Below are 72,089 nucleotides of genomic sequence, written 5' to 3'. Positions count from 1 at the left end.
GATCCATCTCTTTTCCTCTCTTCCACTCTCCACCTTCAGTTTACATACAAGGAACGTTTGTTTCAGGATACTGGACATCATTGTCCTAGTCGATTTTTCAACTAACGATCCTAATCGCACAAATTATGACGATATATTCCGCCGTTTGGCAGTTGCACTCAGTGTGCTCTGAGGTGAGAAGCGTCATGCGATAGCGATGTGCAGATCTACAGATGGAGGCAGTATCGCGTAAACGAAGCATAAAAGAGCAGTGCACTTGCGGAACTGTTCTTTGTACACAGATATACATGTGAAAAGCTTTCTGACATGATTATATCCCCACGACGGGAATTAACAGACTTTGAATACGGTAGTCGGAGCAAGACACGTGGGACATTCCGTTTCGGAAATCGTTAGAAAATTCAATACGGCAGTGTGAATAGTGTCAACAGTGTGCCGAGAGTACCAAATTTCAGGTATTACCTCTCACCATGGTCAACGCAGCGGTTGACGGACATTATTAATGACTGAGAGCAGTAGCGATTGCGTACATTTGTCACTGCTGAAAGGCAAGCAGCACTACGTGAAATTAGCGCAGAAATCAGTGTGGGAAGTATGACGCACGTTTCCGTTACGACAGTGGGGTAAAATCTGGCGATAATGGGCTACAGCAGCAGGCGACCGAAGCGAGTGTCTTTGCTAACAGCACGACGTCGCCTGCAGCATCTCTCCTGGGCTCGTGAACAAGACGGTTCGACCCCAGGCTACTGGATAACCGCGGGCGGCTTAAATGAGTTCCGATTTCAAGTTAGTAAGAGCTGATGGTAGGGTTTCAGTGTGCCCCAGCCCCACGAAGTAATGGATCCAAGTTATCAACAAGTCACTGTGCAAGCTGGTGATGGCTGCATACTGATGTGGACTGTACTTACATGGAATCCACTGAGTCATCTGCTCCAACTGAACCGATCGTTGACTGCAAATTATTATGTTCGCCCTCTTGGACGCCATCTGCAGCCGGTCATGGACTTCAAGTTGCGAAACAGAGTCAATTTTTATAGATGACAATGCGCCATGTCACCTGTCACAGTTGCTCGTAATTGGTTTTAAGAACATTCTGGACAATTCGAGCGAATGATCTGACCACCCAGATCGTCCGACGTTAATCACGTCAAACATTTATGGGACCAAATCACAGAACCCTGAAGCTGGAAACAATTTCCCAATTATGGGCGGCTTAAGAGGCAGCATGATTCAATACTTCTGCAGGAGACTTTCAACGACTTGAGTCCATGCCAGTCGAGCTGTTGCACTAGTCCGCGCAAAAAGAGACCCAACACGATACTACAAGGTATCCCATGCCTTTTGCCATCTCAGTGTAAGTGAGATGGAAATATTTGTGTGCTGTGTGGTGTTTTATAAAAAGTTTACATTTTTACACACATACACTTTGAAAATGTAAGCTCTTAATTCAACTACTTCTCACTTGTTTCTTTCACAGAGGACAGCTCAGACTGAAATTCATTAAGGTAATGAAAAAAAGTGCATAACAGACATACGTCACAACTTCCAAACAGTGTAGCCGGACGCATCATACTAATCCTTCCCTCCACTGAAAACAGTCAGACACTGAGAAAAGAAGTGTGGCGACAAAAGTAACTTTGTTTGCGCTCCATTTCTGACGTGAAATATTATAACAGAAATTATAACTATTATATTCCTATAAATTCAAATTTTTTAGCATTTAATTATGTTAAGTGCCCACGCTTAAGATAAATCCTTTTTCCCCTTCCTCATGTTTTGATAATCATCCATTTTTCCTTTCGTGAGGCAACCTACACTTTATTCACCAAAAATCGCTGTTATTCGGTTTTAAGTGGTCTAGCTTGCCTTTTTGCAGTGCGTTGCTTACCCAGAAACAACTGAGTACATTCAGCACATCATACTACAAATTGCACTAGCCGAATGTAATTTATGAAATAAGTCCGTTTTAGGCTTCTTTTTTGACCTTTTGGACGGTGTAGAGCATCTTCATTTTATACTTTATACATCTGCATAATTACCTACAACTTTCTGTAGCAACATGTTTCCACTATTACATTTCATTATCTCCATATCGAGACAAGTGGCACAGTAATTGCGGCACTCGTCTTCCATACGGCGTTTCAAATTTACTTTCGGCCAGCTAGACAGGTTTTCCGTGAGTTTCTGCACACGTTTGAGGCAAATGCTGTGATGATTCCTTCGAAATGGATACGACTGGTTTCCATATCAGAACCCAGCTCTAATGGCTTTGTCGCCAAAATGAAGATAAATCTTCCTTCCTCCTTCTCCAGTTTTTCAGTGCGCAGGTATAGTTTTTCCGGAAAAATCTTTCTCCGGTCACATAAGTGTGTCATCTGTAAACCATGATTTTGCTCAAGCATGTTTTCACAACCTGCTGCCTTCTCCAATTGTAGTTTTGCTTGGCATATATGAGAATTCATTTATTAATTCTGCTCTCTGTGCCCACTATTCATCTTTATCCTTCACCTAAATTCATTGCTAAACAGGATATTCAACTGTTCAGAGCATACTTCACGTACTACGCAGAGGCATATGTCCTATGCAAATCGTCTTATTGTTTTCGTATCTTCTTCAATACACTAAAGGAATGACACAGGCTATAAGATGCAGTCTAAATTCTAACTCTTTAAATGATGTATCCTGTAATTTAAAACTACACCGGAAGGGTCAACTCCATTTCGATCGCTGTGAACCTCCTTTTCCCAATATAAAATTTGTTTATATGTGGAGTGTCTGTTCCTTCGGGCATGTCCGGAAAAACAGACACCACACACATAAACACACAGAAGCGCCAAGGACACTGGTATAGGCATGTGTATTCAAATACAGCGGTATGTAAACAGGCAGAATAGGGCGCTGCGGTCGGCAACGCCTAAATAAGACAAGTGGCTGACATAGTTGTTACATCGGTTGCTGCTGCTGCAATGGCATGTTATCAAGATTTAAGTGAGTTTGAATGTGGTGTTATAGTCGGTGCAAGAGTGATGGGACACACCGAGCTAGCGATGAAGTGGGGATTTTCCCGTATGACTATTTCACGAGTTTACCGTTAATATCAAAAATCTGGTGAAAGATCAAATCTGCGACATCGCTGCGTCCGGAAAAAGATCCTGCAGGAACGGGACCAACGACGACTCAAGAGAATCGTTCATCTACATCTACATCTACATTTATACTCCGCAAGCCACCCAACGGTGTGTGGCGGAGGGCACTTTACGTGCCGCTGTCATTACCTCCCTTTCCTGTTCCAGTCGCGTATGGTTCGCGGGAAGAACGACTGTCTGAAAGCCTCCGCGCGCGCTCTAATCTCTCTAATTTTACATTCGTGATCTCCTCGGGAGGTATAAGTAGGGGCAAGCAATATATTCGATGCCTCATCCAGAAACGCACCCTCTCGAAACCTGGCGAGCAAGCTATACCGCGATGCAGAGCGCCTCTCTTGCAGAGTCTGCCACTTGAGTGGGTTAAACATCTCCGTAACGCTATGACGGTTACCAGATAACCCTGTGACGAAACGCGCCGCTCTTCTTTGGATCTTCTCTATCTCCTCCGTCAACCCGATCTGGTACGGATCCCACACTAATGAGCAATACTCAAGTGTAGGTCGAACGAGTGTTTTGTAAGCCACCTCCTTTGTTGATGGACTTCATTTTCTAAGGACTCTCCCAATGAATCTCAACCTGGTATCCGCCTTACCAACAATTAATTTTATATGATCATTCCACTTTAAATCGTTCCGCACGCATACTCCCAGATATTTTACAGAAGTAACTGCTACCAGTGTTTGTTCCGCTATCATATAATCATACAATAAAGGATCCTTGTTTCTATGTATTCGCAACACATTACATTTGTCTACGTTAAGGGTCAGTTGCCACTCCCTGCACCAAGTGCCTATCCGCTGCAGATCTTCCTGCATTTCGCTACAATTTTCTAATGCTGCAACTTCTCTGTGTAGTATACCATCATCCCCGAAAAGCCGCATGGAACTTCCGACACTATCTACTAGGTCATTTATATATATTGTGAAAAGCAATGGTCCCATAACACTCCCCTGTGGCACGCCAGAAGTTACTTTAACGTCTGTAGACGTCTCTCCATTGAGAACAACATGCTGTGTTCTGTTTGCTAAAAACTCTTCAATCCAGCCACACAGCTGGTCTGATATTCCGTAGGCTCTTACTTTGTTTATCAGGCGACAGTGTGGAACTGTATCGAACGCCTTCCGGAAGTCAAGAAAAATAGCATCTACCTGGGAGCCTGTATCTAATATTTTCTGGGTCTCATGAACAAATAAAGCGAGTTGGGTCTCACACGATCGCTGTTTCCGGAATCCATGTTGATTTCTACAGAGTAGATTCTGGGATTCCAAAAACGACATGATACACGAGCAAAAAACATGTTCTAAAATTCTGCAACAGATCGACGTCAGAGATATGGGTCTATAGTTTTGCGCATCTGCTCGACGACCTTTCTTCAAGACTGGGACTACTTGTGCTCTTTTCCAATCATTTGGAACCTTCCGTTCCTCTAGAGACTTGCGGTACACGGCTGTTAGAAGGGGGGCAAGTTCTTTCGCGTACTCTGTGTAGAATCGAATTGGTATCCCGTCAGGTCCAGTGGACTTTCCTCTGTTGAGTGATTCCAGTTGCTTTTCTATTCCTTGGACACTTATTTCCATGTCAGCCATTTTTTCGTTTGTGCGAGGATTTAGAGAAGGAACTGCAGTGCGGTCTTCCTCTGTGAAACAGCTTTGGAAAAAGGTGTTTAGTATTTCAGCTTTACGCGTGTCATCCTCTGTTTCAATGCCATCATCATCCCGGAGTGTCTGGATATGCTGTTTGGAGCCACTTACTGATTTAACGTAAGACCAGAACTTCCTAGGACATTCTATCAAGTCGGTACATAGAATTTTACTTTCGAGTTCACTGAACGCTTCACGCATAACTCTCCTTACGCTAACTTTGACGTCGTTTAGCTTCTGTTTGTCTGAGAGGTTTTGGCTGCGTTTAAACTTGGAGTGAAGCTCTCTTTGCTTTCATAGTAGTTTCCTAACTTTGTTGTTGTACCACGATGGGTTTTTCCCGTCCCTCACAGTTTTACTCGGCACGTACCTGTCTAAAACACATTTTACGATTGCCTTGAACTTTTTCCATAAACACTCAACACTGTCAGTGTCGGAACAGAAATTTTCGTTTTGATCTGTTAGGTAGTCTGAAATCTGCCTTCTATTACTCTTGCTAAATAGATAAACCTTCCTCCCTTTTTTTATATTCCTATTAACTTCCATTTTCAGGGATGCTGCAACGGCCTTATGATCACTCATTCCCTGTTCTGTACATACAGAGTCGAAAAGTTCGGGTCTGTTTGTTATCAGTAGGTCCAAGATGTTATCTCCACGAGTCGGTTCTCTGTTTAATTTCTCGAGGTAATTTTCGGATAGTGCACTCAGTATAATGTCACTCGATGCTCTGTCCCTACCACCCGTCCTAAACATCTGAGTGTCCCAGTCTATATCTGGTAAACTGAAATCTCCACCTAAAACTATAACATGCTGAGAAAATTTATATGAAATGTATTCCAAATTATCTCTCAGTTGTTCTGCCACTGATGCTGCTGAGTCGGGAGGTCGGTAAAAGGAGCCAATTATTAACCTAGCTCGGTTGTTGAGTGTAACATCCACCCGTAATAATTCACAGGAACTATCCACTTCTATTTCACTACAGGATAAGATACTACTAACAGCGACGAACACTCCACCACCGGTTGCATGCAATCTATCCTCCTAAACAGCGTCTGTACCTTTGTAAAAATTTCGGCAGAATTTATCTCTGGCTTCAGCCAGCTTTCTGCATCTATAACGATTTCAGCTTCGGTGCTTTCTATCAGTGCTTGAAGTTCCGGTACTTTACCAACGCAGCTTCGACAGTTTACAATGACAATACCAATTGCTGCTTGGTCCCCGCATGTCCTGACTTTGCCCCGCACCCGTTGAGGCTGTTGCCCTTTCTGTACTTTCCCAAGGCCATCTAACCTAAAAAACCGCCCAGTCCACGCCACACAACCCCTGCTACCCGTGTAGCCGCTTGCTGCGTGCATTGGACTCCTGACCTACCCAGCGGAACCCGAAACCCCACCATCCTATGGCGCAAGTCGAGGAATCTGCAGCCCACACGGTCGCAGAACCGTCTCAGCCTCTGATTCAGACCCTCCACTCGGCACTGTACCAAAGGTCCGCAGTCAGTCCTGTTCAGCGTGACAGGAGAGCAACGCTTCCGCAAATTGCTGCAGATTTCAATGCAGTGCCATCTGCAAGAGTCAGCGTGCGAACCATTCTACGAAACATGACCGATAAGGGCTATGGGAGCCGAAGGCCCACTCGTGTACCCTTGATGATGGCACGACACGAAGCTTTACGCCTCGCCTGGCCCCGTCAACACTGACATTGGATTGTTGATGACTGGAAACATGTTGCCTGGTCGGACGAGTCTCGTTTCTAATAGTATCGAGCGAATGGGCGTGTATGGGTTTGAAACCATGGACCCGGCATGTCAACAGAGGACTGTTCAAATTGGTGGAGTCTCTGCAATGGTGTGGGGCGTGTGCAGATATAGTGATATGGGACCCCTGATACCTCTAGATACGACTCTGACAGGTGACACATACGTAAACTTCCTGTCTGATCACATGCATCCTGTCATGTCCATTGTGCATTCCGACGGACTTGGGAAATTCCGGCAGGACAATGCGACACCTGGCACGTCCATAATTGCTACAGAGTTTTTCCAGAAACACTGTTCTGAGTTAAAACACTTCCGCTGGCCACCAAACTCCTGAGACATGAACATTATAGAGCATATCTGGGACGCCTTGCAACGTGCTGTTTCGAAGAGATTCCCACCCCCTCGTACTCTTACGGATTTATGATGGACAGCCTTGCAGGATTCATGGTGTCAGTTCCCACAGCCCTACTTCAGACGTTATTCGAGTCCATGCCACGTCATGTTGCGGCACTTGTGCGTGTTAGGGTCGTAGGTAGGTGTACTAGTTTTTTGGCTCTTCGTTGTATATGCTCCGTGACGCCAGTTACAGTCATTCAGTGTCGATGCTCCCTTCGTCCGACCTCTTACAGGAATCGGCGTGAGGGTGCGACCAATGAGGGTAATGGTCAGGGGACGCTATGTATGTAGCACTCAACAAGTTGGCAATTTCAGCTGAAAGTGAAGCGTGCGACGACAGTCGAAGCTATTTCATTGACTACAGTTATGACCATGCACTCGTGCCTCGTACCAGGACTCCTACGACATGTATAGTTCATCGCCACACCCAGAAAATGGTGGTGAGCCGGGATCCTGAGATCGCATGACTCGTGGTGTGGCTTTCTATGCACCGTGTCCTCCTCGCCGAGGAGGCTCATGTGACCTGATATCTGGTTGTCAATGAGAAACACATGACGCGACTACCATTAAGATGGTAGATTCTTTACTTTGCTATCAGTGTCATAAACTTGACACAAAAAAAGGTTGAAATAGCTCTGAGCAGTATGGGACAACATCTGAGGACATCAGTCCCCTAGAACTTAGAACTACTTAAACCTAACTAACGTAAGGACATCACACACATCCATGCCCGAGGCAGGATTCGAACCTGCGATCGTAGCGGTCGCGTGGTTCCAGACTGAAGCCCCTAGAACCGCTCGGCCACTCCAGCCGGCTCGAACTTGACACAGATGAACATCGAATGGTGTGTGAACGTCCTGAAGAATTGTGTTTGTTGACACAGAAAATACTTGCTTTTCTTCTTGCTGATGGGCTGATGGGCCACTGTCACTTCTGTTCCCCGAATAGATTTTTGTGCCACGCAGAAAGACAAACGCAGTGAATTTGATCAAATGACTCTGTGTTAACTATTTCAAGATGGCATCAAACGCATCCTCGATTTTTGCGTGTTTTTTCAAGAGCGTCATACCTCTTTGAGCCACCATTCGAGATGTCGTCAGTACTATGCCAATTTTTTGGGTAGTGTTTTAATAGCTCTCCCACGCATGTAGGGTGTGACGGGTACGTGAAGGTGAATTCTTGTTTGGTGTTTGTTCCGAAACTTGACCCGTGTGATAGGTATATGGAATATTTTTGGAGAAGATGTATCCAACTCAAGTCTGCTATGATATGGTGATCAACGTGAATCTACTCATTCCCCGTTGGTATGAGGTCGCCGTTCAGTTTTATTTTGCCAGGATGGTGTTCCTATGTCAATTTTTGTTGTTTCTTTATTTTGACGAAGTTCCCAGATCTTGAATAAACCTATTGTAATTTGGTGCCCCGACATACAAAGTAAAGCGGGTATTCCGGTTTGGAGTCCCAGTCTGGTACTAATTTTCGTTGGTCGCCACTGAATTTATTTGACTGCCCGATGGGAGCTAATGTCGGAATATCATTTCGTCACAAAATCTATTTGACTAGTTTCAGTGTAGCTCGACACAATTACGGTCACTTACAGCTACGGTCGCTATTATAAGGGAATAACGACATGCTCTGCTTCGTCACAACCTCATTCATGCTTTGCAAAAGGGAATGTACGTATATTTTGTGGAATATAAAGCCAAGTGCTCTCATATGTAGTGATCACGCTCAGTGGCACACTCCCTCAATTTCTGAACTCTTTACATTTCTGTCAAAATTCCGCATACGTAAAAACGATATGTATCTTGCAATGTATGGAAAGAACTAGTATTAGGAAAACTGAACCAACAGTTAAGTGTCGCTGCTCTTTTTGCAGATTACGCCTGAATCGTTCTGTACCCCGCTGAACCAACTTTTTTCAGAATTAAAATAAACGATATGCAGTTATTAAAAATTCAGGAGGCACATATTTCATATAAACTCTGCTTTCTGTCAGCGTCTCTACGCGTTCTGTCTGCTATGCTCTCAGTGATTTTGTAGAACAGTATTATCGCCAGCTGAAAGCAATAATGTTTGAAATATTGAATGACATTGTACACGGAGACTGCTGTCGCATCAGACAAGGATAAAGATATATTTCACTCGTGCACACGATGCTGTTATTTTATTGAATGTGATACTGAATTAAACGGTAATTGAAAGGGGCCGACAACGGTGCCCGGTCAAAGAGAGGAATACGCTTTCCATATCACGTACATTCAAATGTATTACATTCTAAAACGGTCCGCATATAATGATTATATGGAGCCCAAAATTTTACACAGTCAGAGTTACTTTTTACTGTAGCTTCAGCTTCCAAAAGACCGCAAAATTCCCCACTCCTGTAGCTCGACGAGTACGAGTCTGTATAAAAACTCAGGATGTGGTGTAAAGATCTCGACAATAATCAGTTGCACAGCCTTTAACGTGAGAAATTTTATTTTCACTTGTTTAATATTTTGGCAAGATTTAAGTTTTAGGAAATGAGATTATCTCTACTGACGGTGAATTAATGAATACCAAAATAAATTTAGAATGCTACGATGTCACATACAAATGTGCTTATTATTTGACGTACTCCTTTAAGTCAATGAACTTTGTTTTACGCTTTTTTCCGATTTATATCTCTGACGAGCAGTGCTGGAAATCGGTAGAGTACTCATCTACGGCTGCCATTACCTCTCGTTGGTTTCATTTTCCTTAGATGAGGAAGTGCCAAAGCTGGTGATTAGGTTGAGTAGTGTAGTAACCGTCTTTTTATATATCCAGTTTCTTCGTTGATAAACCATCTGTTTTGTGATATAGGACAGATATTTTTTTCGTGCAGATGGTCAAGAAATGGTATTTCCTCTGGAGGTCTTTCGCAGTCACGTACTACTGCTTATTAGCCTTGCTCCTCATGACGCTCGTGTCTTATAATCGTCATGATGCGGCTTGGAGGCTAAGAGAATTGTCTTCCCACGCATTGTATGACAATTATTGGTCCACCATTGGCAAGATACAGAAAATAAGAGTCTCTGTTGTACTCCAGAAACACTGGCAACAAATTTGGTGGCAGATGAAATCGACACGACCCTTGTTAATGCAGAGACCCGGCTTGCACCAACTCCTTTGATTATTTCGCCACCTTAGAGGTGAAGTTGTAGACACTCCTCTAATACACAAAAATTTTTGGATGTTAAAAATTCCTTGTGTTTTTTTTTAATGCTAAAAATAAGGCTGGATGCAACTCCTACATATCTAAGACTGTCTATGGCTTAGAGCAGGGAAATACAAACAAACCTTAGCATACTGTAAATCAACTATACAGTCAACAAAAAGAAACATCAACAAAGAAAAAAATCTGTCTTTCGAAAGCGCGCATCGACACATACACACTATCTGATCAGAAATATCAGGGCAACCCCATGTAACGCTGAATTTACAACTAGATGCAATAAGAGACGGACCCGTCAGTATAAAAAGAGGCAGGGAGTACTGTTTTGTACGTAGAGAAGTGGCAACATGAGAATGGGTCGGTCTGTAGAGCAAAGGGACATGGAGCGTGGACTAGTCATTGGATGTCACCGTAGTAACAAATCCGTCAGAGACATTTCAGTCCTTCTAAAGCTGCGGAAGTCTACTGTTGGTGATGCGGTTGTGATGTGGAAAAGCGAAGGAAAAACCGCAGACAAACCAAGACCAGGCGTACCCCATGCACAGACGGACAGGGGCTGTCGAGCATTGTGTAGGTTGGTTGGAAAAAATCGGCTGTTACCAGCGAAAGGAACCACTCGTCACTTCAAACTGCTGCCTGTAGTCGAGCTAGCAAAATGAATGTGTGTGGGGATTAGAGAGAACGGAGTACAATGGTGGAACAGCTCCACGTAAGACACACATTCCTGTATTCACTGGTAAAAGACCTTCCTCCTCTCCTCCCGGACAGGCCATGAAGGCCCAAATGTACCGACGCGCTGCCGTGTCATCCTCAGCCCACAGGAAGAGACGCTTGAGGTGGTGTAAAGAGCGACGACACTGGGCAGTAGATGACTGGAAACGTGTGATTTGGAGTGAAGACTCGCACTATATTGTCTGACAATCTGATGAAACTATTTGAATTAGGCGAATTCCTGCAGAACGTTATTTTCCACCAAGTGTAGTGTCAATAGCAAAGAACGGAGGAGGGGGTGTTACGGTGTGGGTTGTTTTTGGTGGTTAGGGTATGGTCCGCTTATTACATTTCAGAAGCTAAATGTTTAAGGATATGAACACATTTTACAACGTGGTTTATTGCTTACAGCGGAGGAACAGTAAGTAGACGATGACTGTATCAATGTGACAATGCAGCCTGTTATAATGTAGCTTCTGTGAGGCAATGATCTGTGGACTAAAACATTCCTGAAATTTACTGGCCTGGCTAGTGTGTGGACAGGAACAGGATGGAGCACTACTACATGAGTTACGTCGACTTCAGACCCCAGCATCCAACATCACCTCTCGTTTCGGCTCGGTGAGAAATAATGGGCTGCCATTCCTTCACAGTCATTCAAATACCTCATTGAAAGTTTCCCGAGCAGAGCTGAACCCTTTAGAAAGGCGGAGGGTAGACAAGTCTCATATTAATACCCACTAATAGGTGTCCAGATAGATGCTGGTTAACTTTCAGTACCGTCTTCATAATCCTGATCGCCGTAATATATGTGGATCCTCTTTAGCTTGCTGACCACCCGATGATCGCAAAGCTGCTGCTCAAGACTGTCTCACTCTCTCGAACGGTGGCCCTTGTGAAAACATCCAGCGAGTAAGAATGCTTCCTACTACAGCGCACTGCAACTTACAACGCGTCCCAAATGTGCTCTATCTATTCATATCAAAAGATACCGCCCATGTCTTTCTATGTAGTTAATTTCTGACACCAGATGAAAGTATTCAGGTAACGAGGGCGATGATCTCGTGAATTATCGTCTTCGTCCCCATCACCGAAATGTTGACTGTGGTGTTAAATAAGAGACTGGAAGAGCCGGCCGTGATGTGTGCAAGCCGTCGAATTACCCTCGATAGTGTTTAAAAGCGTCCGACGTCTGGAAATGATGCTGGCCCAAAATGACTGAACGGCCTTCCTGATGATCTCGTGGAAATGCATTCATAGGTATCTGTCTGCCACCACACTCTTCTGCGATCATAATCAGATGTTGTTCCCGCATTTGTTGGTATGGGGAACCAGTCGCCACGGATCCGGATTCTAATCCAGAGGTCTGGTACCTACCTACTTCGCTCGTCGCGGTGCTGGTGAGTTTGTACTGCTGTCCGTAATGGACACTCAAAGTTTAATTCGATAGCGGAGAGACGATTGCGTAATGACTGGGTTGGTACATTTCTCGCAGTTACCTTCAAAAAGGCAGCGAGCATTTCTTTCTCCCACATGTACTGACGACTTACATTTGATAGGTACAAAATATCATCTGGTGTCGTTGACCATGTGTGACCTCTGCGACGCATTTCTTCGAAGCTTTATGTCTCACCATATCGGTGGGATGTTCAGATGACTTCGCCGCTGTGTGTGTCAATTCGGTAGGCATCTCGTCGTATTGACAGTAATGTGATAATGTGCACGCACAGTGTACGTTTGAAACGATACTTCAAGGCATAAACCGTTCACACAAGACACCGGGTTCACTTCTCGCGTTCTTCTGAACTTCACGGCGAATGCATCTTTACTCTCGCCTCCATTACAAGGGTGGCTGCACGCAGAGATAGACTGTGATTAAGAAAGCACTTACGGTGCGGGAAGAAAACATCTGTTGTAGTCATAAGATTGGTGCAAATCTTTTTCCGTAGCATAGTAACTATTTTACTTAAAAATTGGTTTCTGCATTTGCTTTTTGGCAGTATTCAACTAACGTTCATCTATGGTACGGATAATTCCCATTACCAGCTCTTCAGCTGCCGGGGTCTCGACCGACAGGAGTACCGAGTGACCCTTATGTGCTGATCTTCCTTCACATCATTACAGACAATAAGTTCATATGTGATTAAAGTTATTTGATCTCCTTCGAGCCGGCCGCGGTGGTCTCGCGGTTAAGGCGCTCAGTCCGGAACCGCGCGACTGCTACGGTCGCAGGTTCGAATCCTGCCTCGGGCATGGATGTGTGTGATGTCCTTAGGTTAGTTAGGTTTAAGTAGTTCTGAGTTCTAGGGGACTGATGACCACAGAAGTTAAGTCCCATAGTGCTCAGAGCCATTTTGATCGCCTTCGTGTTTCACATCTTCAAGAGAAGTACAGCCACGTTCCAGGCCACTCGCCCATTATCTAACATTAGAAACGGAAATATCAGCCGTAAATTCCCACCAAGTATGTAGACGAATTTCCGAATTTCCATTGTTGACAAACTGTGTAGATACAAGAATTTTACGATACACTGGGTTTGACTTCATTCCTTTGAATGCAGCTCGTACCAGTCGGTTATTATAGGAACAGTATAAAATAAACAGTTCCGCCGATGGAGCTGACACTTTACATATGCAGTTGGTTAACGACTGCAAAAATGTTCCATGAAGTTCCGGAACGACTGCTTGATGTCGGTAACCTGTTACCAGGATGTTTCGGCGTTGCCTTTTCATGTCATCTTCAGGTTTACACACGTGAAAGTTGTAACCTAGCCGTTCTCAACTGAGTGCATTCCGTTACAAAATAATGGAAATTTTGCACGTAAGAAACGACTAAGCACAAGAAGTACAATTACTTCTTTCTGCCTTACTCGACAGTCTTGTATCAATTGTTAAGTCTTTATGTTGTTTTAGAAATAAAGGTCTACATTTTGATGTCAAATGATACACGATTTTCATTTTAAGCAATATAATAACGTATCTTCCACTGACAACTCAAACGTCCAATAGACTGTGCTGAAACCAAATCTGAAGAGAACTTGCTAAAACCAAATCTGAAGAGAACTATGATACATTTCCTCTCCAACGTGGTGTAATAGAATTACAGAGACGTAAATTGAGTGTTTGGCCACGTCAGCCTATCATATGAATGATTTACAAAGTGGCTCAAATGGCTCTGAGCACTATGGAACTTAACATCTGAGGTTATCAGTCCCCTAGACTTAGAACTACTTAAACCTAACTAACCTAAGGACATCACACACATCCATGCTCGAGGCGGGAATCGAACCTGCGATCGTAGCAGCAGCACGGTTCCGGACTGCTGCGCCTAGAACCGCTCGACCACAACGGCTGGCGAATGATTTACATTATAAATTTTTGAATGATGATTACAACTCGCATTTATCATAGTTAAGATTTCTGAACATTATAACTTTTTAATATGATAGAAATATGAAAATCATTGTATAATAGATCTTGATGTGACAGAAACACCTACACGAGTCTTATTTATGCTAACATTAATTCAAAAACGAATCCACATGATGTAATTTAAGGCCATGTCACGTAAAAAACAAAATTAATCATTCTTTAATGCAATGCGGCAACGAATGTAGACTGAAGCCCAACGAATGGAAATCCAATACGACTATCAACATTATGAACTTCACTGAGTTGTTCTATTTAAATTTCCGCCAGATTATGCATAGTGTATTATTTGTAATTCGCTTCTCAGATCTGTCTCTCTGCTCTCTGTGCGCCGCTCTGAGCACCCTCCTGAGTAAAAACTCACCTTTTCGATGTCAGATTGATCCTCTTCGTTCGGTAAAATCACAAACTGAGGCTGCCTACGCAGAGTACAGTTTCCCAGAAGCAGTATTACTTGGGATGTGCAACAGGAAACTGCCGTCTCGATTAATCAGTATCTCACACTGTCATATCTTGAGTGATTCCTTGACGATCGGATCCTAATATTCATTCCGTTGCAACCCATCGAATGACTAGCAGAAATACATTGTTCGAGAAGAGTATACCGCTATTGCTCCGAAAAGGGTTGTTGTTTTCCCTTCATAAGATTTACCGCTCTTGCCTGGAAACATGAGGACATTTGTACTAAGTCGTATTATACCGATCCCAAAAGCACTCAAAATTTTACTGGAGAATGAAAGGCCACTTTAACCAGATGTTTTCTCAGTCTCTTCCTATTTCCGTGGAAACATTCGCAATATGTGTCAGGAAAAGTGTTTAATAGTAGAAGAATTTTATTTATAAAATGCCTCGGCTAAATAACAGTAATCAAACGCCGCGTGGATTGGAGAATAAAGTGTAAAGACAATGGAGAAACAAATTCATCATATGTTGCTTGACCAGTGCCTCCTAACATAAATAGGCCTACTGCTACACCAAAAGAAACTGAAGATAATAGTATGTGACAGGCTGGGAATTTGGGTCGGACTATAAGAGCGCTCGAACTGCGCAAGCGATTAAGGCAACCGCTCGCCTAAAGCGGCAAATCGGGCTCTGTTACCAGTCCGGCACCAATTTTCACTGTAGTCATTGAAGTTATTTCATTGCCCAGTTGCGGCCAATATCAGAAATTATTTCATCTCATCATGTCCTTACATTGCGCAAAAATTATTTCAAGCTGCAGCTTAGTGCGAGGTGGGTGTATTCTCTACACTCTCTGAAAAGCTAAAATGTATTGTACAAACCTTTTAAAGGAATTTACGAGCTGGCTCTGAACGTCGTTTACCGTAACCTCTGTGTCGTGTTCGATAATAGCACCAAGTGAAATTGTTCTTCCTGAAGTGAACGTAAATATTCAGCTGCAACTTGCACCATACGTGAAAGGGCGCAAGGACGTTCCTAAAAGTAGTGCACTTTTGTAGCTCATCTGAATATCATACTCACTTGATTATCCTTCCTTTTATTCCTCCTCCTCAGAGAACCTCCCTTTAAGTTTTAAAATCTCTCGTAGATGCACCGGTCCTTCTTATTTTCCATTTTTGTATTCTTTGATGTGGTAAGAGGTGTAGTGTCTTTGTACATTGAACTTTCTGAAAGAATTAATTGTCTTGTGATACACTAAATATTTAGCGAATCCGACGTTTCGTGTAAAAAAAATTCTTCGTCTTGCGGATTGAAACTGATGATGCCGCCCAAGCCAACTCGCCGTTGCTACAATTAGGCGGCACCACTGTCAGACCTGTCCCTCCGCTATCTCACAATCGGCGCTTCTCCCTTGTTATCGCGACCACAGAGTGCGCGCGCATCTTCGTCACACACCACCACGTCACAATTGCTCTGAACGCATGAAAGAACGTGAGCAGGCACGAGTTCTCACGCTCAAAACCAACACGTTGTTAAGCCCTAGTCTAAGCTCATTGCAGAGAATACTTGTTTCGTAGCAGTAGCAGAAAACAAAATCAAACGTGAGAAGTAGCTTGCAAACCTAGGAACCTTGGTGGTTGTGTGCAATTTTCATCTCTGGAAAGACCTGTAGACATTCACTGTCAGTGGCGCAGAGCGGTTTTGCTTTCTTTGTGCAAATATTTCGGTGAAACGCGAGCTCCGCGAACTGTGTCCGAGACTTGTGGTTGGGTGACGAGTGTGCAAGAGATTAGCACATCTAAGGGCAGAACGCTAAATATTTCACGCACTCGGATGTGCCGCTGCTATTACTTCCATCGGAAGTGATTCTGGCTGCGTGTGTGCGCACAGTCTGCAAATTGGAGTGCCGAGGTATTACAAAGCTTTGACATGCAAATGCGCCGTGATAGCTGTGCTCACACGCGGGCGCACAGCATACGTACGTCCCAGAAACACGTTGTTTTGGGTAAATACCTGCTCCGTCGCTGGGCTCTGTACTATCTTTAGGGGCAAGTGACGTACGCAGCTTTTATCTTGCTGCATCAGAGTAGGCACCTTTTGCAGAGCTAATTGTTTTATTTTATTTTATTTTCTTAGTGTTTTCCCTTTGGATACTAAGTATAAAACAGTCCTCAGCCTCAACCAGTTAAAGAATTTTCTTTATATTTATTATATGTTATGTTCCAAGAGAATCGTAGTTGTAGAAATTGGACCATAGATAAAGGGCCTCAGCCACAATATTGGACAAAATGAGTTATTTCCATAAGAACTTTCTCTGGAACAATGCTAGCGTGCTTTGGTGAAAGCAGCTGGATCATATCCTCGTAGAGCGGAGGAAACGTGCACCAGTTTCGTAACTCCATGGAGTCCCGTTCTGTGTTTACCAGAGGAAAACGTTCTAGACAGTTGCCTCACTTAATTACTTCCTTCCTTCCAATTATTGCATTATGTCGTGTTCTACGATTCAGTGTTTGCGCTCTGTTTTAGAGTTTTCTTGGAGGATTCTGTGAGACAGAAGAAACATTATTTGGCTAAAATGCTCCTCACTATGACTGATATAAAATATAATTGTATTAATACCGTCAGCTGCCCATGGGCGTTGATATAGATTAACGGGGACAGGTGAAAATGTGCGCCCCGACCGGCACTCGAACCCGGGATCTCCTGCTTACATGGCAGACGCTCTATCCATCTTTTTTTTTTTTTTTTTTTTAAATCTCATTTTGTTCGATTTTGTTCGTTGCATCTGCTCGGGGAGGACGTCGTAAGACATCCGTTTAAGTTCGTTGTTGATCGATTAACTCAGTTTATTTATTACAGAGGGAGCTGATCCTCTGACCGATCCATCTGAGCCACCGAGGGCACAGATGATGTAGCGTGACTGCAGGGACTATCTCGCGCACGCCTCCCGCGAGACTCATATTCCCACCTTGTACGTCCACACACTACATTCGTAGTGTCCCACCCCAACACACTAATTACTCGTGGAAGACATTCTTCCAAGCCCCGTAAAAGTTCGGGGAATATGTGTGCATCCGCACAGAAGAAGAAGGTCATGGCCGGTATCGCCAGAACTATATACTTATATGGATATGGTGTCTGTTCTTTCGCACATGTCCGAAAGAACAGACACCATATCCATATAACTATATATGACTGATACAGGTCGCTTTCGGGACATGGTTCGTTCTGTACTTCCTTGTTACGGGAACTTCGGTCTTCCAAAACGTCACCATGAAGTATGACCAATGCATAGAATACATCAGATATTAGGGATTTTTGTAAGCAGCAGTAAGTGCTAGAATTTTCTCCTTAAATAAGTGCAAACATCAGATACTTCTTACTTTAAAAATTTCTGGCAGATATAAAACAATGGAGTTCTTGAAATCATACAGTTACAATTGAAAATTATATATTTGCATTGTTGACTTCAATGGCAATAAGGTCAAACATATTTTCCGAGTAGCTCAACGGGACGATTTGTGACCAGTCTACCAACCTGTCTAACACACCCAACGTGATATTTCCTGATAATAGTGAAAGAACAATACCGCCCTACATACCTGAAGAGCTTAAACGATTTTATGACGAACTTCGTATATGGTCAGTGGGCGAAAATGCAACGACTAGAGTTTTCCACAGTAATAACTGGTAGCACAGAGCAACTTTATGTCCACACACAGCTCAGCAACGTGTTTTGAGAGACAAAGCTCTCATTTTCAGCTTGCCGAATTCGGTTCATGCACTAAAAATATTCAAATGTATACCAACACATTTGGATAAATGTCTTGCATTGAAATCATCGATTTCTGTCAGTAGCCGTTCCATCTCCGCTGCATCGCACACTATACCGCGTCGGCCTGATCTGTCAAGTGTCAAGTTGACGCTTCCCCAGCAGTCCAGGAGTTGGTATGAACTGAAAAGCCCGAGGTGCTACGTCGTTACACTAGTGCTTGCTGGAAGCGAATAAATACTAAGCGACGTCGAAAGGGCTGCCTATTCTGTCAGCACATTGGAACCAGTTAGGGGTATAGCGGTACAGGGGTATTTTTGAAGTGCCAAACAAAGGTGCGAGACCGACATCTTACCACATTTTTTTTTACAAAATAGGGTCTAATTAACTCTTTTATAACTACAGTACTCTTCATTCATTTGAAATTCTACGGCAGCATCACTGTCTGTGAATGTATTCTTGCACAATGTTGAATAGAAATAACGCAAGCGGATCCTCAGCTTGATTCACTTGTAAAGATTCTTTCGCGGTTTTGGAAGGTATTGCTGTTTTTCTTAAGCTACAAAATGGTGCTGCAGCTCTCTTGCGTTTCTTTGTGTCACTGTGGTTTAATAAGTTGGCATACGAGCTAAGAAAGTAGTACGACAAAATTTACAATATGCTCTTGTGTCATTGCCTTGATTTCTTTCTAGCCAGCCTGTAGTATGTAGTATCGCATAGCCATTCAGGAGGAAATTTCTGGATATGCTGTGATTTCACTTTGGCCATTTTCAGTAGTAGAATAATATTCACTGAGTTAAAAAACACAAAACATTAACCCCAGCACTACAGATAAGCACTATGCATGCAGCTGCAGATCTATGAATACTAGAGCGCGTAACAATTCGGGTGAATAATATTACGGAAACGAAGACAGAATACCCTGGATTATAAATACACTCCTGGAAATTGAAATAAGAACACCGTGAATTCATTGTCCCAGGAAGGGAAAACTTTATTGACACATTCCTGGGGTCAGATACATCACATGATCACACTGACAGAACCACAGGCACATAGACACAGGCAACAGAGCATGCACAATGTCGGCACTAGTACAGTGTATATCCACCTTTCGCAGCAATGCAGGCTGCTATTCTCCCATGGAGACGATCGTAGAGATGCTGGATGTAGTCCTGTGGAACGGCTTGCCATGCCATTTCCACCTGGCGCCTCAGTTGGACCAGCGTTCGTGCTGGACGTGCAGACCGCGTGAGACGACGCTTCATCCAGTCCCAAACATGCTCAATGGGGGACAGATCCGGAGATCTTGCTGGCCAGGGTAGTTGACTTACACCTTCTAGAGCACGTTGGGTGGCACGGGATACATGCAGACGTGCATTGTCCTGTTGGAACAACAAGTTCCCTTGCCGGTCTAGGAATGGTAGAACGATGGGTTCGATGACGGTTTGGATGTACCGTGCACTATTCAGTGTCCCCTCGACGATCACCAGTGGTGTACGGCCAGTGTAGGAGATCGCTCCCCACACCATGATGCCGGGTGTTGGCCCTGTGTGCCTCGGTCGTATGCAGTCCTGATTGTGGCGCTCACCTGCACGGTGCCAAACACGCATACGACCATCATTGGCACCAAGGCAGAAGCGACTCTCATCGCTGAAGACGACACGTCTCCATTCGTCCCTCCATTCACGCCTGTCGCGACACCACTGGAGGCGGGCTGCACGATGTTGGGGCGTGAGCGGAAGACGGCCTAACGGTGTGCGGGACCGTAGCCCAGCTTCATGGAGTCGGTTGCGAATGGTCCTCGCCGATACCCCAGGAGCAACAGTGTCCCTAATTTGCTGGGAAGTGGCGGTGCGGTCCCCTACGGCACTGCGTGGGATCCTACGGTCTTGGCGTGCATCCGTGCGTCGCTGCGGTCCGGTCCCAGGTCGACGGGCACGTGCACCTTCCGCCGACCACTGGCGACAACATCGATGTACTGTGGAGACCTCACGCCCCACGTGTTGAGCAATTCGGCGGTACGTCCACCCGGCCTCCCGGATGCCCACTATACGCCCTCGCTCAAAGTCCGTCAACTGCACATACGGTTCACGTCCACGCTGTCGCGGCATGCTACCAGTGTTAAAGACTGCGATGGAGCTCCGTATGCCACGGCAAACTGGCTGACACTGACGGCGGCGGTGCACAAATGCTGCGCAGCTAGCGCCATTCGACGGGCAACACCGCGGTTCCTGGTGTGTCCGCTGTGCCGTGCGTGTGATCATTGCTAGTACAGCCCTCTCGCAGTGTCCGGAGCAAGTATGGTGGGTCTGACACACCGGTGTCAATGTGTTCTTTTTTCCATTTCCAGGAGTGTATTTATATGACAAATTTAAGAGCTAGTAGCCGTTTGCAAAATGAATAGTACTGCCTACTGTATGCTGAGTGGATCAAGTAATTTTATAAAATAACTTTACCGTAAAACAAGCCAAAAACTTTTAAAATCTAGCATAATTCCCTCTGGCTACTAGAGGCAAAATGTGCAGACTAGATAGGTACTCAAAATCACCAGATTTAGTGGGAAAAGCACTAACTTGGCAACACTGACATCTTAATGCGCTTTATCAGTAACGCTTGAGCACTGTTGCCTGGCAGAAAAAAGGCCCAAGATGTTGTCGTTGTCAGGAAAGACATCAAACAAAAAGGGGTGCAGGTCGTCAATAATAATAATCGCGTAGTCCACAGCTGTCACGATGTCTTCGATTAACACCGCCATGAAAACCCAGGTGAATGTCCACCTTACTGCATCCGTTGCGCGGTGCTTATTACGAGAAACAGTTCACGTGGATGACTGTCTATCCGAATATAATCATGGAACTGGTGTAGGAATAAAAGTGACTTACCCGACGAGGAAATACTTTTCCACACGTTCACGTCGCAGTCTAGATGGTCCGCTACTCACTACAATCGTAACTGGCTATGTCATTGGGTCAACAAGGGAACTCGTAGTGCTTATCTGCTGCGAAGCCCATATTTAACAATGTGCGCTGAATGGCGTGCTCCGGAACTCTTTTGCCTGCCACAGCATTGTGGTTTGCCGTCGGATTTGCCATAAATGGCCACCTACCCTCTTTTGTAGAGCAGGCAAGTCATCAACATTCACGTACTGCGATAAGCAGTGGTCGTCCAATACCCTGTTACCTACTTTTGGTTTCACGCTCCTTCTGCTAATTATCGTCGATTCTCACCACAGTAACTGGTGAACAGCCGACCAGCATTGCTGTTTACGAGATGCTCGTCGCTAGTAGTTGGACCATGTCAATCGGCTCCTCGGCAACGTCGCTTATGTCAGTGGATTTCCCCATTTGTGGCCTGTAGACGAATGGAAAAACTGGTAGAAACCGACCTCGGGGAAGATCAGTTTGGATTCCGTAGAAATGTTGGAACACGAGAGGCAATACTGACCATACGACTTATCTTAGAAGAAAGATTAAATGGAAGGCAAACCTACGTTTCTAGCATTTGTAGACTTAGAGAGAGCTTTTGGCAATGTTGACGGGAATACTCTCTTTCAAATTCTGAACGTGGTAGGGATAAAATACAGGGAGCGAATGGCTATTTACAATTTATACAGAAACCAGAAGGCATTTATAAGACTCGAGGGGCAGGAAAGGGAAGCAGTGGTTGGGAAGGGAGTGAGACAGGGTTGTAACCTGTCCCCGATGCTGTTCAATCTGTATATTGAGCAAGCAGTAAAGGAAACGAAAGAAAAGTTCGGAGTAGGTATTAAAATCCATGGAGAAGAAATAAAAACTTTGAGGTTCACCGATGACATTGTAATTCTGTCAAAGACAGCAAAGGACCTGGAAGAGCAGTTGAACGGAATGGACAGTGTCTTGAAAGGAGGGTATAAGATGAACATCAACAAAAGCAAAACAAGGATAATGGAATGTAGTCGAATTAAGTCGGATGATGCTGCGGGAATTAGATTAGGAAATGAGACACTTAAAGTAGTAAAGGAGTTTTGCCATTTGGGGAGAAAAATAACTGATGATGGTCGAAGTAGAGAGGATATAAAATGTAGACTGGCAATGGCAAGGAAATCGTTTCTGAAGAAGAAAAATTTGTTGACATCGAGTATAGATTTAAGTGTCAGGAAGTCGTTTCTGAGAGTATTTGTATGGAGTGTAGCCATGTATGGAAGTGAAACATGGAAGATAAATAGTTTGGACAAGAAGAGAATAGAAGCTTTCGAAATGTGGAGCTACAGAAGGATGCTAAAGATTTGATGGGTAGATCACATAACTAATGAGGAGGTACTGAATAGGATTGGGGAGAACTTGACTAGAAGAAGGGATCGATTGGTCGGACATGTTCTGAGGCATCAAGGGATCACCAATTTAGTACTGGAGGGCAGCATGGAGGGTAAAAATTGTAGAGGGAGACCAAGAGATGAATATACTAAGCAGATTCAGAAGGATGTAGGCTGCAGTAGGTACTGGGAGATGAAGAGGCTTGCACAGGATAGAGTAGCATGGAGAGCTGCATCAAACCACTCTCAGGACTCAAGGCCACAACAACAACAACGTAATTATAATGGTTCAACATTCCACTCTGCTCCGTTTATGTACTTTCCTTGCCGCGTCACGAGCCGGAGATGCCACAAGGTGGAATTTAGTCTCCTGGTGAGCATTGCTCATCAGCTCGTGTGACTAAACAAATTAGCTTTATTCACTGTTCGAAAACCAAAACGAAACAATCAGTGGTATCATTCATTCTATTCTTTGCTGTTCTAAATTTTAAGGAGGACAGTGAATGTTTTACTAACTAAACACGTATCTAATTTTGAAGGTTTTTGTAGGTGTCTCATGTAGCACTAGTACATGGAATCGTCAGCTTATAACGTACAACATTTCGCAGACAAAGGGTTACCTGTTAATGCGAGAAAATAGGCGAGCGTAGGAAGAAATCTATCGGTACGAGATGGACTGCGCTATGCCATCGGACGGCAGGTAGCCTGCAGCTTGCCGGCCTGGGCTGCTGACCTGGGGCAGACGGCCGCAGGCGAGTGAACGCAATCAGCACGGATGGTCAATACAGGCGCTCCCTTGGGTGCGGACCACCGCTTCGTGGGAACTCCGCACATATCCTCGCTGGCACGGATGCTATGGACTGAGTGCCCAGGTGTATTCCGCAAAACTGATACATCGCCAGCCTTATCGCCAAACAGGTCGCCGGGAAGTTTCACGGTACTCGTTTTGGTGTTCGAAACGTTGGTAGATGCGAGTAGGATGTATCGGATACAGAGCCTATTTACCGGGTGCAAGACCATAGTAAAAATCGACCTTATCAAGTCATTTAGTATTTACACGAAGCTAGTTACAGTTTGAAACTTCCTGGCAGATTAAAACTGGGTGCCAGACCGAGACTCGAATCGGGACCTTTGCCTTTTGCGGGCAAGTACTCTACCGACTGAGCTACCCAAGCTTGGGTAGCTCAGTTGGTAGAGCACTTGCCCGCGAAAGGCAAAGATCCCGAGTTTGAGTCTCGGTCCGGCACACAGTTTTAATCTGACAGGAATTTTCATATCAGCGCACACACCGCTGCAGAGTGGAAATCTCATTCTAGTTACAGTTTGATGAGCACATCAAAGACTGTAAAAGCTGGAACAACTAGACAGATACACGTCATAAAAGTAGATATATAGGATCAAATATGCCAACAAGTTGAAGAACTATCAATGTGAGACACCGAATCGTTCAGACATAACTGATTTGAGCTTTATAGCGACTTTTCTGCCTTCCTTGACTTCTGGCAGACATTCGGTACAGTTCAGTAGTGTCACCTTAAAAACAAAATTCGAGTGCACGGAGTATCAGAACAACTGAATGACTAGACTTAAGATTTTCGAGCGTGTCATTCTCAACTGAGAGAAATCGTCAAACGTATCAGTAATTTCGGGCGTATCCCAGGCGCTGATATTGGACCATAATTTTTCACGATACGAATATATAAACTGAAGCGCCAAACTTGTATAGGCATGCGTATTCAAATACGGAGATATGTAAACAGACGGAATACGGTGCTGCTGTCGGCAACACCTATATAAGACAACAAGTGTCTGACTCAGTTGTTAGATTTGTTAGTGCGAGTTTGAACGTCGTGTTTTAGTCGGCACAAGGGCGATGGGCCATAGCATCTCTGAGGTAGCGGTGGATTTTCCCGTACGGCCATTCCACGCGTGTACCGTCGATATTAGGGATCCGGTAATACATCAAATCTCCAACATCGCTGTGGCTGGAAAAAGATCCTGCGAGAACGGGACCAACGACGACTGAAGAGAAACATTCAGCGTGACTGAACTGCAACTCTTCCGCACATTGCTGCAGATTTCAGTGCTGGACCATCAACAAGTGCGAACGATTCAAAGATATATTATCGATATGGGCTTTCGGACCAAAAGGCCCACTCGTGTACTCTTGATGATTGCAAGACATAAAGCTTTACGCCTCACGTGGGTCTGTCAACAAAACATTGGACTGTTGATGAATGGAAACACGTTGCCTGGTCGGACGAGTGTCGTTTCAAATTGTATCGAGCGGATGGACGTGTATGCGTATGGAGACAACCTCATGAATCCATGGACCCTGCATGTCAACAGAGGACTGTTCAAATTGGTGGAGGCTCCGTAATGGTATGGGGCGTGTGCAGTTAGAGTGATATGGGACCCATGAAACGTCTAGATACGACTCTGACAGGTGACACATACGTAAGCATCCTGTCTGATCACATGCATCCAGTCATGTTCATTGTGCATTCCGACGGACTTGGACAATTCCAGCAGGACAATGCGACACTCGACACATCCAAAATTGCTACAGAGTGTCTCCAGGAACACTCTTCTGAGTTTAAACACTTCCGCTGTTCACCGAACTCCCCACACGTATATTACTGAGCATATCTGCGATGCCCTGCAATGTGCTGTCTAGAAGAGATCTCCACCCCCTCGTACTATTACGGGTTTATGGACAGCTCTGCAGGGTTTATGGTGTCAGTTCCCTCCTCCACAACTTCAGATATTAGTTGAGGCCATGCTCGTCGTGCTGCGGTACTTCTGCGTGCTTGGGGGGCCCCTACACGATATTAGGCAGGTGGACCAGTTTCTTTGGTTCTTCATTGTATAAAGGACCCTGTTCAAAACATCTAAGGTTGCATCAGGATATTTGCGAGTGATGGTGTTGTATACAGAGGAGCCGAAACGCTGCAAAGTTGTAGCGAAATGCAGGGAAACCTATAGAAGATCGACACTTGGTGCAGGGATTGGCATCTGACACTCATCATAAACAATGAAGCGTATTGCGCATAAACAGTCACAAAGACCCATTACTGTACGATTACACAATTGCGGAACAGTCACAGGAAACTGTCGCATCCATAATATTTTTAATAGCATGCGTACATTACGATTTAAATTGGAGCGAGCACGTAAAATTATTTACATGTAAGGCAGATGTCAGACTGAGATTCATGATGAGAATACTCAGGGAGTGTCGACCAGAATGGAGATATCTTACAAAACACTCGTTCTACCAATACTTGAATATTACTCGGCAGTCTGGGACCTGTACCAAATGTGTTTGATTGGGGAAAGAAAGAAGATCCAAAGAAAGACAAAGCGTTTCGTTACAGGTTTATTTAGCAAGCACAAAAGCGTTACGGAGGTGCTGAGCCGACTCTAATGGCAGATGCTGCAATAGTGGCGTTGTGAATCAAGGTGTTATCTTCCCGAGAGCGTACGTTCCTGGAAGAGTCGCCCAATATATTGCTGCCTCCTACTTATGAAGGAAAAATTAGAGACATTCGAGCCCACGTGAAGAGTTACCAGCAATCGTTATTCCCTCGACTATTCGTGACTGTAACAGGGGAGGGGGGAAGTGACATTGGTGCTCGAAACACCGCCTTCCACAAAGCGTAAAATGGTATGCAGAGTATAGATATAGGTTTAGATGATCTTACCCTAAACAAGAGCATTTGCGCACAATGCGCGTGGTCATTGACATTTTACGAATAAGCATCCTGTCCATCACTGTCCCTTTTAATACCTGATTATGGATATAGAGCTAAAGTCGACGTGTTGTTTAACTGTTTTTTTTTTTTAAATGGTTCAAATGGCTCTAAGCACTATGGGACTTAACATCTGAGGTCATCAGTCTCTTAGACTAATGACTACTTAAACCTAACTAACATAAGGACATCACACACATCCATGTCCGAGGCAGGATTCGAACCTACGACCGTAGCAGCAGCGCGGTTCTGCACTGAAGCACCTAGAACCGCTCGAGCACAGCGGCCGGATATTGTTTAACTAAAACAATATATAACCTAAGCTGTTAATTCTACAGGTTATTTAGATATAATTTTCACTGATCGAATCCAAGGGATCAAGCGACATCGTTTCGACAATATGTTTTATCTAGAGACCTGTATCAGCCTCTCACGACATAAGAACTCAGGGGTATTTGACGCTCCCAACTGCAGCATCTAAAGTTCAATGAAAGATATATAAACTCATTTACTACGTGTTCCATCATTCTGGTGTAAGGTTTACCGCTCGTCTCATTTCTGCGAGTTCCTTCTTTGGATTAGTCTGAATCCGTGCTCAACAGATTATGTATCCGAGTTGTTCCATTGTTCACCCTTTCCTGCCAACAACGTCGAATAGTGGCATCACTGCTATTCAAACGTCGAGCGATCGCCAATTCCTCCAGCTCAACTATACGTTTTCTGTCAAACGCTGATATCTGAGCATATTGTTCACGTGCCTACCTGCGAAGCGTAGTTACTGTCCAACTGGCTACAATGCATGAAATTAGAAAAAAATGCACTGGTATCGACATATACCCTGTTTGCTATCATTGCCACTGCGCGATGAGATTGCGCTGCACATTCATCGATCAGCCGCCAAAGATTACAATTTTGTGTTTTCCGTCTGTACCTGCATGAATACCAATTTGTGACCAACTTGCAGAACTTCTTCGTGGTGCGCCTTTTTTTTAATGGGGTATTTTCGATAGCATGCTGCTGTGAGGTTTGCCCTTTACGGGAGTAATATTGTAGCACCAAATCATGGCATCATGACAGTCCTAAGAAACAACATCACCTGGATCTTAGTCTTGCTCAGCAGTGGTAAATGTACGTGTTTCCACTGTTTGCTTTCCTGCTTTGTAGTGGTGTCATACTGATGCACACAGCACCCATCGATTGACTAAGTAGCTAAAAAGCCATCTGCATTGGCCGGACACAGCCGCGAAGCTTTCGGAGTTGCCTCGGTTTGACAGGCACATTGATTGGGAGTGAGAATTCGTGGAATCCGTCGGGTGCCGAGTTTTGATATGTTCAAAATGTCGAGGAAAAATATTCAGAGATCATTCATTATTCATTTTCACAGTCTCCACTATCCCCTCGATTATGAGACGCTGTATCACGGCTTCGTCTTCTCTTGGGGCTACAGACAACTGGGAAAGCCGAATTTTTAAATTTCAAATTTAGAAATTATTAATGCTGAAGCATCGTGGAAACATACCGCCGTTTAAGCATCGCACAGACACCCATATGGAGGACATATTAATAAGCATCCCTGGTGTAGATAAACAGCTGAAATAATTGAAAGCAAATAAGTTACTAGGTCCGGCTGCAATCCCATTTGTGTTTTACAGTGACTACTTACGGTATTGACGGGGTTACTTAACAAATTCGCGAATCTGTCGCCCAGCGCAAAGTTCCAAGCGAGTGGAAAAAAGTGCAGGCGACTCCTGTGTATAAGAAGGCGAAAAGCACGGACCCGCAGATTCCATGTTCTTAGATTTCCGAAAAGCTTTTGACAAGTGCTCCACTGCAGTATTTTAACTGAGGTGCGAGCATACGGATTAGGTTCCGTGATATGAGTGTGGTTCGAAGACTTATTAAGTAATTGAAACCAGTACGTTGCCCTCGACGGCGAGTGTTCACCAGCGGCAAGGATATCGTCAGGAGTGCCCTAAGGAAGTGTAACAGGGCCGCTGTTATTGTTCTATATACATAAGTGATGTAGCAGACAAGGTGAACAGCAATCTGCGGCTGTTTTCTGACGATACTGTGATATATGGGGGCGTATCGTCGTTGACTGACTATAGGAGGATACAAACTGACTGAGTCTAAATTTCTAGTTGGTGTGATGAATGACAGCTAGCCCAAAAGGAAAGGAAAAAAAATGTAAGTTAGTGCAGATGAGTAGTAAAATCAATCCTATAACGTTCGAACAGAGGATTAGCAGTATACTGCTTGACATATTCATGTCGATTTAAAATCAGCGTAATGTTGCAAAGGGATAAAAAATGGATTCTGTTGTAAGTGGGCTGCTTCTGTATTGGCAGCGCTGTGTAACGCTTTGCACTGGATCTCTGGCTGCGCTTTCTTTGTAAGAGACTCTGTGGCTGGTTGGACTCGTTGGAAGTTAATCGCCCGTGGTCTTAAGTGTTAGCGTAGGCTAACGATCTGTACATGTTCGAATTGGATATTGAATATTATTCATGTCAATGAGAATTTATATTCGTGTTTGAACTGGGTGTCACATTATTAAGGTAAAAAATAAATACATTATTTGGTTTGCAACAAAATCTTTTCTTTTCTAACCACATGGCTATTAGTAGTTAGTGGCTTTAGTTGTTAGAATCCTTTATTTAGCTGGCAGTATTGACGCTCGCTGCATTGCAGTAGTTCGCGTAATGAAGATTTTTGTGAGGTAAGTGCTTAATGAAATGTATAGGTTTTTGTTAAGATTTCTTTTTAGTCAGGGCCATTCTTCTGAATTCATTATTTGAAGTCAGGTTGTAATTTCTTTGAGCAGTCAGATTGTGTTGCTCTAGAATATTGTGGGTCAGTGCTGACATGATAAGAAAAAGTAAAGAGAAAGTAGGTTCATTACATTCAGTTTTACTCAGCTGTTTCAGAATCAAATAACGTAGAAGTTTCATCTTCTCAGTCATTCTGCAATTTAAGTACAGACACACTCATTTAAATAAAAGGCGAAATTCTTGTCAACGAACACTGTTGCGAAAACTGAGAGAACCACCACTTGAAGCTGAGTGCCGAATGATTCTGCTGCAGCCAGCGTACATTTCGCGTAAATATCAAGAAGAGGATTTAGGGCTCATACGAAGGCATATAGATACTCGTTTCTCCCTCGCTCTATTTGCGAGTGGAACATGAAAGGAAATGAGCAGTCGTGGTACAGGGTACCCTCCGCGACGCATTGCACGGCGGCTTGCATGTAGATATCGATGCCGATTGCTCACACAGTGACGGTCTGCCACTTAGTCATTCAGTTTTTTTGACGACGACGGATGCTTCAATGCGCATAACCATTGCTTCTGATGGTGCTGGAATGATGCCGTAGACCTTCGTCATTCGGACTTTTTGAAACGGTGACACTTAACCACTACGTCAGACGATGCTGGATTACTGTCCTACAGTTCCACCAACTCAACATTGATTGTTGCACCGCTGTTGCTCTACACTAGCGCAAAACAAATTACACTTAATCACCTTATCAATGGGCTGTGCCAACTTATTTTAGGTCCGTTAGCGGCCTGCTGCGAGGATTTTTCAGGTGCCTGAAAAAAACAAGAAAAGGACTTACGTAATTATATTTGCGACAGGCCCCTCGTACACATTGTCTAAGGGAAAGCGCCGGCGCGGCGCCACCTAGGAGCGGGCAGAGAGAGGAAACCAGTGAGAAGGCAGCCAGATGGCCGCCCCCGGCCGCCGCTGATCAATCGCAGGCTGGCGCGCCGGCCGGCCCCTTACCCGCTGCTAATGACCCAATAAGCCGCCGCTGCTGGACATCCGGGCACAGAACGCCGATCCGCCTTGTTACTACCTCTGCTCTCCACTCACTCTCCGTTCCCCGGAGAGTGCTGGGGATCGTCGCTTCAGGTGACACATATCTCCCCATTCCTCATTCAAGGCCGTGCAAATCTATATGTACACTGTGCAACACAAATGACCACTTTTTCGAAACCTCAGTGCAAAAGCACTGAGCCCTGCGACATCATCCTCCAGCGTGGCGACTCTTCAAACGTTTCGACAAATGCAAAATAAAGGCCAGAGCTCAGTTCATGAGAGCTGTAAGGTGAGGGAATAATCTCACACTGGCACCAAGTTTCACCACAATTCTGCCCAATGTCACCATGTACTTGACAATTTCTCTAACCCACTTTTCATCCCTTCTTTTGACGCCTCTGCAATAAAGGCCAGAACCGCGACATGGAGCACGGAAACCATGTGGTTTTCTTATGGGTGTCAGAGGAAAATATTGCAGACACACCATTGCTCAAAATTGACACAATACGGCCTTAGAGGATGGCGTAAAGCGTGTCGATGAAGCCACTTCTTTCCTTGGAGTAGCGTTGATTCCCAAAACTTTCACGGTCTTCAACGAAAGATTGCAGTTTGATGAAGAACACAACGAAATTCTTTGCTACCCTTGACTATGCTCACACTCCAAAATGATTCAACTTAAGGACGGTGTGGGTCAGCAACGTTATTGATCCTTATCGGATCCATTTTAAGAGAAGTGCGAGCACGAGTTTTACTCTGCTGTACAGGGTAGGAGCATGGGGGTACGTTCAGAACCATTCGAAGAAATTAAAACGCGATTCGAAGCAGCAAATGGTACTTATGCTTTTTTCGTCCCTCCTGTTTCACGACGTCTTGTGAAGTGATGACAGAGGAGTACAACATTGACACATGCATGAATAAAATGTCAAAATATCGTTCTAAGACCATCCAATTTGGCAACACCCTCGGTGCTATCCTCCCACCTTTGCTGAGCACCTTCAAAATGGCTCAGTTCAGACATAACCTGTGATGACAGACCTAGACACCTACACTGCTGCCCTTGCGCCTCCTATTTGGCCATCTGGGGTCGGAGGGGTGTGGAAGAGGTTGGTTGCCTGTCTACAAAGGCTTAGGACTTTGTCTCAGACTGTCTCTGTTCAGTTACATTTCTAAAGTGCTCAACAGAGGCGAGTGAGTGCCACCGAGGGTGTTTCTAAACGGGGGGGGGGGGGGGGTCTGACAATGACCCTTCGCCGTTTTACGCATGCATGTGCTAATGTCGCACCTCTCTGTGACCAAGTTACAAGAGTATGCGGAGCAGGAAGGCTGAGAAAACATAAGCACCCTTTGCTGATTTGAACTGCATTAAAACTTCGTCAAATGGTTTTGAACGGTGACTCCACTATGTACACTGGAGCGAGAATTGCGATTGCATTGCAATCCAAAGCGGCTTGGTCTCATTCTGTGGAGTTGTTGAAATTCGACAAGACTCGTGTCGTCCGAGGGGTGTCATCAGTATCAAACGTTGTCAAGCACCTCATCGTGTTGCTCATCACACTGTAAACTTTGGTTGAGCAGCGGTGCACCTGTTTTGTTTGCATCCGCCACCCATAACAAAACCGCGTGATTTCCACGCTGGGCATCGCGGTTCTAATCTCCGTTGCAGAGGCATTGAAAGAAGGATTGAAAAGTGAGTAAGAGCAAGTGTGATATCCTTCCCATCTCGTATAAAATCCACGATGGCATTGGACTGAACGGTGGTGAAATATAGTGCCAAAGTGACATCAGTAACCCACCTTACACATCTCATGAACTTCTGAGCTCTGGCCTTTATTTCACATGTGTCGACACCATGCTGTCTGAAGCGGCGCCGTGCTGGAGGATGACGTCGTAGGGCGCCACACTTTTGCACCTTTGCAGAGGAAGGTTGCAGGAACTTTTCAGCTACATTCCAAATTTATTCATCGGAATGGGTGGCAGGTAGGATTTTCCGAAAAAGTGATCTTTTAATTGTGTTGTGCAGTGTACTTCTACATCAAAACTCTGCATCTCACTGCGAAGTGCATGTCCGAGTGTATTTCTTGTAATAATAGTTGGCTGGGCTTCTTCCCGTTCAGCTCACGTAAGGAGGCGATGACTGTTTAAACACCTTTCTCTGATTGTAATTGGTTTGATCTTGACGTCACTGTTCCCTACGGGACATTTATTATTCATAGCTACTTTATGAAATTTTACAGGTTAGTTTTCTCAGGACAGGTTACACATTTATTCATGATTCAGCGAGTTAAGTTTTTTCAGGGTATTCGTGATACTCTTCCATGGATCAAACTATCCTGTGACTATTTATGCTGCAGTTATCTGTAAACGTTCAATATCTCCTGCTAGTCCTGTTTGGTACTGATCCCATTAACTTAAGTAGTGTTACAGGTGTTTTCTAAGCAGTCTCCTTTGTAGATAGATTGCATCTCCCTAGAATTCTACCAATGAATTGCAGTCTGCCATCTCCTTTCATCGACAGACTATATGATTGCTCCATTTCGTATCCCTGCAAAGTCTTACACCTAGGTATTACTGTGACCGATTATAGTTGCGGCTCGTTGATATTGCTGTCGTACGATAATGCCATTTTTCGTTGTGTGAAGCGCACAGTTTACATTTCTGAAAATTTAGCCTTCTCATTGCAGAGTAGCAGTTGCTCTCTACATCCTAAATTATCAGTTGGATGTACTCAAATTTGTGTCTTCCCCTACAGTTTTTATTCTCTACAGCTCCCTCTAGTACCGTGCATGTTTTTCCCTGTTGCCTTAACAGATGCCGTATCATTGTGTCCCTTCTTCTTGTCAGTGTTTTCCAGATGTTCCTTCATCCGCCTACTACGCGGAGAACCTAGTCATTACTTGTCTTATCAATCTACCTGATTCTTCTGTAACACCACATCTCGAACGCTTCGATTCTCTTCTGTTCCCGTTTTTCCACCGTGCATAACCCACTACCACACTTCGCTGTGCCACAAATGTCTATTCTCAGAAATTTCTTCTTCAAATTAAGGGCAATGTTCGATGCCAGCAAACTTCTCTATCCAGGAATGCCGTCTTTGCGTGTGTTAGTCTGCTCTTCCCGTCCTCCTTCCTTCGTTAGTTATGGTTAATTTTGGTTCTAAGGGAGCAGAATTCCTTAACCTCGTCCATTTCGTGATCCCCAAATCTGATGTTCTTGTTAATCTCATTTGTGCTACGTCTCATTACCTTTGTCTTTTTCTTGTTTACTCTCAATCCATATTCTGTACTCATTAGTCTGTCCATTCCATCCAACAGATCCTGTAACAGACTTTTCTCCACATTCATTGAGCTTTCCACAATGGAGCGTCATCAACGAATCTTATCACTGATATCCATTCACCCTGATTTTTAATCCACTTTTGAACCTTACTTCTTCTCCGTCTTTGTTTGTTCGTTGTATAGGTTGAACAGCATTGGGCGAAAGAGTGCGTCCATGACTTACACCCTTTTCAGTGGGAGTACTGTCACGTTATTCTTCCAGGCTTCATGTTCCCTCTTAGCTCTCGTACACGTTGTATGCTACCCTTCTTTCCCTATAGCTTACTCCTTTTTCCCTCCGAGTTTCGAACATCTTGCACCGTTTTACAACGCTTTTTCGAGATCGACCTCGCTTCCATTATCTAGTGCATCGTGAGAAGTGCGTCTTTGGCGCCTTTACTTTTACTATACCCCCTGACCGTCATCTAAATGTTCCTTAATTTTACATTCCAGTCCTATGTATATTATTCTTGTCAGCAGTTTAGATGCATGAGCTGTTAATTGGACTGGGTGATAGTGTTCGCACTTCTCTGCCCTTGCTATCTTCGGAATTGCGTGTATGATATTTTTCCGAAAGTGTGGTGCTACGTCGCTAGGTCACTTATATTCATTAATGTACAACATGTGTATCAAGGGCCCCATCACCCTTTCCTGGTGCACACCTGTAGTTACTTCAACACCTGTCATTGACTCTCCTCCATCTAGCATAACATGGGGTGTCGTCACTGTCAAGGAATACCGAATCCAATCACAATTATTTTCTCAAGAGAATAACGTATAGGTGCTGTACAGTCCTACATTCGAAAATAAGCGTATGTCTGGCACCGAGTCAAAAGCTTTTCGAAAATCAAAAACATTGGAATTCGTCGATGTCTCGCTCTGCAGCGGTGTGTGTGCTAATTTGAAACTCTCTAGCAGATATTAACCTGCCAGGAAGTTTCAAAACAGCCTACACACAGTTGCAGAGCGAGACTTCCATTCTGAACACAGTTCTAGGCTGTAGGTAAGCCATTTTTCCTCATTATCCTTCCTTCCAGGAGAGCCTATTAGGCCAAGTTAGAGCGTCTCTAAAGTTTGCGAAGATGCAGAGAAATACTGGCAGAAATGAGTATGCCAAATCTGGTCGTGAGTCGCACATGGGCAGCTCAGTCATTACGAGCATTTGCTGCTAAAGGTAAGATTTCGGGTTTTACTGTGGGTCTGGTAGACAGATTTAATCTTCTGAAATGTTTGGGTACGAATTCTGATTGTCTCCTAGACTATGCTACCCATACGTAACACACAATGATGTAGGCACAGAAGCACTGAAATTTTGCCAGAGACATTATTACTGAGCGAAGTCGCTTTTCCTGCATGGACTAGTAGGTCACTGGCATTATAGACTTCTGCTGATAACTATCCTGTGTCACAGATATCATAACTGAAAAGAGGTGTTAATGTCATTAAACTTCGTCCAAGAGATTCACTGGCAATTCTCATTTGTGTACGTTGTGGAAAATTTTTTGAATACTAACATTTACATTAACATTTTGTCATAAGATCGAGACAAAAAGGAATTAACATAATTTTGAGACGTTGTTTTAACATTGTTCCAATTTTATTGATGGAAAGGTCACTTCTCATGATCTATGGGCGGCAGTAACTGGCAGATTCATTAGTCTTCTGTTATGGAGTGATCTGGAATTTCCCGTTGACGCAAGTACATTGTACGACAGGTCCTGTGCTAAAATTTTGTTTCTTCTTGGTATGTACTTTCTCTTCGTTTTCTGTTGTTTATGATGAATTGTTATATTTGTATTTAATATAGTCGAAAGTGTATGTTAATCAGAATGAATTATTCACTGTGCAGCTGACACTGCACTAATAGAAAACTTCCTGGCAGATTGATACTATGTGCCGCACCGAGACTTGAATTCGGGACCTTTGACATTAGCGTCCAAGTTCTCTACCTACTGAGTTACCCAAGCACGGCTTCCTGAATTAACTTTTCACTCTGCAGAGGATGTGAAATTTCCTGGCAGGTAAAAATAAATAAACATCGTGTGGCACCACGGCCTGGTGCAAGGAAGGTAGAAGATGAGGTACTGACGGAGGTATAGCTCTGAGGACGGAGAGTGAGTCGTTCACACATTGGTTCATTACGAGTTGCAGGAAAACAATGCCGGATTACATTCCTACTCAAAAATAAAATAAAATTAAATAAATGTTCCATGGCTCCTAACATTGTAGAAGCGTTTGGAACTGACCTGATTTAATCAGTTTACGTGCCACTTTCACTGTCAATCCATTAACACTACGCTTTCCCTGACGCGACAAGCACGTTGCCAAATTAGATATCACCATGAATCGAGCCCTGGACCTATGTGTTGTTATCCAGGAACGATGGTTACAGAAGTGTGGTGTAGGACGCGGCATATTGAAAATCTGAAAGCATGTTTTGATCTGTTTCCGACAGACAGCTAATATCGAATTTGCTGTTATAATTTTTTTTTTTTTGTGCAGTTCCATTCATCTCCACGTATCTACTGTGATCAAAACTACCGATCAGAAACTCAACGTGACGTAATTCCTGTGTACTGATAGTTGATTTCCATACACTTCTTCTCGTACCTATTTTTTCTAGAGCGGTTTAAAAGAATTCCATTCAATTTTAGTGGCCCATCATACTTCTGGTTCTAGACCATTCTTTAAATGAAATCAGTATGTAAGACTTTGTACGAATTGTACGTATCGAATGTCTCTATATCTTTATTCTGCTGAATACCTGCAATTTAATGCTCATTAAGCGTAGGACAGGAATCGGCGTGACGGCAATCCCAGCAAACGCTGGACTGGCCTGACGGGCCAGTCACCTGGCACCGCTGCTGTGTGCCTGCCGGCGCGGCCGTTACTATTAGAATAAAGCGGCGCCACTGTCCCACAAATCCGAATTACCCATGCGGGAGCAGAAAATGTGGCGCTGTTGTACGGCCAATTTCACGCGCAGTTACAGGAAAATGGTCGCGTCCCTGAAAATAATAGGAAATTTCCGAAGCGCCACCAAATAATCAGCAATGCTGCCATCAGAATAACGGTTATTCCCCCTACGGGGCAACCCGGGGTCAAAGTTGCTGCCCCGAGTGAAAAATCAAAATGTTTACGTGGTGTTGATGGCCGGGAGATTGTCTTTTATTGGGCGTTATTTTGCATTTATGCGTTTTACATTACTCTCGCTCGGTCTGGCTACGTTGCGGTCCGGAAACAAGGGCCGCTTAGGGGCTGTTCCCTTCATACTCCATGTGTCTCGTAAGTTGGCAGGCTATATTACTTGCACAGTGCATGCACTTCTGGAGGGCAGTGGCGCTATAGATTTTCTTACACTGTACCATAAGATAACAAAAAAGCCCCTCACTGCTGTACCTGCAATGACTAAAGTTGTAATATTAACGTGTTCCAACCGCGTTATCTGTATGATAGGTGTGCTGCATACCTATCTGGCGTTCTCGCATTTCAGTCACTTCATTTGCGAATGCGATCAGTGTCTCACTACATTCCTCTACAAACCTGAAGCAGTGAACTTGTCTAGAAACTGAGGATATACAAAGGACTGCATGATCTCTGGAACATCTTTGTTCTGTATAATAATACTCCTGTGCGTTACTTAAAAATGAACAGAATTTGCAATAAAACTTAAGCTGTCACATGTTTCATTCAGGTTTTATTCGAAAATTGTTGATTTGTAACGTGAAACAGAGGGATACAGTACCAAAAATAAGAAAAGCTATGCAGACGTATCATTTAGCGCTATAAAACGTAAGGTTCTTTAAAAAAAAAGGTAAAATAAAAAAAATGCAAAAGCAAAACATATCCAACATGGGTTCAGTGCGTCGCCGATCTGATACAGCTTTCGCATTTATCAATATTAAGACCAAACTCTTGCCTTCGCTTATCATGAAGAACGTTCCCTTGAGTACAAAATAACAAAAAACAATTATACGAATTTTTTTGTGTTTGTGCCTGTAAATTGTACTTGCATCAAAAGTAATTGCTTTGGTTACCTAAAAGAGCAGAAGTTACACCGTTAACTAGTTTTTAGTATCTATGAAATAAAATTTATATTTTGTAAGGATATTAAACTCACAATGGGCTGATACAAAACGATGTGCAGTTCTAATTATGGACAAAACAAATAAACTAACCAACAAACAGATAAATAAATAAACTGAGAGTAGTCATCGGCTCCCTGTTTCTCTCTGATACATTCATTTATGTGTTTTTCTTTACCAATTCCACCAGTTCCACCAACATAACTGGTAATCGTACCATACACTACGTACATTTATATACTCTACCAAAACTAGCGAACCGTAGTTTTGGTAGAGCGCAACCCTTGCAATGACAAACAAGAGATTGACAACAACAGTAACTGCAATAACTCTTGTCCATTAAAAGCAATAACATACAAACTTGCTGCCTTCCTTTCCATGGTACACCAACAGAAATCGACAACAACAGTAATTGAAACACCTTCTTCTCCATTAAAAGCAATAACATACAAACGTGCTGCCTTCCTTTTCATGATACATCGCCTCACGTGCAGGACAATGTCATAACAGGATTTACGAATAGAACGGGGCACAATAAAAGTTATTCCATCTACCAAAGCCTATAGCCCGGACACAAGAAAAAAAGAAAGAAAATCTTCTGTTACCTTTAACCCTGCTGTGGAGTAATAGCCAAAACGAAAATGAAGTAGCGCCCTACCCCATATTTGGGAAAGTCATCCAAAAAGTTTGCCAAACTCACATCTTGCAGCTACAAAACTTCGTTTTGTGTAAGAGGTATGACAGATCACATAGTATTCAACAGCATGATTAAAAGAGAATTAACAGGTAGTAGTATTACTTATGAGATCACTTGCAATGACTGTAAAAACTACATATTGGTCAAACAAGGAGAGCCAATAACAGCCAGACTGACTGATGGCTCTGAGCACTATGGGACTTAACATCTATGGTCATCAGTCCCCTAGAACTTAGAACTACTTAAACCTAACTAACCTATGGACATCACACAACACCCAGCCATCACGAGGCAGAGAAAATCCCTGACCCCGCCGGGAATCGAACCCGGGAACCCGGGCGTGGGAAGCGAGAATGCTACCGCACGACCACGAGATGCGGGCAGACTGACTGAGCATGAACGTAGTTGGAGATTACACAAGTCAGACTGCACTTTTCCTGAGCGTCCGCTGAAAGAGTGCCCTAGTCACAAAGTCAACACATAACTGCTACATCTAGCCAACGAAGGTAAAAAAATCTTAGCCTATTGGAAGCACTGAAGATAAGTCAGAATTTAGCACACAGTCGTTGTATCACAACATAATTGCATTTACACCTTACTTTGTTTCAACTGACAACCTTTAGCATTGCATTCAGACAAGCCGCATATTTTAATGTTGTGTGTTTTCATTATGTACCATGTTTAATAGTATCCATCTTATAAATTGTAATTTAATACTATAAATTAATATCTCAGTGTAGGACCTGAGTGATGAGTGCGATCTGAAATTTTACACCAAATGTCTTGAATAAAGATTCTATATTTGTTGACAGTATTTGTAATGTTTGGTTCCTTACTTACCGGTGTCACTTGTGGACGCTCCTCAGTAGTTTCCTGAAAACCAGTTTTGAGTAAACAAATACCTTTAGAACAAGGTTTGTTTGTTTTTTAACCGTAAATAAAAAATTTAAAGCAGCAACAAGGTTCCTTGCATTATTCCTTCTTTACTCACTGTATCTCTACAGTTATGAAACTTCGCTATTTAATTTACTGGAGAGCCGAAGAATATGTACGTTTTTGAAGTTACTCATAACAGATGCCAAATATGTAACTAAGATTTAAAAAAAATAATAAAAAAGAAGACAACTATCGAAATTATGGAGATTGTACAACTTAAGCTTCTCCCGAAATATCCAATATAATATTTCACTCTCTACAACGTCTGATGTTTGTCAACGTTGGTTGTGCGATGGTGTTATTGTTTACGGTTTGTGCTCTTTTTCTGCAAATGCCAACCATCTGTTTCAAGGATGGCGTAGCCTAGGCCATCGGTGATTTAAATGGTTACGAACAGTGATTTCTCGTTTCATTTGTACCTTGAATTTGCCAGTGCATTGACTTCTGGAATATTCAGCAATTTTCGAGGGTCTTACTCGGCTGCATTGCAGTAATTTATTTGAAATATGTAGGTTTCTATAGTCACTAAAGTTTAGAGTACCCATTTCCACATGTTGACAATACCAGAGTTCTTTATTTTGGATCAAGCATCATCCTTATGAAATGAAATGATCGTATGTCATTTATGGCCGGGACATCCCCTTCGGTTTTCGGCCGCCGCATTGCAAGTCTTTTTAGTTTACACCACTTGGGCGACTTGCGTGTGAATGATGATGAAGGACACACAACACCGAACCCGGGCCCCCCTTGCGTGCTACGGCGGTAACGCTACCGCTGCGCTACGGAGGCGGACAAAGGAAATAAATTAGGTGAAAAATGTGTTGCATAGCTTTAGCGTTAACAACGTTCATCGTTTACTGCAGACTTTCTCGTCTCCATGAAATGTTACTGTGAGCTGTAGGAAGGCGGCTGTGACATTGTAGTGCCGTCTGTCAAAGTTATGAAAGGCTTTTCAACAAATTAATAGTGTTAACTGTGTAGGTAACCTTGTACAAGCCGCCCATACTGCAGGAGATACATCGTCACTGAACACAGAACGTCACGTCAAAGTATGTGTTCAAAATATTGTGGATAGTGTAACTGATTGTTTGCATCTAACCAAAAAATCGTCGGAGAGTTTAGATTTCAGGGCGTCTTTTCGTTGCTCCGCATTACAAACTTTTACTCTCTATAGAGAGGTTGCACAGCGGTTACGACATGTACTGGAGGAGCAGGTTTCAAATAGCTATCAGGCCATATTGCATTAAGTCTGCTATGATTTTCTTACACCAAATTAAGTGAATTCCTTTTAAACATTCCATGGCCGCTTCCTTCCAGCATTCTTGTCCAAGAACTTACGTTGTCCGTCTGTAATGGCGCCCAGTGCTAGCCTTCATTCCTTCGCGAAAAGTTTTACTGTTGAAAACTGTGTGAGTTATAAAGAGTTAGTCAACAAAAAGATTTTTTGGATATTGTTGACGCGTACAAAAAAGTGGTATAAAATATGTGGATTCTTAATTTAAAATATTTTTGCTGTTTTACCTAAAACACCTTTCAGTAAATGAATCTGCAAGAAAAGTGATTTATATAGGATGTTATGACATGTCGATGGGCTATGTTGATTAGAGTAGCTGTTACGCTTTCTCTTAGCTTTAAAAATAGTGGAGTACGTCGGTAGTGGGCCTTGTAAAGCTATAGCTCGAGGAAGCCTACACCCATTTTTCTTTCTCGTTTTATTATTTCATTTCATTTATTATGTTTAGTAGTCCGCACCTCGTGGCCATGCGGTAGCGTTCTCGCTTCCCGCTCACGGGGTCCCGGGTTTGATTCCCGGTGGCGTCATGGATTTTCCTTGCCTCGAGATGACTGGCTGTTGTGTCGTCTTCATCATCATCATTCATCCTCATTACTGTCGGAGGAAGGCAATGGCAAACCACCTCCACTAGGACCTTGCCTAGTCAGTGGTGCTGGTCTCCCGCATCGTTCCCTACGCTCCTCGAAGTATGTGATGTCATCATGTTTAGTAGTAAATGTCATTACGTTCAAATATTGCAAAGACGTTTATCTGAAGTCTTTCAGTGTATTTGTGAATATCTGTCGAAGCTGGCAAATCGTGTGGTAGGTCCAGTGACGTGGAGACGCTGATTGTTGACGTGGGGGTATGACCGATGTGTTGGATTTCGTGCATGAGGCAACGGACATAACATTTAAATTAATATGTGCATAGTATCAAGGGTGCGATGTGCTTTCATTTCTTGGTGGACCAGTACCAGTTTTCGCATGTGCAAGTGACATACATCAGTGGATCGCTGGTGGAACAATGCGTTTGCGTGATGACGGAGTTAGACTTCGTGAGGGTTGTGCTTTGATGTTCATAAGATTTGAACTGTGTCGTGTTGCTCTATGGAAAGAAACTGTTTCGCTAGTGACGTGGTGAAGGATATCGTATAAACGAATATACTCTGAAAATACGTACTGCCACGGGTTCAAAACTTTGCACTCTCTGGAACTGCAGTAACTCAACGTCAAGTTCCCCATGACATGTGTCGTGTTGTTACTTGAAATAAGTAGATGACATCTGGAGATTTTAGTTTCGACGTAGAGTCATCAGATACGAGGGTAACGTGTCGTCGTAGCCACACTATCGTCGAATCCTGCAGTGAGGTAAGGTTCAGCAAATGCGAATGTTTTTGAAAACGTCTTCTAACTGGGATCAGGCACTCAATTAAAAAGGTCGTGTACTTTATGCTTTGTCTTTTAAACAAAATGTTATTCCAGTTACGATATTGTCTTAGATCGACAGCATTGTCACCGCAACAGTAAGTACTAGCATATAAATGTAGTATTTTCTCCTCATCACTCACTACAATTTATGTGTTAATTTGTAAAATACTACACAAGTATGTTCCCTTTCATTTAGTGCATTTGTCATCTTTTGAAGATTCTAATTCCTCAAGTGAGAACTTCAATTTTAAAGTGAGCATGTTTGAAAACCACCATTATGAAGCAAGCGTCCGCACGTGTCACATACGTGCGAAATTCTGATTCGTCGAGAACCGCATCAGGTGCTGTATTCATATCTGTCAGCTATTTTACACGTGCTTGGGACTGGTGTGTCCGTGTTTTTCGAGTGATTTCATTGCTGGGTGCATGCATACTTATCATTCAACAACATTTTTACTACATACTTGTAACAACTGCATATAATATTCTCATTTAATGCTACTGCTCTTCCTTTTTCAATGCTTCAGAAAGATATAGGGCGCGTATATGACTACAGCTTTATTGACTTCGGGTTGACAGTAAATAGTAAACAGTAAATTTAATTTCGTTCTTTGTACTTCAGACTCCCAGTGTGGAATTAATTACTATTTACTAACAAACTTCATTCAGTGTGATATAACGAGATTACCACATTTGATTAAATGGCCATTTATACTATTTGAATTTATGTCCACTATCAGTTGCATAAAGACCATGTTAGCGTCTACCTAATTAAAATATGTAGCACTTCACGTTATGTTTATATTAAGTTCGCCACAGTAAACTTACGCCTCTACATCTACATGGATACTCTGCAAATCACATTCAGGTGCCTTCACAATTCTCTGTTATTCCAATCTGGTATAGCGCGCGGAAAGAATGAACAGCCATATCTTTCCGTACGAGTTCTGATTTCCCTTCTTTTATCGTGGTGATCGTTCCTCCCTGTGTAAGTTGGTGTCAACAAAATATTTTCACATTCGGAGGAGAAAGTTGGTGACTGGAATTTCGTGAGAAGATTCCGTCGCAACGAAAAACGCCTTTCCTTTAACGATTTCCAGCTCAAATCCTGTATCATTTCTGTGACACTCGCGATAATACAATACGTACTGCCTCTCTTTGAACTTTTTTGATGTACCCCGTCAGTCCTATCTGGTAAGAATCCCACACAGCGCAGCAGTATTCTAAAAGAGGATGGACAAGCGTAGTGTAGGCAGTCTCCTTAGTAGGTCTGTTACATTTTCTAAGTGTCCTGCCAATAAAACGCAGTCTTTGGTTAGCCTTCCCCACAACATTTTCTATGTGTTCCTTCCAATTTAAGTTGTTCGTAATTGTAATACCTAGGTATTTAGTTGAATTTACGGCTTTTAGATTAGACTTATTTATCGCGTAACCGAAGTTTAACGAGTTCCTTTTAGCACTCATGTGGATGACCTCACACTTTACATTATTTAGGGTCAACTGCCACTTTTAGTTCTATTCAGATATCTTTCCTAAATTGTTTTACAGTTTTTTTTGATCTTCTGAAGACTTTATTAGTCGATAAACGACGGCGTCATCTGCAAACAACCGAAGACGGCTGCTCAAATTGTCTCCAAAATCGTTTATATAGATAAGGAACAGCAAAGGGGCTATAACACTACCTTGGGGAACGCCAGAAATTACTTCTGTTTTACTCGATGACTTTGCTTCAATTGCTACGAACTGTGACCTCTCTGACAGGAAATCACAAATCCAGTCACATAACTGAGACGATATTCCATACGCAAGCAAATTCCCTACGAGCCGCTTGTGTGGTACAGTGTCAAAAGCCTTCCGGAAATCAAAAATACGGAATCGATCTGATATCCCTTGTCAACAGTACTCAAAACTTCATGTTAATAAAGAGCTACTTGTGTTTCACAGGAACGATGTTTTCTAAACCCATGTTGACTGTGTGTCAATAGACCGTTTTATTCGAGGTAATTCACAATGTTCGAACACAGTACATGTTCCAGAATACTGCTGCATATTGATGTTAATGATATGGCTGCAATTAAGCGGATTTCTCCTACTACCTTTCTTGAATATTGGTGTGAGCTGTGCAACTTTCCAGTGTCTGGGTACGGATCTTTCGTCGAGCGAAGGCTTGTATATGATTGTCAAGTATGGAGATAATGCATCAGCATACTCCGAAAGTAACCTAATTGGTATACAGTCTGGACCAGAAGACTTGCTTTTATTAAGTGATTTAAGTTGCTTCACTATTCTGACGATATTTACTTCTACGTTATTCACGATGGCAGCTCTTCTCGATTCGTATTCTGGAACATTTACTTCGTCTTCTTATGTGAAGGTATTTCGGAAGGCTGTGTTTAGTAACTCTACTTTGGCAGCACTGTCTTCGATAGTATAACCATTGCTATCTTGCAGAGAAGGCACTGAATGTCTCTTGCCGCTAACATACTTCACATACGACCACAATATCTTTGGATTTTCTGCAAGGTTTCGAAACAAAGTTTCGTTGTGGAAACTGTTACAAGCGTCTCACAGTGAAGTCAGCGCTAAGTTTCCAACTTCTGTGAACGATGGCCAGTCTTGTGGATCTTGCATCTGTTTAAATTTGGTATGTTTGAACAAAATTGTTCTAACCCGTTTTGTGTACCAAGGAGGATCAGCTCCGTCGTTTTTTAATTTATTTGGCATAAATCTCTGAATTACTGCCGATACTATTTCTCTGAATTTAAGCCACCTCTGGTCTACACTTATGTTATTAATTTGTAGTGAGTGGAGATTGTCTCTTAGGTAGGCGTCAAGTGAATTTTTACTTGCTTTTTTGAATAGGTATATTTTCCGCTTATTTTTCGAGAATTTGGGGATTACAATATTGAATCTCGCTACGACAACTCTGTGTTAACTAGTCACTGTATCGGTTTTGATGCTCGTTATTAACTCAGATTATTTGTTGCTAAGAGGTCAAGTGTGTTTACACAACCGTTTACTATTCACGTGGACTCATGAACTAACCGCTCGAAATAATTTTCAGAGAATGCGTTTAGCACTATTTCGGATGATATTTTATGCGTACCTCCGGAATTCATCTTGTATTTTCGCCAACATATTGAGAGTAAATTGAAGTCACCACCAACTATAATCGTATGAGTCGGGTACGTGTTTGAAATCTAATTCAAGTTTTCATTTAACCTTTCAGAATCTGTATCATCTGAATTGGAAGGTCGGTAAAAGGATGAAATTATTATTTGATTCCGGTTGTCAACAATGACCTCTGTCCATATTAACTCACAGGGAGTATCTACTTCAGTTTCGCGGCAGGGTAAACTACTTCTGACAGCAACAAACACGCCACTACCAGTCGTGTGTAGACTACCCTTTCGGAACACCGTTTGGTTCTTCGCAAAAATTTCGGCTCAGCTTATATCCCGCTTTCCCCAGCTTTCAGTGCCTATAACGGTTTGAGCATCAGTGCTTTCTATTAGCGCTTGGAACTCTGGTACTTTCCCAGCACAGCTGCGACAATTTACAACTGTTATACCGATGGTTCCTGTATCTACGTTCTTCCTGTGTTCAGCCGGCACCCTTTGTGACTGAAGACCTCCTTGTGTTTTCCTGAGACCCTTTAACCTACAAAACCGCCCAGTCCGCGCCACACAACCCCTGATACCCGTGTAGCCGCCTCCTGCGTATAGTAGACACTTGACCTTTTCAGCGGAACCCGAAACCCAACCACCCTCTGGCGCAAGTCGAGGAATCTGCATCCTACACGGTCGCAGAACCGTCTGAGCCTCTGATTCAGATCCTCCACTCGGCTCTGTACCAGAGGTCCGCAATCGGTCCTGTCGACTATACTGCAAATGGTCAGCTCTGCTTTCATCTTGCAAGCAAGACTGGCAGCCTTTACCACTTCTGTTAGCCGCTCGAAACCAGAGAGAATCTCTTCTGAACCAAAGTGACAGACATCATTGTTACCGATGTGAGCATCCACCTCCAGTTGGCTGCACCCTGTGCTCTTCATGCCATCTGGGAGGACCCTTTCCACATCTGGAATGACTCCACCCGGTATGCACACGAAGTGCACATTGGTTTTCTTACCCTTCTTGTCAACCAAGTCCCTAAGGGGCCTCATAAAGCTCCTAATGTTGGAGCTCCCAACTACCAAGAATCCCGCCCTCTGCAAGTGCTCGGATCTTGCAGGCTGAATGGTTTCCTCTGAAAGAGGACAGGCGACAACATCTGGCTCAGCGACAGTGTCAGCCACAGACAGCACCTGGAACCTGTTTGTCAGACAAAACGGGAAGGCCTTGCGTGCGGCCACATGGGAAGTCTTTCGCCGCCTGCTTAGCCCCGGGGCGAACTCCCACTCGACCACAGGTGAAGGGTTAGCCTCAGTGCGAACAGTAACTGCGTTGGCCACCGGTGAGGACCGGTCGGAGGACTCTGTCGTGCAGGACGTTCGTTCGATCCCCACGGCTGGCCCACAACAGTGGTGCCCATCCACTGCAGCCTCTAGATGTGTAACCGAAGTCATCACAGCCTGAAGCTGAGAGCGAAGTGTCACCAACTCGGCTCGCATCCGCACACAACAATTGCAGTCCCTGTTCATATTAAGGACCGTGGAAAACTAAACCACGCAGATAAACGTACTGTCGGCACATGCTGCGCAACTCTGCTCTAGACCCTGACAGAAATGTACGAACTTTGTTTAGTAATAGGCAGATATTCGAAAACCAAACTACCGATGCTCTCAGGTGAAACTAAATAATTTGCCCCTTATTAAGAACTTGTAATATGTCACAAAACCGCTTTACTTTCCCACGCAAACGAAAACGCGGCAGCTGTGGCTATTAGATATTAAATTTACATGCATAAACTCAAGAAACTAAACTACTAAAGCACACAGATGATACAATAAAATTCACTCCTGGTTAGGAACTCGTAAATGACACAAAAGCGTTTACTTCCCTGTTAGTGGTCTGTCTCGGTCGGCTACTGCTGCCTCATTTTCCTATAATCATAGTTTTTCCTGGAAAACAATGTATGACTGCTCACTGTTTTTTCTTCTGTACTCATCATATTTTTCAGTTAATTTATCTCTTTCTCCGCCTATTTTGCGCATTGATTGGACAGCCTGTATAAGCAAGTAGCTTTACTGGCTTTCTCGCAGTTTTCTGATGTGGCATACTGCTTCAGTACGTTCCGAGTGTGAGTGTGGAAACCGATTCTGGAAGGCAAACGTTTTTAACAGATCAGCTAAGGAAGAGTTATAGATCACCAGACTGAAGTTGCTTCCTCTATGTGTCTGGCTCCTATTACACCAAATTCGAGTTTTTGCCACTTCTCTGCTTGATCACTTCGCATGATTAACCTTTCTTCAGCCCTTTGCCAGAAACTGGCTTATGTTGCCAATGGATGAAGTGACTTTCCTTCTTTGATGTCCGAATAGGAGATACAGAGTTGCAACTGGTCTTCTAGCCTCGAGATGTTCTCTATACAGTGGGGTTTGACTTGTAACACTGAACGGGTTAAAACAAATAATCAGTTAAGCAAAATGTTTTCATTTGTCAGCGTTTCTTCTCTCCTAAATTAAACCTTTCTTATATTTTATCAGTTAACTACAGTGACTAAAATAAACTGAGTAACGTTGATATGCAAAAGTAACATCAATGTAAGTAGAGCGTCAGTGAATGTTCAGGCCATGAATTCACTACATCAGCATCAGCACTATTGTACCACCCCATCTGCACATGTGCACCAAGGTCATTCCAGCAATCCTGACACTGTCACGTCATTCCCCTGTGAAGGCCACCCCTACGACACACTACCTACCCTCCCCACACCCACCTCCCCGTGTCCGCACTCTCCCGCACGCAGCGCCCCTGCGCTCCCGCTCAGCCAATGGAATGCAAGTTGAGCTCCTCACCCTTCAAAGAATTTAAATTATAATTCAATGGAGCGCACACTGTCATATTCTGCCAAGCTTGAAGTGCTACTAGCACCAGCAGCAGCAGTGACTGACTGTGAAGAAGAAGACTATAGGTAAGTATTTTGTCAAGTTGTCAAGTCATGTCTCATTATTATTATTATTACTATCACGTGCAAGTGTTGTTATATGTAGGGCTTTTGTATTATTGCTGCAGTTGAAGACACGTCGGTGTTGTATATGACACAGCAGCAGCCGCTCTTGACAGGCTGTCTTCTTTGTTTGATCTATAAATAACTAAAATTGCTTGAAGGGTGAGGAGCTTAGACGCCATTGACCGAGCAACGATGTAGGAACATGATGGTGGTAGGTGGGAGGGGGTGGGAAGGAGCACTAGCGCTGGTGCACAGGGTAGGTGTGAGCGCTGTGTCTAATATTACTCCAACTGTAGTTCTGGCTAAAATACTTCTCATTACGAGAGATTCATCGTAGTGCGAGAGAGATGTAGTTTTTGCAGTGGAATACTTAACTTTGCACTGTCGAATCTCCTCCACCGACAAAGTCCGTTAGGGGATGTACATTGTAGATTTGGCAGGATTTTGAACGTGATGTAAACTTTGATGTTAAAATACGAGGGCTATCCACAAAGTACATTACGTTTTGGAATTAAAAATAAATAAAGTATTGGAAAGTTTTTTTATTATATACAGATGAAAGCCACACTTAAATACTACTTTTCTACATAGTTGTCATTTAAATTAAGGCACTTATCGTAGCGATGGACGAGCTTGGAAATTCTTTCGTCCTAAAATTCGGCCGCCTGCGCCTTCAACCATGTGGTTACCTCTTCTTTTGGGACAGAAAAGGTGTGATTTTTGTGGATTTCCTGGAAAGAGGCACTACAATAAACTCTCAAAGGTATTGCCAAACTCTACACAACCTCAGAAGAGCAATACAAAACAAGCGCAGCGGAAAGTTGGGCTCAAAGATCTTGCTGATTCACGACTACGCCCGGGCCCACACGGCAAATGCCACTAGCAAAGTTCTGGAATCTTTTAAGTGGGAGTCCACATCCGCCGTACAGTCCCCAACTGGCACCGAGCGACTTCCACTTATTCCCAGCAATGAAGAACTGGTTGGCTATGCAGCGTTTTGACGACGACGCACAGTTTCAAGAAGAGGTAACCACGTGGTTGAAGGCGCAGGCGGCCGAATTTTACGACGAAGGAATTTCCAAGCTCGTCCATAGCTACGGTAAGTGCCTTAATTTAAATGGCAACTATGTAGAAAAGTAGTATTTAAGTGTGGCTTTCATCTGTATCTAATAAAAAAATTTCCAATACTTTATTTATTTTTAATTCCAAAACGTAATGTACTTTGTGGATAGCCCTCGTAATATCTTCCAACACACTGATCATTGATGAATCCTTTGAGCAGCAGATGTATTTCCCGTATGGATTTACAAAGAGGGTCAGACATGAAGTGTCTTCTACCAACATGACGGACAAAACAGCAACTGTAGCGGACTTTGCGTCATTACACTGGCGCAACTGCGATTAGCTGAAGTTCTTTGGACAGCTGAATCTATACCCTTTCTTAACAATGTATGTTCGTCGACCTCCTGTAAAAAACAATTACGTTTACTGATCTATAATGAAAAGTTAATGATTTACAAGCTGTTAGTACGGTTTTAATGACAACATTTATTTATTTATGCATTTATTTTACCTGGCAATATTACGGCCTTCAGGCCCTCTCTCACACCTAACCAGGCATACTCAGATTGAACGAATTACAGTTTCTACAGAACATTAAGGACATATAACGTGTTATACAGCATTAATGTTAAAGAAAAAATAGAGATTATAACAGTAGTACAATGATAATTATAGCAAACAAAAAAATAATTATAATAATCAAGAATAATAATAATAGTAATGACTATGTATATGAAAGTAAACATGTTTTTCTTTTATGAATGTCAGTCCTATTGCTAGTTGGGAATTTTCTCGTTATGTTCTTGCAGCTTGTGAGTTATTCTCATCGAGCAGAGACATAAGACGATAGAATGGGGTGAAAGAGATATAGAAGAGGTAGATACGTTAGAGGAAGAGATTCATTCTGAATACATTTCTAGTTATTGTTCTTTTGATTTTTCTGTAGAAATTTGGTTATAAAGTTACAGTAATAGTACCTATCGTAAAAATCATTATTTACATCTTGATTTCATGTTTTATTTCATTCCTAACATTAATGGAGATACCCTGGACAGTACAAAATGCCAAAACAGAATTTTAGATTAAAGTTCTGTATGATACTTTCGTAGTATCAAAATGACTGAAAATCAATAGCCTTTACACCAGAATGTTCGAGAATCGTTGATGATAAAGCTAATTACAACAGATCTAATTGGTTTTTCGTTATTGGTGTGAAACATTAAATACTTCAGATGACTCATAAATGTTCCAAAAGTATGTTTTTAGGTAAGCTAAACTTTATGAATTTTGTTGATTAATCATTGATTTGACATATCGTCTAACATTTCTATGAGACTGTAATAATGCAATCATTTCAATGAAATTATAGATTTTGCTGTAATTTACTACAATACGTTAATTCAAAACATCAGGTTTACTTACTAATCATGGCTCGCTGTTAATTACAGTTAAATGATCTGAAGTAATGTTAATGATGTTTATTCGGTATAGAAGTGAATGTTATGATTTACTTTGCTGATAGAAATTTAAAAAAACCATACATTATAACTTTGTCCATTACATATTGTAGATTGGGTAATATACAATCAGATAAAGTTTTAGTCGTATCGAATCATTCATTAACTAGCCTATAGCTAGTCCTGTTGTAGGTGTATGGGTGCCTTCACAGCGCAGTGACTCGATGATGGTAGGATTCCCTCAATGTCATGATAAGAAAGTGCTGTTCCTGAAGTCAGTAAATTCCTGGCCACAACAAACACTGGCTCCCTGCTAACACAAACACTTCACTAACTTCAAAATCTGTGTACTTTATATTTTATGGGTTAAGTAGATATACTCTGTGCTATACACTAACGTTATTCAAATTACTTAAAGTAGATTTTCCTACTGTCATTGTATGACATGTTTATACATCATATGATTTTGTCTAAGGCATTTTTGTGTCTTACTAATGGAATAAACACGTTCTCAAAGAACGTAGACGCCAAAGTTGAATGTTCTTGCATATATATATATATATATATATATATATATATATATATATATAACAATACAGCAATACCAGTGATTAAGTTGCGTAATAGCACTATTCATCTGAAGAGTGAAAAATTAAGTGAGATTCCTAATTATTCTTAACACATTTTGTTCAAATAATTTACGGGTTTGCTGCCGGCTGACGTCGTCACCACCGCCGATATTTAGGCAGGGTGTGCTCTTGTCGAAATATCGGCGGTGGTCGACGACGTCAGCCGGCAGCAAACCCGTAAATTATTTGAACGTTCAATTCGCCGGGAAAAGTTAAGGTTACACATATTTTGGTCGTCTTATAGCTTTAGGCACTGCCATCTTGAATTACAGTTCTCCATGAGTTCTGGAAAATGGCAAAACTACACGATCTGGATCTCACCTTAAGTTTTGAATTATATGTTAGTAATATATTGGAATGATTAAACGTTTCAGTACTATGGGAAGAGTCTGCATTAGCGAGTACAGCACTAAAATAAATCCCCTAAGCTTTCACACGCAAACAGCACGTTTTATTGAAGCGTACCTCAGGATCGGGGGTCGTAATATGTGAAAATACGTTGTAGTCAGAAAGCAGATTTACTTGCCACCATGATATTTGTGTTATGATTTACTGGTGAAGCTCCTGGAAGGCATTATCATGGAAAACCAAAATTATAGTAGTAGTCTCCACATGGAAACCACATAACCACTTCTACTCTACAGTTATTGCCTTCTTATTATGGTAGTTGTTACCACAGACCGTTTATACTTTGACATCATAGTTTCCCAACTATTAAAACACAGCAACTGCCGCCACTGCTCTTATTATTTCCAATATGTTGACTCTCTCGAAGGTGTGAAATGGAACTGTAATTTGCATTTGGGTGACAAAGGTCATGGGGTAGCGATATGCATATACGTAAATGACGGTAGTATCGCGTAGACAAGGTATAAAGGACAGTGCATTGGCCGAGCTGTCATGTGTACTCAGGTGATTCACTAGAAAAGGTATCCGACGTGATTATGGCCGCAAGACTGGAATTATAAGACTTTGAACGAGTATGACAGTTGGAGCTAGGCGCAAGGGACATTCCATTTCGCAAATTCTTACTGAATTCAGTATCCGAGATCCACAGCATAAAGAGTGTGCCACGAATACCAGATTTCAGGCATAATCTGTCACTACGGATAACACAGTGGTTGCTTAACGACTGGCAGCAGCGGCAATTTCTTGGAACTATCAGTGTTAACAGAGCAATAACACTGCGACGTACGACTAACGTATCCTTTACGACAGTGTAGCGATGTTTTGCGTTGATGGACTATGGCAGCAGACGACAGACGCGAGTGACACTGCTGACAGTTCATCGCCTACAGTGCCTTTCCTGAGCTCGTAACCATATTATTTAACCCTAGACGACTGAAAAATCGTCACCTCGTCGTATGAGTCACGATGGTAAAGGCGCCGCCATTTTAGTGTTACTACTACTACTACTATCACTACTACAAACGCATAATGATCTAAAATTATTTCAGAGAATTATAATTAAAATTGATTAAGTTAAAACTTACATAATTAATGTGAAGTTTGGCACCTCATGTTACCTGTACGTTCAGAAAAATTCTGTGTGTAGCTAGAACAAGAAATTCTTGATCCATCATTTCAATGTCAGTCTGTGAGGCTCGGTTCTTGATGAACTCATAGATGAAAGTGTGACCTCGTAAAGGTATGTACTACCAAAGAATACTTTATCAAAGAAACACAAACAACTCTGGGATATTTATTCCTATCCACCAGTGTCCAGAAACTGCTACAAGTTGCAGAACATGATTTAAAAGATATACCTTCTTGAAGATTTAAAATTTCCATTTACACTTCTTCAAGATGGCTATTTCCGAAGATATCATTTATGCTACCGCCAATTTCAGTAACGTCATGCTACGGTCGCAGGTTCGAATCCTGTCTCGGGCATGGATGTGTGTGATGTCCTTAGGTTAGTTAGGTTTAAGTAGTTCTAAGTCCTAGGGGACTGATGACCTCAGATGTTGAGTCCCATAGTGCTCAGAGCCATTTGAACCAGTAACGTCAAGTGAAATGTACATCTTATTGGAAAACACAAGCACTAGTTGAACTGTTGAAAATTGGCTTAACCTGTTACTAAATTCCCTGCTAGGATTTCAAGATGCCGAGCACAAGGTAAATAATCACATTTGCCGACATTTACGGTTTCCATAATTGATTTGAAAGCTGGAACATGCGATACGGATTTGTTTTTGAATGTGCAATGTATAATTTTAGTTTTCTCTCAAACGAATTACTGTAATTATCATGGCTGAAATGTTGTGATTTTTTCTTTGCAATTGGAGCGTAAACTCATTTAATACATTGTCAAGCTCTTGACAGTATTGCCCCGAAGGTGATTCCAGAATACATTATCTCATCCAGAAGGCTATACAATGATTCCAGAGTTTTGTCCCCCTACTAAGTCACCTTACTTACATCTCCATGAAGTGTTAGATTATCATGCTCGGAATATGATATATTAAAAATATTTCTTAAAATCGGGGACTTGTAGAAGATGATAGGATACAATTTATAACGCAAGTTACAACTTTCATAACGGTCAAACTTTAAAACATTTGCACGTAAAACTTCCTGGTAGATAATACAGTGATAAGAAAGAAATTTGGGAAATGAATCATCTTTACCACAAAGAGAATGAAGACCATTATTCTTTCCACTCATTTAACGCACCCCGTCCGCTGTTTTATAAACAATTTAGTGAGTGGAAATTTGCTACCCTTCGCTTATTTCAGGAATGCGTTAAACATGTCTCCTCGTTTAGTACGTTCCTGAAGTGGCAGCACTTTCACAAACGCCTCCTTGACTGTAAAATCACGAAGGGTCATTCTCACGAGTAAACACGGTTCTCCAATATCAGAAATATCAATGCTTTCTTCAAACTGAAGCGAAAAATACTCAAACGTTTGCAATCCTAATATACAATGATAAGCCAAAAAATTATGACCACTGCTCGCTGGGAATTTGGATGCTGCCTGGTGGCGTTGCGGGCATGTGACGCGGTAACAAAAGTACGGACGGGGAATCAGCTTAGCCAAGATATGGGCTGCAAGTGGGGAAAGTCCATTGAGATATACGACTTTGACAAACGGCAGATCATTACTACGCAGAGCCTGTGAACGAGTATCTCGAAAACGGAGAAGCCGATTGAATGTTCACGTGCTACTGCCGTGAGCATCTACGGAAAGGATAGATTGTGATCTGCGACATCTATGCCGAAAGTGCACAATGCTGGTGCGCGCACAACTGTTTCTGAGCACACGTTCATCGTACATTGTTGAACATGGAGCTCCGCAGCAGCCCACCACTACGTGTCCACATGTTGACCCAACGACATAGTCAGTCACGGTTGCAGTGGGTTCGGGACCATCGGGATTCGACTGTTGATCAATGGAAACGTGTCGGCTCTTTGGATGAGTCACATTTTTGGGACACTAGGTACGCCGTTATCGTCATCAACGGCAGCTCGAAACATGCAGTGCACCACGGACGTAGGCAGTATTATGCTACGGCAGATATTCTATTGCGCTTCCATGGCACTTGTAGTAGTCGCTTAAGAGACGCTGATAGTTTCTAATCAACTGTGTCCCTTCATGCCTTATGTCTTCCCCGAGGGGAATGTCATCTTTCGGCAGTATTACTGCCCGTGTCTCGGCGCCAGAACCGTGCTGCTGCAGTTTGATGTCTCGTCCACCTAATTCGCCTGATGTAAATCCTATGGAACCAATCTGGGTCGCTGTCGGCTGCCATCACCGTATAAGCAAATCAGAGGCCCATTATTTTAGCGAATTGCATGACCTTTGCGTAGACACATAATGCCACAAACCCCCAGAAATCTAACAGTCTATCGAATCCCCGATACCCGGAATCAGCGGTGTATTTCGTTCCAAAACCGGACAATCGAACTATTAAGCAGGTGGTCATAATGTTTTGTCTCATCAATGTAATTGAGATTCTAAATTTATAGAAATGTATTCAACACGTCTAGGAGAGTTTCGTGAGGTTTGCTGAGATGGCTTTGTAAAAACGCTTTGCTGCGTTGTTAATTTGTGTTTTAAGTCTCTAACCCTGTGTTTTCATCGTTCAAAATAAGTTGGGAAGTCACTATTAAAGTTTGTGTGACTTGTCGTAGAATGGCGTTCTATTTTAGTTTCCTTGGGAACATACGCACTAGCGGTACACAGTAAACACAAAAGTTTTCCTCTGCAGTAGACAAAAGAATACGACCCCTGCGTAAGAAGAGATGTGATTCTGCCTTGAGCTGACACAATCGTTCTTGCTTTTACTTCCTACATATGTTTCGGAGAAGTTTTTCCATCTTCAGCTAGTTTTATTTATATCTGTTGAACAATATACGTACATTTGTAATATTCTGCGTAACAAATGTGTTTCAGTGACATAATACATTTTGTATATCCAGTTACGCTGCTATGGGTAGTTTTTTATTTGAGCTATAGGCCTATTTAAGCTAGATTGCCATCATCACGTTATTTGTAATATAACATTTTATAGGTTTTGGTACGTTTGTTGTATGACATGTGAGTTTCTTATGGATAATATGATTTGGCATACATTTTTAAGTTCTGGCTTCCATGCAGTATATTCGATTCTCTTGCTGCCTATTTGTTTACTGACTGTATTGTGTCGCTGTTACTTCCGAAGTAAGTAACTGTAACATTCTGACACTTCATTAATGATGGTCAGAAATAAACTTAATTTCCAGATGAAATTTCGTGATAGCAATTATGATCAGCGATATTGTATGGTTGTATTGTTGACAATTATATCAGCGACGTAATGGGCTATATTGAATGGATATCTGTGATCTAGTGTTACTTAAATTTGGTCTTTGGTTGTATCACGATACAGCCAGAATCTTGGTATACAATGAAAACAAACTTTTCGATGAAGTGTTTATATTTTACATCAATTTGTTCGTTTAGGATTAAATGTGGATAATTTCTTGAGTGTAAATATATCTCCATTTCCTCCAATACGTTCATCATCGGTCCTTTGGGTGTTATGTGTAAAATATCGACAACATTTTACAATCAGTCTATCGTGTATTGTTCATTTTTAATGCGGTGGGAAAATGTGGATGGGCTGTTGTCACTGATCATCTGACGTAACTGCTGTCACGAAAGTTCCCCTCGAGATTAAGTTTGTTACTGATCATTACTAATAAAGTGTGAGAACATAAGGGAACACACAATTGATTACTACGAAAATAACAACGAAACACAATAGTCAGTAAACAAATACGAGTAGACGGCAACGGAATCGACACTGTTTCATGGCAGTCAGGACTTGAAAAAGTGTGTAAAAACATATTATCCGTAAGTAACTCACTCACATGTCATATAACATATGTACCAGAATTTATAAAATGTTGTATTACAGATAACCTGATGAGAGCTGTATAGCTGAAATACGCCTATAGTTCAAATAAAAAAAATACCATAGCAGCATAGATGGTTTATTAATATAGACAGAATTTATGCATTATGATATTTACCTGTTTTTGAGATTACAGGCCGCTCGGGATTAGCCGAGAGGTCTGGGGCTCTGCAGTCATGGACTGTGCGGCTGGTCCCCGCGGAGGTTCGAGTCCTCCCTCGGGCATAAGTGTGTGTTTTTGTCTTTAGGATGATTTAGGTTAAGTAGTGAGTAAGCTTAGGGACTGATGACCTTAGCAGTTAAGTCTCATAAGATTTCACACACATCTGAACATTTCTTTTTTTTTTTGAGATTACAGAAGGTCTAATATTGTTCACGTGAATAATGAGTACAGCTCTGAGAGTACAAAAATCAGTTTTGTTCTGAAATTTGATCTAATATTAGAAATCGTCGGAACTGAATGTTGCTGGTGAAGAGGGCTCGGAGAAAAAAATCACAGGTGCCACGACACCCGAGGACGCCGTTTTGGACAGCACTGGTTTACTGCTTTCTGTCAGTGCTCTACGAAAAATGCGTGTCACCCCTTTAGCGGTATTTATTTTCGTTTTACGCTAGTACATGCGAGTCACCTACGTATTATCAACAATCACCGCGGTACATGTCAGATCAAAATTGTAGCTTATTTAGGTGTGGAACTTTGGCGTTAGTTTTTTACTAAGTGTAGTACGAACGATACCCGGAACCAATTTCAAAGGGAGCATACTACTCATGAAATCTCCGTTGCTGCTGCTGGCATCCACAGACAGTGGCGCTCATACTCCTTTGTTCGTCGAAACACGGTTTGTCGGTCCGCTCGCCGACATGAGTGCTCTTTCTGCGTGACGGCGGTGCCGTAACTCCGAGCTAGCCAGTGCAGAGGGTCATTTTTCCAGCAATTCCCGGGCAAGGCCGGCCGAGATTAACGGATCTGCGTTATTAGGAGCCGGCGCGGAGTGACACGGGTCCGCGATCCATCACGCGTGTCGGTGTGTGACAGCGCACGCGCCCATAACTCTGTCGCTTCGTCATAACTCTCGCCACGGATCCGCCTCTGCGATCGGTTCGCCATTAATAAAGTGCACGCCGGGCGACGAAACTATGGAAGGGCAAGAGCTAGCGGGACGAGAGAGGCACTCCTCGGCTCTGAACTGTCGTCAAAAGATTCGGCCTCCAGAACGGCGAACAGTCAACATGGACGCGTGCTCTCAGCTGTTTGCTGCAGATCTAATAGCAGTAGAGTGAGGAAGTAAATTAAACTCTACGAGAGTAACTTGTGACAAACATTTATACTTCGGGTTACTAAGAATTTAAATGAACCGTGTACCTAAAGTTCCCAGTTATGGAGGGAAGGGCGTTTACTTCGACGAACACATAAAATCCGGGAAATGTAAGTGTAACCGAATAGTCAATGCTCATTGCTTTTAGCAATGACGATAAGAAAGCGAATTTCGCTTGAAGCAAAATGAAAATAAGGAATGAAATAGAATCACAGTAGTTATAAAAATTTGGAAAAAAGTTATGAATTTCGTTATGGTAAGACAAGTGATAAGCGGGAAATCCGGATTCGAGACCCGGTCCGTCATAAGTTTTCATTGTCGTCATTCCGTTATACAGCTGATGTATTTCATGTATCAGATACATTGATCAGCTAGTACAATACGACAACCTATTTAAGCGCTGGTACGTCAACTTTTGACACAGATAACAGCGGCGACTCGTCGATACATGGAATCAAGGAGGTCTTTGTAGCTCTCTGGAGGGAGTTGGCACCACATCTGACCACACAGGTCATCTAATTCCCTTAAATTCCGGGAAGTGGGTGATGAATACGCTCACACATTCACTCACATCTCAAATGTGTTCGATCGGGTTCAGATTTGGGAGTTAGGGGGCCAGGACATCAATTGGAACATGCCACTGCGTTCCACGAATCACTCCATCACACTGTTTGCCTCTTGACATGACGCATTATCTCAATGAAAAATGCCGCTGCTGTCGGAAACATAATCGTCATGAAGGGGTGTATATGGTCTGCAACCAGTGTACGACACTCCCTGGCCGACATGGTGCCTTGCACGATCTCCACTGGACTAATGGATGGCCACTTGAATGTTCCCCAGAGCACAATGATGCCGCCGCCAGATTGTTTCCGTCCCACAGTAAGGGTGGCTCACATTTCCCTGGACATGTTAGATGATGGGTGGCTATGCATTCAGGAGAGCACGCCAGACAATGAAAAACTGCAGGATTTTTACGACTATTTTGTTGAACAATGGCTGGATATTGAAGACATGCCAAGAGATATATGGAACTGCGCAGGAAGGCGTCACCGCACCAACAGTGTTTCAGAAGGATGGAATCGGAGGATAAATACATTAATTTCGAAGGTTCATCGAAATTTCCACTCCTTAGTAAAAATTCTCAGAGAAGACGCGGAATATCATGGGCACCGACTAGTTTTAAATCTAGGTGGGAAAAGAAGTCCGCAATTAAGACAGCTGAGATAGTTTCTAAGACCCCTACAAGACTCCAAGTTGACGGCAATATAAAACCATTTCTTACTTGCGTGGCTTATGCACAGAAATTACAATAAAAAGGAAATGGCTGAAGCTACAGCAACACATGTAAATATTGAAAAGGAGTTCAGTTCACGCCGATAGCCCTATTGTAAAAATTGTAAATAAATAATCATCCTGTAAATATTGTAAATAAATATAATGCGGGACGAAGAGAGTCTATCTCCTCGTAGTGTTCCCTGGAAACGACACAAAGTCGGCTAAATGTCTCTTGCAAGTTGTAAAAGATTCACTAATGAAATCTGAAAAGTCATAGCTTTTCTAACAACCACAATCAGCATTTTTGTGTAGAGAATTTTAGAAACAATGTCTGTTTGAGTGGACGATGAATACATCTTGTTTCGATACATAAATTACATTCTTTAACGCTAATTGCTAGCAAGACTCACATTAGACCTCAGTACAGTTCCCTGCGTGGTACGGAAAAATTGAGGTTTATTTCGAAATAATTAAAGGAAACGTTTCTACCGAGAACCAAATTCTTTAGTGGGCTCCTCTTAATATATGGTAAAAGGTTGCCACTCCTATCATATCAAATTTTGGGTGAGGGGTCGAAAGATGGAAAACATTTTCGGTTTCTATAGTTTCTGTAACATACATCGTTAAGTGTGAGGTTGAGTGAAAATTATGCCCTATATAAGATTAATCAGAACAAAAATTCCAATGAAAAAGGTCTTACGCGTAACTGTGCTGCAACTAATGGTTGAAACGATATCGTGGGGGCAAAATCTGCTCCAATATCTAATTTGGCTAAAATTGCCCAAAAAAATTTTGAAGTAATGTAACCTGGCTCCACTGGAGGAGTGTGAATGTCCCTCGGCAGCTGCCCGGGCCAGCACAAGCCGAGCGCTCAGTCACACTAAGCGGCAGAAGGTAGTGACCGAGCAGGTAGTGGCGCAGCATTTGCGACACACCCTGTGGCGGTCCCTTAGCATCCCGGATTTCTCACGAGTGTCGCCACATTCCAGTTTCTCACAAGTGTAGCTTCTCACAAGTGTCTACAAATCGGCACAGGCATCGGTCGCCGTCTGCGGAGGCCCATCGTTAGGGTGTCCGGGGCACCATGTGTTCAGACACATTTGTGCTCTGCCCAGCATTACAGTCTGGCGTTGGTTCCTCAACAGTTCGCCGCCTGTCCTGTTTTACCAGCCTGCGACGTCAGATGTCAGTAGTGAGGGGTGGCCGCCCAACCCCACTACGTCTGGACGTGGTTTCACCTTGGTTTCTCCATGTGTTGAAGACAATCGTCGTAGCACTCCTCGAACTCCAGAGAAGTCGTGAAGTTTCAGAAATGCTCGCGGCTAGCCTCCGCGCTAACACAATCTGCCGTCAATCTAACTCAGATAGATCGCGCGCCTTCCCTGTTGTACACACGGACAGCAAGCTCATTGCTACTACATGCACCGTGCGTGTATCTGACTAGCAGTCACTGGAGCGTTTATGTCGATAGTAGGTCGATGGTCACAAGTTCTGACAGATCAGTGTATTTCCTTATATTTTTCTCTTTGTTGTTTCATCCCCATCGCTCCACACAGAAAGCGGACGCTCTAAATCAGTGCTCGTCAAAGCTTTTTGTTCAAGAGCCAGTATTAAGATTGAGGGACGACACCCTGGGCCTCATATGTGCCAATCATATTAATAATTGGTAAGGTATATGTGTTGTGCGTACTATAAGACCTTCGGTACACACACCATCAGATTATTTGACTTGTGACTCTAACGAAGTAGGCTAGTGTCAGCAATATGTGTCGGGGTCTTATCGTGGCCTGTTTATCTTCTGCCGTTAGGTCAGACGATAGAAATGCCACTTGCACGCTTAGAGTAGCAGGTTGGCAGTGATCAACTTTAAACAGAACTTGATTTTTTTCACACACATTTATTAAAATAATAACAAATATAGAATTACTTAACTTCATTCTTAATGCTATTTACAATTGACAATCTGAAGTTCCTTTGGTCTTGGTACGTTAATCTTATTCTCACATATCTCTGATACTTGACAAAGTGTCTATTCATTATCTTCATGGCTATGTACAGGAATATGGTAATCCTACTAGGCGCAGACTGAAACTTGACTACAGACTAATGCAGACTGACTAATTGGAGGTCTGTACATTCGTTATAATACCTCGTGCGTTCAGGTGCCACTGCGCGAGTGTGATCCGCGAGGAGAAAAGGTTCTACGTTAGCAGCATTCTCATTGGCAGTGTTACATATTAATACGCGGATCGGCGGAAGCGGAATTTGGTCCGTCTCTAAGACAGCGCCATCTCGTAGTGCGGAGAAGGACGAGCGCTGCGCCTGCGCTGTTGTGCTTAGCAGGGTGCGCTCTATTGGGAAAGTTGTGTACGCGCTGACTACGCGGAACTACGCACACCACAGTATACTAATTGGTATGTTGCAAGCGTCCAGTAGACTAGTTATGGTAAGTGCGCGATAAGTTGACAGCTGGTCACCGCGTAGTGAACGTAAAAAATCGGCACCATTCAGACCACTTCGTGTCAGCTGTTCTGTATTTCAGGTAGTTGCTCCCTCAGCGTCCCCAAAGTCGTAGCACAGCTTTGCCTAACTCAATTTTGTGTTGTCTGTCTGAAAGGATGGTTAATTGGTTAATAAAAGTAACTGTACTTACGTTTCAAAGCGTTATTCAATATGAGGCACTATGACAAATGATTTGAATGTCAGTTTTCTTCTACTCATGCACTGTATTATGGTTCAAATGGCTCTGACCACTATGGGACTTAACATCTATGGTCATCAGTCCCCTAGAACTTAGAACTACTTAAACCTAACTAACCTAAGGACATCACACAACACCCAGTCATCACGAGGCAGAGAAAATCCCTGACCCCACTGGGAATCGAACCCGGCAACGCGGGTGCGGGTAGCGAGAACGCTACCGCACGACCACGATCTGTGGACACAGTATTATAAGACCTTTAATGTAATGTTCCCCGCTGCAAGTAAGTATCACATTTGAAGATGACTGTCTCTGTAACACGCGTTCACAAATCCATGTCACTTCTGTCTCAGAATTCGTACTATAGCAGCCAATGGCTACGAGACGTTCGCACATGCAGTGGCAGCGCTGCTTGACCTCTATATCCCTAAGGTAAGCGGCCAGCTTTACTTAGCTCATGGACGAATTCATCAACATCGAATTCATGAACAAATTCAGCACATCTTAAAATCGTAACTCGCAGTGTAAGGTTTTTTATTTATTTTTTATTTATTTACTTTTTTTATTTAATACTAAGCAGGAAATCTACAGCTCTTAACGTTAGTCGACGTTTTGGATTCGGCTGTTGGTTGTCAGATGCATATTGTTATAAGATACGGCTGAGAATCGCGGGCCACACGAATACTTGATCCGGGACGCAAGCGGCCCGTGGGCCGCAGTTTGACGACCACTGCTCTAAATGGTTACAGTTTGCCGCTCTTCAGCCAAAGGGCTTTATAAATATTAAAACATAATAACATAGTTGGTCAAAACATTAAAGGCTGACTTATTAATTATTTAAATTATTGACGCAAAGAAGAATGAAGTGATGAGTTTATGAAGACTGCCAGTAAGTGTATTATGGTGTATATAGACTTTTGGGTGGTGTGTAGTGTTTGGATGAGGGATTTGGGAGGTTCTGAAACAAGCCTTATTTGAGACGCGTGGGTAGTACAGGAGCAGTGACAGGGGCGGAGGGGAGGGTTCGGCTGGTTCTCGTAGTGCGGCTATATATCTGGAAGAATTTTGTGGTCGAGTTAGGGGAGGTGATTAAAGTTTCTTTGGGACAGACTATGGAGAATGTGTAGGTGTAGTGTTGGGGGAATTTGTTGATATCAGTCCAGCAAAATAATCGGAGAGAACGAGGGGAACTATACGGTGATTAGTATCAACTTTTTGGCTTATTTAGAATATTCATAGGCGTCAGTATGGAAGAAAATAGTGGGGAACTGTATTATTTGGTGGGAAATTCTATGAGGAGTGGCGTTCTGGGATACGTACCGCTTGATAGGAGTTACATATGGATAGGAAAGGATGAGTCACTTCAGAGATTTATGGGTCTTGAGCAGTTTGGAAGGGTGAACTACTTACGTCCCATTACTTAGTAGGTTTATTAGTTTTAAGCCGTTGCGGCCTTTCTGTTGAATACTTAGAAGGTGAGATTTCTACGTCAGCTGGCGATCAAGCGTTGGTCCAATGTATTTTAGTGTTTTAATTGGATAGGACAACCGTAAATGGAAGTTGTGGGAGGGAGGGGGGGGGGGAAGCTGTGGACGGTTCATAATATAATTATTGCCTTAGTTTATGTTTTATTATGTTTACGCAAACTTCTTAGGGACGGAAGACTGCACACTCTTAAGTGGGAATTGTCAGAGATAAGAAGCGCTGGTTTGAATGGACTACTGGAAGAGAATATAAACTGAATAAAGGAGCCTTCGTACCACGAGACGAGGTGTCATGTGAGACAGCCGGCGCCAGCAGACACGTGCTGTGGAGACAGACAGGGGACAGGGGACGGAGCTGTAGGGAGTGGACCACCTGCGCCGGGAGCCGCCTGCTTCTTTCCTCCCCTTGCAGCGCGTCGCGACGCTGCGCCCCTCGCCGAGTTCTTTTTAATAATACGCTAAAATGCATTATTCATATTCCATTAAGATCCCATTTCTGAGTATTTTAATTTCCTGCCCCCGGCGCGCCGCTGTTCCGCCGTGCTGCTATCTGCCGGCGCTCGCGCGGGAACACGGGAACATGGCAGCGTGCCGCCAAGCACCGCTACCCCGCTGCTCCGTGGATAACCGACCTCCGCGACTGCCGCTACCTGGATCCAGGGAAAGGGCGCCAACAGCCGTGCACGATACAGGGGCGTCAGCCGATTGGGAATACGCTGCGCGCAAAGACCGGAAACGCCCGCCTGTCAGCGCGCCGACGGAAAAACCGCATGGACTCCAGCTCTATCGCACCTGCTGATCTGGGATTAAGCTGTCAGGCCGACGGATCCTGCTCTGAGTACCTTGTCTCAATACGTTTCCAGTAAAATAAAAGAGATGCAACTGGCAGCGATTGTCTCTTGACTTGCTTAATACATGCAACCTACGCTTGCAGACTTGACGGTTACCAAATTAATTTTATTAGATAATATTTATTTCCTGATGATATAATGCTGCTGGAAAATAAAGCATTACCTCCACAATATCGGAAACGTGCCATTCATGAGGGTGAAAAGTAACGTCTCTGAATCCCTCTTATATGAAAACTTCTACAAATTTTTAAATAAACCGAACATTACTAACTCCTACATTTTTATTCTTCACGTCTACAAAATTTTAGCCCTCTGCCGCTAGAGGGTTCGAATTGCAGCGCGTAACATGGTGGTGTGCGACGTAATTATGTCGGAGCATGAAAGACAGCGTGATCTAATCGAGTTTCGAATTCGAAGACTTCGTTCACAGATAGAGCACCCTCTTCTACAACACGACAGTGTCAGAACACACACTAGCTCTGCGCCATCTGCGACTATCTCGTTGCGATGAGAAATCAATATGTAGATATGAAGAATACAGGTGTAGAATGTTAATTAGGTTTGATGTTAATTAAGTTCGTCTTATTTCAAAAATATCAATGAGTTTTCTCGTAACAGTTTCGGAGGAATCACTTATTAACAAGCCCTTGTACAAGCAAGGTACTTTAGCAGATAAACTGAAAATTGAGGCAAAAGAACAAAATATTTAGTAAAACCATTTTTGTAGATAATAAATCACATGAATGAGTTTCGCATTTCAGATGTGTGCCAAATGATATACGTTGCAGAAGAGATATAATTAACTAAGGAGACAAACGTAAAACTGTCCCAACTACCCAGTGTTGTATTCAAATGTGGGTCACTCAGGCAGATGGCATGAACAAAATTCTGTCAGTAGAAACGCGACTTCTGAATGACGTCTCCGAGAAAAAATCCGAAGAACCCACTTTGATGACAGATTCAAGAATATTCACACTTCAACCGCAGCTGCTTCAGGAGACATCTACAAACGTCGGCTGGGTCACATTACAATTACTTGCGATGGATAACAGGTCGCGATCTACAGCTTCATTTGCTATCGAACTATTTCAATACTGCAAAATGTGTATTAGAACCTCCGGTCTCCTTGGAATGTTGTCTGCTAGCTCCTATAACCTGGGTCCTATGCCTACAATACTACACATTCACTTTTATTTGAGTTCAAGTAACATTTTAATGTGAATGTATTGTGTTTTGATTTTTTTGTCAAGGTTCGTTAATATTCGTGATACTCTCGCTTGTCTAATTTTTTGAATACACTGGGTGATTCCTATTAACGCTTAAAAAACCTCAAAGTGGCATAGCTGACATTGAGACAAGTAATTTAACTCGATTTTCGTAAGTGTAAACCGATTCATTGTACTTTTGCAGTACCACTAGCGCGAAGAAGGAAAACAGAGTAGCCTAGAAGAGCCATGTGTTTGCACCGCCCTTTTAAGGCATTGGCAGGATCGACAAGCCCAACCGCTACACGTCCGGCGAGTGCGTAATCTGGTAACGTCACATGTTCAGCATTTGTCTTTAAATTTTGGGTTATTTCCTAACTACTACGGTCCCATTTATCTTATATTAAAATGCGGGCCCCAGCGTCATTTACATCGGTGCGGGGTTCTTTAAACGTTAATTTCAAGACAACATAACATTCCAAAAACAACGCATCGTACAAAAGGTTCTCGGTGAGAAGTTAATATTTACTAACGTAAAGCGGACTTCCGAGTGGGCTACAACTGCCACTCCTAACCATCCCTCCTGAGTGAACGGTGCAAACTTTGTATTTTCAAATGTGAAACCCTATTTTTACTGTCTATTCGAATTGTACGCCAAAAATGCGTAAGATTTACTCAAATCATTGTTATCCTTTCGTGGTAAATGGCGCTGTATTTGACGAATAGCTGGCCGGTGTGGCCGAGCGGTTCTAGGCGCTACAGTCTGGAACCGCGTGACCCCTACGGTCGCTGGTTCGAATCCTGCCTCGGGCATGGATGTGTCTGATGTCCTTAGGTTAGTTAGGTTTAAGTAGTTCTAAGTTCTAGGGGACTGATGACCTCAGAAGTTAAGTCGCATAGTGCTCAGAGCCATTTGAACCACTTAATAGACGAATATCAGGTGTGCCTGTTTTTGGAAATAAGAACTGACCCGTAGAAATAATGTGGATAGTCTGCATCTACATCTACATGTACATCTACATCTATACTCCGCAAGTCACCCAACGGTGTGTGGCGGAGGGAACTTTACGTGCCACTGTCATTACCTCCCTTTCCTATTCCAGTCGTGTATGGTTCGCGGGAAGAACGACTGCCGGAAAGCCTCCGTGCGCGCTCGAATCTCTCTAATTTTACATTCCTGATCTCCTCGGGAGGTATACTTAGGAGGAAGCAATATAGTCGATACCTCATCCAGAAACGCACCCTCTCGAGACCTGAACAGCAAGCTACACCGCGATGCAGAGCCCCTCTCTTGCAGAGTCTGCCACTTTAGGTTGCTAAACATCTCCGTAACGCTATCACGCTTACCAGATAACCATGTGACGAAACGCGCCGCTCTTCTTTGGATCTTCTCTAACTCCTCCGTCAACCCGATCTGGTACGGATTCCACACTGCTGAGCAACACTCTAGTATAGGTCGAACGAGTGTTCTGTAAGCCACCTCCTTTGTTGATGGACTACATTTTCTAAGGACTCTCCCAATGAATCTCAACCTGGCACCCGCCTTACCAACAATTAATTATATATGATCATTCCACTTCAAATCGTTCCGTACGCATACTCCCAGATATTTTACAGAAGTAACTGCTACCAGTGTTCTTCCGCTATCATATAATCATACAATAAAGGATCCTTCTTTCTATGTATTCGCAATACATTACATTTGTCTATGTTAAAGGTCAGTTGCCACTCCCTGCACCAAGTGCCTATCCGCTGCAGATCTTCCTGCATTTCGCTACAATTTTCTAATGCTGCAACTTCTCTGTATACTACAGCAACATCCGCGAAATGCCGCATGGAACTTCCGACACTATCTACTAGGTCATTTATATATATTGTGAAAAGCAATGGTCCCATAACACTCCCCTGTGGCACACCAGAGGTTACTTTAACGTCTGTAGACGTCTCTCCATTGAGAACAACGTGCTGTGTTCTGTTTGCTAAAAAAACTGGCAAATGAGCTATTTCTACGGTGACGTAGTTTTCTGTTCCCTGAGGGGTTGAATGTGACGAGTCCCTAAACCATCAGAACTCTTGATTTGAAGTGCCACCCTTGAAACCCACCATTCTCTTGACTGATATCACTATAGTCTGAACTATAGCCTGGAATATAATAGTTAGACGGCTAGCGAATCATAGACTAGATCCATGACGGCAGCCTTTATAGGAGCTCTATGAATGCGGAGAATTTCAACTGTCGTTGATGCTAAATAGTAACGTTCCATATAAAGAACTGTTAATATGAAACTAGGAAGCTACTTAGCACACGAATATCATGGAACCGTAGAGTAAGGAGAAAAATATAGGTAGAGTTTAGGAAAGTTTATCAAATGCGCAATAAGTTTGCAACAGGAAGCATATCACATTAACGGAGAAAATACAAAATGATGGGGCCTCCAACGGAATGTAGAAAGGCCTCAATTAAATTCAGATACTTTCATAAATGTTTTGTGCAGTAAAACATAACTATTACTTATGTATGCAATTCTGAACTAACAAATCAGGCTAATTACCCAGATAATTGCAGATAGAAGGTAGTGTTGTCGTCAACGCCTGTGTATCAAAGTCGATACTATACGTGATGGAACCGTCGATGGCAGCCAAAGTAGTAACCAAGTGTGCCTAAGCATTCTACACCAGCGCTATACGCCGATGCTTGGTTACGATGAGAGTGCAGAAAGGTAGATGCTGTTCACTAGTAATGTGAAGTGCAGTAGATAGACTTCAAACCAGAGAGCGGTGCTGGTAGTTCTCGAAGTTAATTAGCTGTCTGACACGCTCTCTGGTATTTTTTGGAAATTGTCCATTATTGTATGATATGAAGCAGTACACAGATTTCAGTGGAAGTATGGGTTACACAATTTACAAATACAGAATTACACTCCTGGAAATTGAAATAAGAACACCGTGAATTCATTGTCCCAGGAAGGGGAAACTTTATTGACACATTCCTGGGGTCAGATACATCACATGATCACACTGACAGAACCACAGGCACATAGACACAGGCAACAGAGCATGCACAATGTCGGCACTAGTACAGTGTATATCCACCTTTCGCAGCAATGCAGGCTGCTGTTCTCCCATGGAGACGATCGTAGAGGTGCTGGATGTAGTCCTGTGGAACGGCTTGCCATGCCATTTCCACCTGGCGCCTCAGTTGGACCAGCGTTCGTGCTGGACGTGCAGACCGCGTGAGACGACGCTTCATCCAGTCCCAAACATGCTCAATGGGGGACAGATCCGGAGATCTTGCTGGCCAGGGTAGTTGACTTACACCTTCTAGAGCACGTTGGGTGGCACGGGATACATGCGGACGTGCATTGTCCTGTTGGAACAGCAAGTTCCCTTGTCGGTCTAGGAATGGTAGAACGATGGGTTCGATGACGGTTTGGATGTACCGTGCACTATTCAGTGTCCCCTCGACGATCACCAGTGGTGTACGGCCAGTGTAGGAGATCGCTCCCCACACCATGATGCCGGGTGTTGGCCCTGTGTGCCTCGGTCGTATGCAGTCCTGATTGTGGCGCTCACCTGCACGGCGCCAAACACGCGTACGACCATCATTGGCACCAAGGCAGAAGCGACTCTCATCGCTGAAGACGACACGTCTCCATTCGTCCCTCCATTCACGCCTGTCGCGACACCACTGGAGGCGGGCTGCACGATGTTGGGGCGTGAGCGGAAGACGGCCTAACGGTGTGCGGGACCGTAGCCCAGCTTCATGGAGACGGTTGCGAATGGTCCTCGCCGATACCCCAGGGGCAACAGTGTCCCTAATTTGCTGGGAAGTGGCGGTGCGGTCCCCTACGGCACTGCGTAGGATCCTACGGTCTTGGCGTGCATCCGTGCGTCGCTGCGGTCGGGTCCCAGGTCGACGGGCACGTGCACCTTCCGCCGACCACTGGCGACAACATCGATGTACTGTGGAGACCTCACACCCCACGTGTTGAGCAATTCGGCGGTACGTCCACCCGGCCTCCCGCATGCCCACTATACGCCCTCGCTCAAAGTCCGTCAACTGCACATACGGTTCACGTCCACGCTGTCGCGGCATGCTACCAGTGTTAAAGACTGCGATGGAGCTCCGTATGCCACGGCAAACTGGCTGACACTGACGTTGGCGGTGCTAGCGCCATTCGACGGCCAACACCGCGGTTCCTGGTGTGTCCGCTGTGCCGTGCGTGTGATCATTGCTTGTACAGCCCTCTCGCAGTGTCCGGAGCAAGTATGGTGGGTCTGACACACCGGTGTCAATGTGTTCTTTTTTCCATTTCCAGGAGTGTATGTTATGCATCACGTCGGAGTGTGCTAGATGTACATTTAATTCTGTCGAACTGGTTTAAGACCTGACTACAAGATGTCATTTGTGGATATCCTATCTCGGTGGTACTCTTTCTGTTTCCCATTACTGCGTTATCATGAGCAGGGACCGTCAAATGGCTAGAAGTTCGCTGTATTTGGTGTGGTACATACGAGAAATTCTTTATATTAGCATTCAATCGACAACACTCAGCACCACATCTATATCTACTTACATATGCCAGCAATCACAGTGCTGTGCATGGTGGAGGGTACGTCACACCAATAAATTTCAGCGACTTTCCCTCCTACTTCATTACAGTGTTGGTCGTGGGTTGAACAGAATAATTACATACCTCAAAATGAGCCGTAATCTCTCTTATCTGATTCTCTTGGTACCTACGTCGGATATACGATGGTACCTGTGGAATTAACAAATGGTCTTCCTCAAAATATAGGCCCTACAGGGTTTCGAAAAGACTACTACTGTTCTAAGGAATTCAGTTTATGCGGATACTTCGAATACTCTTTCGTACGTGTCTACTCCGTCCTGTTTCTATCGCAGCAAAGCGTCTCTGCTTTTGTTCGATGGGTAATATCATGTATACTTGATAAGGAGTCTATTAAGTTTTGTACGTGAGTTCACAACACTAGAGAAGATTTCCAGGTGGAAGCAGAACCGTAAAAACTTAATTTTTGATGACACAAAAGTAAAGCTTTGCAGCTATTATCAACAGATGAAGCAAATTAACAAAACTGACGAGCACAAGTAAATGATCTTCTTGTTCGATACTTGATGATAAGTAATTGTCCCCTATTTTTTCATGTCACATGCACAAGCACATGAAATAAATATTTTCTGGTCGGGTGACAATCACTGCAGAATGGTTAATAATCCAAGTCCAGGCGGACCTAATTTAGGCCGGAGGTCCTTGAACACTATTAACGAAGTCAGAGTCCACGGAGGCCAATGTCAGAGAGGCTGAGGCTCAGGGGCGACGGCTGGCTGCTGGTACTGGTTGCAGAAGTGTGACTTCCAGGTTACTATGGCGGCTGGCACTGTTTGACTGGTTGGACACTGCGATGAGTAGATCCTCGAATGGCTCAGAGAACTGCATAGGTTGCATAGAAGCTGGGCAGAAGGATATCCACTTGGCACACAGTGTACACATAATTAAAGGATGCAAAGTAATCCCTGTGGTACCAGTGGCGTTGAATCGGTAATGGTACTACGCACCATTTGAGCCTTGAAGATGATTACGTAGGAAGCAGTACTACTGATTATAGTAGTTTGCGGCAGCACGATGAGAAGCTACCACATAAAATATCTTCACAACATGTCCACTGGTCTACGAAAATTCTTTCAGTCAATTTTCCTGTATCCTATCTTTCCTTTGCTATAAAATGTGTGAATGGATGGTAGTGTTTTTGTGCAGATAGCAGAAAACAGAAAACTAACTAAAGATGTATAGAAGCTGGTGGTTTTCAAAGACAGATCAACTGAAAAGTGTAAGAAAAGAGACTAGCAAAGTCTTCAAGTGTCGATAGCCTAGACGGAGGTAGGCCGTTCAGCGAATGGGAGGCTTCTTCCTCACAGTGTTTCAAAACGGAGAGACTGCAGTGCTGGAATTGCAGCCTACGAGTGTCCACGCAATTAGCCCTTTTAATACTTCGAGCATCACTCCGACCCCACATAGACGAAAATCGAGAAAATATAAATTAAATGCATTGGTAATTGCTTGCGGAGAGGTCCAGTGGTATGCTATAAAACGTTTCAGAAGGACTCAGGTTCCTAGAAACACTGTACGATCAACTATGTGGCCAGTATGTAATCGTATGCTTGACTGAACTGATAATTCTACCTCCCAGCACTACAGCACACCTCCAATGACATAGTTCTTATTTAGAGTATGCTTATTAGCTAGAAAACGAACCACCCGTACACAACAGAGCGAATTTACAAGCATACTCACTACTAATAAGGCTTCTTTCTGGTAAAGATTCTCTCAATATATGTATCATATGTATTCGTAAGTTAGCACGTAGCAGTAATCCACCAAATACTGCTAAAATCTCTTATCGCATTAATGTACGATCTTCAATATCACGATATTGAAGACTTTGGCGTTCATGTACTATCAATTACTTACAGATCTCTAAAGTATTAACAAGTGTCAGAAATTAAATATTTCCGCAATAGATTC

This window comes from Schistocerca piceifrons, chromosome 1 (genome assembly GCF_021461385.2).
Source record: "Schistocerca piceifrons isolate TAMUIC-IGC-003096 chromosome 1, iqSchPice1.1, whole genome shotgun sequence".
In the NCBI taxonomy this organism is placed as follows: Eukaryota; Metazoa; Arthropoda; class Insecta; order Orthoptera; family Acrididae; genus Schistocerca; species Schistocerca piceifrons.
This window is presented reverse-complemented; position numbering follows the sequence as displayed.